Source organism: Pseudonaja textilis, chromosome Z, assembly GCF_049901715.1.
Source record: "Pseudonaja textilis isolate UNSWEBS1 chromosome Z, rPseTex1.2, whole genome shotgun sequence".
In the NCBI taxonomy this organism is placed as follows: domain Eukaryota; kingdom Metazoa; phylum Chordata; class Lepidosauria; order Squamata; family Elapidae; genus Pseudonaja; species Pseudonaja textilis.
Window position 1 is genome coordinate 135,925,180 of NC_142008.1, and position 72,089 is coordinate 135,997,268.

At 40.1% G+C, this 72,089-nt stretch overlaps 3 protein-coding genes across 3 annotated transcripts in view; all 3 read right to left on the reverse strand.

Annotated features, from left to right (window-relative positions):
* The window catches only part of LOC113443721 (prostasin-like), a 20,661-nt gene extending 16,524 nt beyond the window's left edge, over positions 1-4,137 (reverse strand). Inside the window, exon 1 of the mRNA XM_087917320.1 lies at positions 4,032-4,137. Coding sequence (XP_087773446.1) covers positions 4,032-4,107 — 76 coding nt within the window. The 5' untranslated portion in view covers positions 4,108-4,137. The remainder of the gene's footprint in view (positions 1-4,031) is intronic.
* A 28,428-nt stretch (positions 4,138-32,565) lies between these two features.
* Positions 32,566-44,602, reverse strand: LOC113443719 (serine protease 27-like). The gene is made up of 5 exons (XM_026712138.2): positions 44,596-44,602; positions 43,049-43,208; positions 36,369-36,643; positions 35,011-35,174; positions 32,566-33,091 (listed from the first exon to the last, which is right to left on the reverse strand). Exons 1-5 carry the CDS (start codon positions 44,600-44,602, stop codon positions 32,795-32,797), a joined length of 903 nt encoding a protein of 300 aa, XP_026567923.1. The 3' UTR covers positions 32,566-32,794.
* Positions 44,603-67,231: 22,629 nt separating this feature from the next.
* LOC113443718 (serine protease 27-like) overlaps positions 67,232-72,089 on the reverse strand; it is a 17,502-nt gene continuing 12,644 nt past the window's right edge. The window contains exons 6-7 of the mRNA XM_087915291.1: positions 70,321-70,490; positions 67,232-68,928 (exon numbers count right to left, since the gene is read on the reverse strand). Coding sequence (XP_087771417.1) covers positions 68,488-68,928; positions 70,321-70,490 — 611 coding nt within the window. The 3' untranslated portion in view covers positions 67,232-68,487. The remainder of the gene's footprint in view (positions 68,929-70,320; positions 70,491-72,089) is intronic.

Genomic DNA, 72,089 nt, shown 5'->3' on the forward strand with positions numbered 1-72,089 from the left:
TTCTAATGTCTCTATTTGAAGGTTCAATGTGGTTGGTGCTGGGTCATCTTCAATGTCAGGTAGAGGGCAACAGCTAAGTGTGTCAGCATGATTTATGTCCTTTCTAGGCTGGTATGTTAAATTGTAGTTGGAGGCAGCCAAGAATTCCGACCACCATGTCATTCAGGGTAGCAGTATGTAAGGTGTAGCTTTGTTTCCTACAATGATGCCCAGGAATAGTTTGTGATTTGTGACTAGTGTGAAAGTTCTCCCATAGATATATTTGTGGAAACGCTTTATTCCGGTGACAGCAGCCAATGCCTCTTTGTCTAGTTGGCTGTAGTTTGCTCCAGCTTTGACACGGTTTTGAATAGAATGCTATGGGTGCTTCTTTCCCATCTGGTAATACGTGGCTGAGGATAGCGCCAATGCCAAAAGGAGATGCGTTGCATTATTAGGAGTATTTCGCTGTATTGTATTAGTACGTGATCTGATGTGATAAGTTTTTTATTTCCTGGAGTGTCGTTTCTTCCTGTTGCCCCCAGGCCCAGGTTGCTTTCTTGTCAAGCAACCTGTGTAGTGGTTCCGCAATGGTTGCTTTCTGTGGTAGGAATTATAAAAGTTAATGAGTCCTAAGAAAGCTTGTAGATCAGTTTTATTCGCGGGTCTGGGGGCTTCCTTGATTGCTCTGACTTTATTTTCTGTGGGGTGGATTCCTTCGCTGTCTATAAGGTATCGCAGGAATTCAACTTTGCTGGCAGCTAATTGGCACTTCTCCTTTTTTACTTTTAGTCCTGCCTCCTTGAATTTACTTAGGACTTACCTTAGGCAGTCCTGCAATTGTTCTTTGTCCTTGGCTGATATGAGGACATCGTCAAAATATGGCACCACCCCTGTTATCCCCTGCAATAGGTGTTCCATTAAGCTCTGGAACACCCCTGGGGCGACACTGATACCAAACTGTAATCAGTTGCATTTGAATGCCCCCCTGTGCGTTATGATTTTCTGGGCTTCTGTTTTGGGGTCGATGGGTAATTGTTGGTAGGCTTGTGCAAGGTCTAGTTTTGCAAAGATTTCCCCCCAAGGGAATGTAACAGATGGTGTACCACTGGGACTGGGTATGCATTTTGTTGGAGCACATGGTTAAGGGTTGCTTTGTAGTCTCCGCAGAAGTGCACAGACCCATCTGATTTAATTGGCGTAACAATTGATGTTTCCCACTTTGCATGGTCAATTGGCTGTAGAACCCCTTGCGCGATGAATTTATCCAATTGCTCATCGATCTTTGGTTTGAGTGCGAAAGGAACCGCCTTGCCTTTAACCTTATGGGGGCTATGGTTAGGTTTAGATTAAAGGAAATTGGGGACCCCCGGTACTTGCCCAGCTCTCCATCGAACACACCTTGTTCTTCCATCAGGTCCTCTTCCCACTCTGTCTCAGTGATACTGTTTATTCCTGTGACTTTGATTCCCAATGGTGCAAACCATTCGAGTCCCAGTAGGCTTGGCCGATTCCGGTTGACTATGGTTAGTGGAAGGACTCTGGTGTATTTTTTGAATGTTACCTTGAATTTTCCAGTACCCACTACGGGTATTTTGTTTACCTGGTAGTCTTTCAGTGTCAGTGTTTGTCTTTCGAGTTCTTCCCAGTTTATGTTTGGTATCAGTCTTTTTATAGTGTTCCATGATACCATTGACAAATATGAGCCTGAATCCACTTCCATCCAACAGGGTTGGCCCTCTATGGTTATCTGGACATAGACTTTCCTGGCATTTGTCGTGTTGGAGTGTCCGATGGTCACCATCTGGTGTGTTTCATCTCTTCCATTGCTTGTCTCTTTTCCTCACCTGTTTCAATTGTCTTGGTTCCAACGGCTCCCTGTTTGCTTCTCCCTCTTTCTCGGGGGTGTTCCACCTTTGTCTAGAGCCGTAGTTTTTTCTTGCTCGGCATGTCCTAGCAATATATCCCCGCCATTCACAATGCTTGCAGGTTGCATCTAGGAAACGGCACTCAGAATGTGGATGGTTCCCCTCACAGCCGGCGCAATGAAATTCCTTCCTTTTTACATTCTGGTCCCTTCTGCCCTGTTTTGAACAGAGTTGATTTACCCCTTCACCTTCCTCATCATCTTCCGATGTGGACTCAATATCCTTGTGGTGGATTGTGGTGGTGTTTTTAGGGGATTCCGGTGGTGCTTTATTCATTTTCTGCATGGTGGCCACTGATTTCTGTGTTGCTTCTGCTACGGTAGCCTCTTCTATTGCTTCCTTGAGTGTTATTTTGGGTTTTGTTAATAGTCAACCTTGTAGTATAAGATCTCTCAGTCCCAGGACCACTTGGTCTCTCATGGCTTCATCCATGTTTAGGAATTCGCACGCTCCAACGATGTACCTCAGAGTTGCAATGAAATCGCCAATGCTGTCGCCTTCTTTTTGGTCATGCTGATAAAATTTGTGTTGTTTTATGAGGCAGGAAATGGTTGATGTGTAGTGAGCCCTCAGTATTCTTTCCAGGTCCAGCCAGGCCATCGTTTTCACGTCGGTGGGTGCTGCTAATGCTTTGGCCATCTTGAATATGATGGGACCGCAATGTGTGAGGAAGATGGCGCTCTTCCTGTGTTCAGATATATTATTGAGGTTGCTCCCTTTGAGGAACATGAGGAATCGGTTGATGTACGATTCCCAGTCTTCGGTTGCTGGATCAAACGGTGTGGGTGGCGTGTTGTTTCCAGCCATTTCATCTCAATGAGTTGCCAGTGTTTGTCGGTCATCCTGTGCTCTCTGGTTGTCTCAAATCCCCACCTTCGTTGCCAGTGTTAGATTGCGGGAATGAGACTCAAGACACCAGCATAGTAACCAGTTGTCTTTACTTCATTCTAGGACTGAGCACCGAAGAAACCGCGGCAGCTCTTTCACAGTCGGGCTGCTCGTGGCTGTGGTCAATGACGGCTCTTCAAATTTCCTGCTGCCACAGACTGACCAATTGCAGGTGAGTATGTTAATACATAACAATTACAATATTATAGAATTTTGTTGACTTTAGCATGGGTGGAAAGCACTTCATCACTATAGTGGGAAAAGCCCCTGAAATTCACTCCCTATCCATGGCTCATGTTTTTTTATAGCTTCCAAAACAAGCTACTGCCTCTCAAAAAGAAATTTTCTAAAATAAATTTCCTGGCCACTAAGAGATCTCTCCCTTTTCCAGTGATCCTCCTGGTCTGAAGATATTCAATATTGGATATGAGAATACCATATTAAACAGGTCTCCAGTTCATGATTTCAAACTCATAGGAAAAAGGCAGGATATGAACACAGTAAAAGCAAATCTTCAGAATCCACGTTTCTCCTTCTCTGTTCTCTAATCTACCACAGACATGATTCACTTCTGAATATCACTGAGGTTGGGGTTTCAGAACAAAACTTCTGCTTTTTATTTTCCATGTCAATGAACTAAAAGGACTAAAACAGGAACTAAACTCAATCTACATACACTACAGTTCTCAGCCACCATTTCTAAGCACCCAGATGGGATTTCAGTAAACAGTCTCTTTTTGAAAAACAAATATTTTACGTTGCCACAAATATGCAAGAAAATTTTTTCTGCTGCTCTGTAGGATAACTTGCTAGCCTAATGCTTTGAGGCTTTGTTGGATTTTAATTCCCAAATCACCCCAAGCCTCATGATCATCCTGGCTACGGAATAATGGGAGTTATAAACAAAATTATCAAGATTCCAATTTGGGGAAGACTGCTGTGCATAGCCCATCTCTTTTAACCTCTTGTTTCCAAAACATCTTTGAGATTGTAGAGCATCTACATTCCTACTCTGATGAAATTACATTGAACCAGCTCTCAAGGAATTTAGGATTAGGGAAAGAAACTGCTATTTTTTCCCCTTTGAAACATTAATCCCTGCTCTCTAGGACAGGTGAAAGAAGCTGCAGCTTTACTCTAATTAGACATTATAGATCTGTTTTAATTCTTGTTGTCAAGACCAGAAACCCCTACTTTTCCTTCTCGCATCCCATCCACCATGACCCCATCCTTCACCTTGTAGCATGAACATCAGCAGTAGCCAAACCACCAGAGAAGGAGGAATGTGTGCCATGGTCCTTTCCCTGCTCATATATTTCTTTCTTGAAATGACCTGTGAATTGTTCTCCTTCAGGGAAAGCTGTTTTATTTCATTTTCTGCTATCTGTGTCATAAAGTAATTGTAAAGGTGAAAGGGTATTGACAGAAGCATTTCCTTCTCCTCCTTTCTTTGTTCTTTGTTCCTACACAGTTTTTTTTATAAAGAGGAGGGAGGGAAAGGAAAAAAGAAGAAGAAAAATGCCCATAGAAACATAATTACCTAATGTAAATATATATTTAATATATAAAATAAATGTACTAGAAGGCATTGCAGACATCATGTATGTACACTCAGAGACATTTTGTTTATTTAAAAAATTCACATCTGAATTGATTTACTTAACATATTTAACATAGAATATCAGAGTTGGAAGGGGCTTTGGAGGTCTTCTAGTTTAACTCCCTACTCAAGCAGGAGACCTTATACCATTTCAGACAAATGGCTGTCTAATTTCTTTTTAAAATCCTTCAGTGATGGAGCATCCACAACTTTTGAGGGTAAACTGTTTCACATTGGACCACATTGATTCTCATTGCCAGGAAATGTCTCTTTATTTCTAGTTGGCTTCTCTCCTTGGTTAATTTCTATCCATTGCTTCTTATGTTGCTTTCTGCTGAAAGACAATGCCCAGCTCATTAGGTAGCATGTAGCTCCTTGGTTGATCTTTTAAAAGCTAAGCCAGGTCAAACCTGGGAGTATTTCTTAGGGAGACCACTTAGAAATTTATAGTCATGGACAAACACAAAAACAACAACAATAATAATAATAAACATTTCTCAATAAGACAAAAGCAAGCCATGTCTTTATCCCTGCCAGGGAAATAATATGGAATTAAAAATATTATATTAGCAATATGGAATTTTGTCTATGGAATTTACAGCAATAAAGCTCTACTCAAGACAAGTTTTTGTATACCTTACTTCACAATAGAATAAAAGGAACTTAAATATATGAATACATCAAAACTATATTCTACCAAACCTGAAAATGAGGCTTCCAATGGAGAAATTATTCAAATATAGAATGAAGGGTGATGGACATTGCATAATTTATGCAGAAATTGTGTCTTGCCAGCCTCACACTATCATTTTCAAAGGATAATGAAATGTGATGTATAGATGTCCAAATAGTATTCCATTGATAGAATCCTTATCTCTTGCCTCCCATAATCTTAAACATTTAATTATTCTAATTAATGTGTATAGATGGATACTGGAATTATTAGCTTACTCCTTTGTACAGAACATGCCAAATTCTATGTATTCCCTCATGCTTGGGTTGAAAACAAAACCAAAAAGTTCTTGTTCTTTGAATTCGTCAGCTCTCATGTTCCCATTGGAAATCTTCTGGGTCTCTTTTTCCCTGATTCATTTCTAATTTCATTCTTAGATCACTAAAGCAGCTTACAAAGAGCAAAAATTCAAAACGTTTAGTTTTTTCACACCAGTAATGAAAAGCATAGAAATCAGAGCTGTTTATATCAAATAATTTTAGGTGCTGAATGCACATTTCCCCTGCTTCTCATCCTTTCCCTCCTCCTATGTGGGCGGGTCTTCTTTCCTTTAACTCTACCATGTTTGCACAAATAGACATCTTGATCCCACCTCCTTTCCCTTATATTCTCTTTTAACATGTATGTACGTCCTTCTTTCTCATTTTTTTCTGCTGTCATTGCCCTGGTGTTAGAAAAATCAACCCAAAGGAGAACAGTTCGTTTGTCCTTTATTTCTAGATTTCATTCTAGAGCTGTAGAAACTTTGTGGCAAGGAAGAAGGGATGGTTCCTTCATAAGAACAAACTAGCTTTTTTTTTTTTTTGCAGTGCTGTAGTTTTATTCCAAGATACTGAATCTGCAGCTTAAAGATCATGTAGTGGGGATGGGGGGAAAGGGAAGAGATAGAAAGCTTTTGCAGTTGGGTAGGTATGTGGTTGGGTGTGTAATGCAAAGAGAACATGCTTCACAAAGCCTGAGTCAAAACCTCCTGGAGAGATAATGACGGTTGAATGAATTGATGAATTTCTAGTGGGGGAAAAAGGGGTGTGGAATGTCGCTCAGCTTAATGGACCATAGTTAAAAAGAGAGAAATAACAGCTGCTGACTAATGGAAAATATTGGAGGCTGATAGTCCAGGATGAAATGGACACGAAAGAGAAGAGTTGCTAGAGGAGAGAAAATAGTGTCAGCTGCTAAAGCCAATCAGTGAGGGTCTGAAAAGCAGCACTGCAGACCAACTACTCAGAAGGGCTTAAGATAGTTTAGTACAGTAGGTAGCAATCTTGGAGCTGAGTTAACACAAACCAGGAGGTAGGGGCATACAGTATGTATGAACAGTAGAGAATGATGGAGGATGATGCCATCATTCCTAAACTCCAGAAGTGTGGTGTGTGTTTCTGTGTGGTAGGCTTATTGATAGGTGAGCAGAAAACATGGATTTTCCTTATGTCTAATATTCCTAGTAAGGACAATACAAAAACAAGATTTCTATCTCCTTCCTCTGCTTAAGAATCAAAGTGACAACTCTTGAAAAAAGCCAGGGAAATCTGAGCTATAATCTAACATTGCGTAAAAATTCAGACAATTCATACCTAGTTCCCTTTTGACTTGGTCTGCCCATTTCTCAAATTCTTGCCTTTCTTTTGAAATGCTGAGTTTCATGCAAAATAAAAACAAAAAACCAACAACCTGTAGTTAAAGGAAACAATCCTTGACTGAGGCTGATGACAGATCATTACAATAACATATCAGGGTCAAAGTTCTGTTTCATGTGCCATCACCATGAGAGAAGGATTTAAGTTTATGAGAAACTAGAGAACCATAGACTGATTATCTGGGGTGGGGCAGAAAGTTCACAAAAGATCAAGAGGGCAGTTACAAATATGTAATCAAAGCCCATCCCTCTTTTTAAAGGATTGCGTATATGAAAAAGGCAAAGGTTCAGATTTACATAGTTGAAGTTTATTTCTAGCAATGCTGTGAGGTAGTGACAACAGGACAAATAAGGATTGGATAAGGAGTAAGGTATTTGAAAATGTTGGTCTTAGCAGTAATAGTGGTGATCTACTCTTCGTTCTCTTGTCCTGTCAAGAGACAAGACAAAATATGTGGACCAGATGTGCATATTATAGATCAAACATGATATATATAGCAACTATGGCAAAGGACAGGGAGCTTGTCAGACATGTGTCTTTGTGGGAATCATAACGATTAAAGACAGTCAACATACATTATCAAAAATCATCTGGATATTTTGTGGTTGCCAATTATTGCCATTTGTAACATCTACTGATCATTTATGTCAAAATATGAAAAGGATATAAACAGGCACAAAATAGAAATACTTTCCCCTCCAAGAAAAGAGATAAGAAAACATAAGCTCTCCCTAAAGACAAAGGAAATTAAAAAGTTTTATGAGTCAGTTTTTCTAACTGCTGTATATTACTTCCTTCTTACAGTTAAGAAGAGTCTGTATTTCAGGTTCTATTTACTTCATATCCCCATATTTCTGTGAAATTCCTTTTTGGTCTCAGCTTTGTACATGTTTTGTGTTTGATGATAAAGGTAATGTTTAATCTTTATAGCACATTTATAACAGGCTTGGTTAGGCTCATTGTCTACTATTTCCCTTCATTAAATATTACTCACTTCTCTGCAACTTTGCCTGACTTTCTGTTCTCTTTTCATTGCTAGCCATTAGGCTTCCTATCTGGCCTTTTCCAGATGCACATAAAGTTTCACCATCATGAAGAGAAGTTGGCCCCACTTTCTATTAAAAACACACACTCAGCTTTATTCCATTTGCCCTTGGATTTTAGCACTCAGAATCAACTTATTCATTTCCTAGTTTGAATGAAGGGACATAATCTTTTCCTGCTCCCCCACAAAGGAAAATGAAGCTCCATTGCAGACCATTTTCCTTTACTCCCTCCAAAGGCAAATGCAGTGATAAAATATTAGTCCCCAAATACCTTCTAAGGGCAATTGTATGTGCAGATAATCAAGTTACTACAATATACTGAACCGCCTCTTCCTTGTTTCAGTTCATAACATAAGTTTATCCTTACTGCTATGGAAAAATCCTCAAATTTCAGAGTGGGCCCACTATGGGTCCTTAAAAAGTTAAAATCAAATGATACATCAATTATGAGTACATTATTGAAAGGTAGGAATTTTCCTAGTATTATCTTTTACAAAGATGATGGCACGGATACACAAGAGATAACAGCATTATGGAATTGACATGGGTTTTAACTGGAATAGTGCTGAATCAAAGATCAAATGGAAATCAAAGAGGAAGCCATAATATGACCATCAAAGGCTATACAGGAGAACTTTTGTTGTCCTATCTATGTCATAAAAGGTTTTAAGTTCAAAATCATCACCTTGAATTGGATCTGAAAGCAAACTGGCAGCCAATGCAGCTTACGAAGCAGAGATGTAAAATGTGCTGTTGTAGGAGCATGCACAACTGTTTGTGCTATTACATTTTGCATCAGTGGAAGCTTCCAAACTCTTTTCAAAGGCAGACCCATATAGAGTGCATTAGAATGGTCCACTTAGAGGTAAACAGGGTATGAGTGACTATGACAGAATCTATTGATCCAGGAACAGTTGTTATATAGCAGAGAGGCTGGTAGAGAAGCAACAGTCCTAAGTGATCCCTAGAGCATAGCCTAATGAAAAGTGTCTCACATCCGGCAACCATAATCAGGAGGACCAGTGAGGAGAAACAAAGAAGACTTCTATGTAGTTGAAGGAATTGGAATAAGGTTCAAATCTTATGCTACTCATATACAATATACCTTATTACTGCAGTATGTAGGGTGTGTGTGTGTGTGTGTGTGTGAGAGAGAGAGAGAGAGAGAGAGAGAGAGGAGTGTGCTTCAAAATTTTTAGCAAAGGGTTCTCTGCCTGGTTGCTGGGTGGGCATGGCCATGGTGGGCGTGGCCTAGTTGGCCTCCTGCACCATGGCCTCCCTGGGCCTCCCTGGGCTCTGGAAGCTTTCTTCGAGCCTACGGGAGGGTGAAAACGGACTCCCCGGGCTCCAGAGGCTCTCTGGAAGGTGGAAATGAGCCCATTTCCGGCCTTCCCAAACTTTCAGGTGGCCCATTTTTCACCTTCCCCAGCCTCCACGTGTACCCTGCACTTACCTGCATCCAAAACGGGCCATGTGGAGAGGGGCGGGGTGGGGTGGGCGAGGCCAGCCAGGAGTAGGATTTGGGGGTTCTCTGAACTGCCCAGAATCTTAGCTAGGGGCTCTCCCAAATCCCTGTGAACCCCCAGCAGCCCACCCTTGGTGTGTGTGTATGTATATATGTAATCAAGAATTGCATTGATAAGCCATCTATTCTCTGTTCTAATGTGCACACCAACTTATTTGGTAGGTGTGTGATCTTTCTAAGTTGATGAGAAGCTCTAGTATGAAAAGAGCATTTTTGTATCAACGCACTATTACCCAGGGGTAGGATTCAAATTTTTTAACAATAGGTTCTGTGGGTGTGGCTTGGTGGTCATGTGACTGGGTGGATGTGGCTTGATGGTCATGTTATTGGCTAGGTGTGGCCAACTCAATATTACTCACATCGAGGCATGCATCTCCTCGCCTGGCCTCTCATGACTGTGGGGATGCTGCAACAGTGGTAAATGTGAAAAATGGTCATAAGTCACTTTTTTCAGTGCCACTGTAACTTTGAATGGTCACTCCACACAAGCAAAGTACCAGCAAAGGAGGAAAAAAAACTCCAGAGAAGTTCCTGAGACAGGAAGTCCAGTCCTGCCAAGAATGTAATAAGAGTTAAAGGAGAGGCAGTTTCTGTAAGCAATACCAGAATGTTTCCTTCCTGCCTTCCTTACAGGATTAGGCCAGTAATTTCTTCTAATAACTGGTTCTCCAAACTATTTAGAATGTTAACAACTGGTTCTAGAGAATAGGTGTGAACTGGTAGAATCTCACCCCTGCTATTACCCCACAGATGTTTTCCTATCTTCTATGGATCCAGAACAGAGCACAATGGATTGGTTTATAGCTCATTTTTATTTAGGCTGCAGGAGACATTATTCAGGAGCGAAACTTGGAATTCCTGAAGAGTTTTTGAGTAAATCCTTTCTGTAAAAGAAATTCTGTAAAACATTCATGGAATTACAAGTGCACCAAGGGATTCCAATTTTAGTGTTTCTCAATCTTAGCAATTTTTTCCTAAGATAAAGAGCCCAAAATATTGTAATTTTTCTTCCCCAAGTAACTATATTTTTTAGATCATTTGTGATGCCTTGCTGTCCAGGAAATCAGGAACCAACTCTCAATTTATTGTACTGTATAAGTTTGATAATTATTCAGAATCCTTATATCCTGCAGTTCAGGGGATAAGGAATAACTAAATGTTTCTTTCTGTGAGAAAACCATGCAATAGATTTAAGCAGAGCACATGGGGAATTATTGAATCTTTAGTCTTACATCTCAGATGGAAATGGACAGAAACCAACTGAAAAGATCTTATGTAACCCAGAAGCCTATAGTTCTCCGGTTGCATCTATTTAATTTTTGACATACTCTGGCTCCTCAGTTGGACAGGCTACCCCATAGCTTGATTACCCAAATTGTCTGAAAACACCTTAGTGTCTAAGATAAAGGATGATATTCCCCTCACCCCCTGCAGCATTCACTATGCAGAGGCAGATATATTGAAGATGTTTTATTGCATTCAAAGGCAAGAATAAGTTTAAGGGGCTTTAGAGAAGGCTGTATGAGTCATGTAGCTCAGATTTCTTGCTGGTATGTCATACTCTTGTTATCTCTCAAAATAGTACATTCACTTCACTTTCTAATAGATTCTGTACATCACTTTCTGTAATAACCACTGAGCAACTGGACAGCCCTTTAAAACAAGCACACTGTGTAGTCAAGCACAATGATGGATGAGTCTAACTCTCAGGAATTCAATTATATATGTCTAAGGATGCAACTGGTCATATACTTTCCCATAGTGGTCAATGGAACCTCATCGCTTATTGTTTCAAAGAGCCACCCCCTTTTGCCCCCAAAGTGGGCAGTCTTCCCTGCAAACTTGCTTTCTTCCCATGCTTCTCACTTTCCCTTTCATAGTTCTGTTTGACTTAATGTGTTTCACATAAAATCTCCAGCAATATTTGCAGCTCTTTCAGTGGGGGAAAGTTACATAATATATTTCCAGAAACATCTATCAAATACAGTTTATCACTGAAACAGTGAGCAGCTGACATGATGTATGCTGAGTTTATGAGAACCTTCACAATCATGACCATCATCTTTTGAAACATTGACTTGCCAGGTCTACTTTGCTTCATGGACATGGTGCCCTCCAACGTTCTTGAAAATACTCTTTGTTTCCTCCTGGCTGTGAAGAAAAAGAAGGAAAAAAGAGTCCTGGTCTGGTCCAACAAAACAGACCCAAACTATGATACTTCCACCACAATCTTTCAGAGATGGGATAAGGTTCTTATGCTGAAATACAATATTCCCCTTTCACCAAACTAGCACTTCTAATTCAAGCCAAAAGTTCAATTTTGTTCTAATCCACCCACAAAACATTTTTCCAATAGCCTTTTTCTGGTACATTTGGGATTTTGCAATTTACAGTATATGCAGATTGCAGTGTTCATTTTGGAGAGTAATGTCTTTCTCCTTGCAGTTCTGTCCTGCACACCATTGTTGTTCGGTATTCTTCTGATGGCGGTCTCATGAACACTGACTTTCCCCAGTGTAAGAGAAGCCCTCCCGCATCAAATTTTACATGTTTGATCTTGGTATGATCTTAGTTGTTCAACCATAACAACCAGGTTGAATTGCTTCCATTTGTACATGATCTCTGACTGAGCTTTTCCAGCCTGGTGAGCATCAATAATTGTTTTTGGAATTCTTATTTGTTCAAATCAATACACACTTCCACACTTCCACATTCCTTGTTGTGAAATTTTATTCTTAAAATAAGGCAGGATCTCCCACATTCATATCTGATTCTCATCACATTGATTGAAATGCCTGACTCAAATGTCTCCTTTAAGCATACTTATAGAGGTTCGTATACATTTGCCACTGAAAAATATGCAGCTTTGGATCATTATCTTCAATAAATAAATGCACAAATATAATGCTTGTAACTCATTTGTTTAATTAGGTTGTCATTATCTAGGTTTGGGAATTGTATAGAGGACAGATCCTGTTTTAGGTCATATTTATACTGAAATATTATAAATTTAAAAGGGCTCACAAGTATTTAAGCACTATAATATTGTTACTGTGAATTCTCATCAACCCAGTAGTGCACAGAAATATTAAGATGAATATACAGTAAACCAATTTCAGTTTTCAAATTCAGACTGGTCTGAGATAGGTCAGGTCACTAAAGGAGAACATATCAAATCCAGTCAAAAATGGAGTAAACCTGTATGTACAAATATTGCACTTAATTATTTGACTTTCAGGCATAACTTAAGAAAATTGAAAATATATTGCATAGATGCCAATCTATCTTCTTTCTTCTATCATCTATTTATCTATTTGTCTCACCCGCCACCTCCCCACCTACCTGCCGTCTATCTCCACCTATCTCCACCTCCCCACCTATCTATCTCCATCTCCAGGCTATCTATCATCTGTCTGTCTGCCTGCTTGCCTATCCATCCATCCATCCATTAGACTTTCAAACATATCTTAAGAAAACAGAGATAGGTTGGATTTGATCATCTTCTATCTGGGGACTCAATGCAGATGTTTGGGGGTATTAATATGAGATTAGGCTGTCTGCTACTGTGCAAATAGGAGGATTACATGATGTACAACAAACCATTATTGTATTTTTGTAATGGATCTGGGAGAGAAACGAGACATTCTCATATATACAATATGAAGACAAGCAAAGCAGACATTTCTTTATTCTGGTAAAATATGTTGAGCTGTATATTTTAGTTGTCTTTCATCTTCAGGTCAAAAGGTTGGGGAAAGATGAGGTAAAGCATAACTTTTTTTGTTACTGATTATTTCAATAATACATGTTCTTTCTAAATGATAAACTTTGTTCTTTCTCTATGTGAGCATATGTTTTTCTTCATTTCTCTGGGATTTATACTGCCAATTACTTCATTCCTTAATTATAATAATACTAGTACTTTTCTTTTTGTTTACTTCATGCTGAACTTCAGTGCCAAAGGATACGATCAACAGCAAAAAGTATGAAGGATATTATTATCATACCAGTTTATGGTACGTTTCAAGCTGAAAGAAAGGGTGAAAACAGACACGAACCCTCCTGGGTGATATCTGAAAGATTCTTCTCTAAAGAGCTGGTTGCCAGGAGTTTTTATTACTAGACATTTAATATTTACTGTCACCAAAAATGTCTTTAACACTATTTTCTTTCCAAATATAAGACTCATCAAATGAAATGTAAATTTCAGAGTCTTTGTGTGCCATATCATAGATACCATCAATCGGGAGATCTCACAGTAGGTGGAATAAGAACCTTAGCCAGTTTTCTGCCTGGTGCCCTAAGTTTTGATGAAGTTCTAACTCCACCATTATGTGAAGAGATCATGTAAGGATTTTGCTTTAGTTTTGTTATGGGAATAATTACTCATAGAATTGAATTCAATTACGCAGTTTTGAATTGTTGTGGATATGCATGATTTCCTTTCTTAATTTTCTTGCCAACCAGCATTTCTTTTTGAAAGCTTCTCAAACAAATATTGCCTTTTTATTGATTTGATCTCTCCTCTTTCTATACGTAACTTAATATATTGGGTAGAATATTTAGTGAAAATGCAACATTAAAATTCTTCATTTAACCATTTATTCAGAATTCTGATTAGCTTAATAAATAGTCTAAAGAACTTCCCTTTTTAAATTGCAGAGATTATACCTTCCAATTTCCCACTCTTTTGGCTAATATGGTGTGGAGATAATTTGGAGATGCTATTCTCCAATGATGAGAGGCATTTGTTTATATTATTTAATGAACCAAATTCACTTTTTATTGAGATGTTTTGTAAAATTACTCATCATCACAAAGTTGTTTGCAGAAATAAAAGAATACAAATGAACAAAACATAATATTGTAACTTTGTAAATTTTATAGAGTCCTACAATTGTCCTTAATCAATTAAAAATGACCCATAATATCTATAATAATAAAAATATATGATTTCAAGGTTTTTTTGAAATTTAAATTTCAATATCATAAAAATTGATTCTGTTCCAGTTTATTGCCTAAGAATTACCAACATATCCTGGCCTTGGTATTTGCAGTGAAGGAGATCAATGAAAATCCTCATATCTTACCCAATGTCACCCTGGGTTTCCAAATTTATGACAGTCACTTCAATACACAGAGGACCTATCAATGTTACTGCTTTACAACTTGAAGAATATTTTTCCTACCTATGTTTGTGGCATTCTGAACCATCTGACAGCAGTGATTGGGGGACAAGATTCCAAAACCTCAATTGCCATTGCAAATATCTTGGATAGCTACAAAGTTCCACAGGTAGATTACATCAGCTTGAAATTATATTGATCTCTAGAAGCAATTTTTGTTTTGTTTATATAAAGATTATTCTGTAAATCAAATATAGAAATTGGGAGTTTTCCAAATAGTTGTGTGTGTGTGTGTGTGTGTGTGTGTGTGTGTGTGTGTTTTAAATTTTAAAAAAAGTTTAAAAAAAAGATTTTTTAAAGTTGAACATCATTTTATAAGGACACTTGATTTAATTTTTTAGTCCAATGAAATGTATCTGGGTAAGTGTGTGTATAAAGAGATAAATAAAGAAAAACCTATGAATTCTGATTTGTTGAAATGTAAATGTTGCTAGATGGACAGCATGATCAGTAAACAGGTAGCACCATAAATTTAATCAATACAGTATCACATATATCTCATAGACTATTGTTTTATATATATGATTAGCTTGATACCCATGCTTTGCTACAAAACTATGTGGTCAGGCTCAGCTTTGGGGGAGGAGAATAAAGGGGGAAAATCTGCCTCTGCCTTCCAGCATCCATCAGTATTCGTCTGGCTAGTATCCTGTCAGTGTGAGAGAGAGTTGAGGGCTGTTTGGAAATTGAAACAGAATGTGCTGTGTGAGCAAGGGGACAGCAAGAAGCTTGGGCATGACTTAGATCAACTGTTTTGTACTAAAGCTACTTGGTGCTGTGAAACTAAAACTGAAACTCCTCTCCTCGTGTTTTGCATTTGGAACAGATTTATTTTCAGGTGTGGAGGGAGTAAAACTCCTTAGTAACAGAGCTTGTTAATAACATACAAAATACTAATGCTCTGATGGTCATTTCAAAAAATCCTTTCTTAGTGAGCACCTAGAAGCCAAGAGGAACATATGTGCCAAATTTCAAGTTTGTAGACTTTACGGTTCTGGAGATTTTGTGATGATGCGATAGAGGTATTTTGTTTTTATATATATAGAAGATATATGATATATAGAAAAAGAGACAACTATAAAAATGCAAGAAATACGTGCATAGATTGAATGGAAGAAAGAAAGGAATAGAGTTACACAGAAAAAACTCTGATCAAGGAAACTAAATGCCCAGAGTGACATAATTTTGTTTTATTAGAATTATGATGTGACATTATTATGATGGATATCTTAAGTACTCCAGTTTAAGATATTTGACCTCAGAGGGCAAACACAACTGTATCCTGAATCAGAACAGTATCATTTTCATCCATTTAAGAAATTTAATTTTAAGATCTGAAACCTCATGGAAATGTGTGCTAATAACTGCAGAACATCATGACTCCATTATCTTCTGGAGGTACTTTTGCTTTTCAGAAAGCTGACTTGAAAGAATGCCTATGTTATCTTTTAGGCAGCAAGTCCTCATGTTCAAATCACAAAAGAAACCCACCATGTTTTGGGTAGATTTGAAAGGATCCAGATGCATTCATGTTGTGACTTGGAGGTTTGAGCCTGCTCTGTTAGAAGACACAGGCTCGAGTAATGAGGAAGAGGAGGATTTGGCCTTGAGGTTTGAGCCTGCTTTTCTGGAAGAGTCGGAATCATCTTCCTCCCCAGGACCTTCCTCCCTAGTTGTGCCTCAGGTGTCGGCAGATAATCAGGAGAGAGTGCCAGGGTCCTTGGCTGAGGATCAAGCCGAGGAATGCTGGTTTGATGCAAGGCAAAGACACAGGCAGAAGCGTGAAATTCAACGTAAAAGGAAATGTCAAATCAGGGACTGACTTGAGAGACTGACACGCCCCTCAGGAAATAAAAGAGGGCGTGTTAGCTCTGAATCCTCGTTCGGGACAACTTATTTATTTGGAATAGAAGCTTGGACAAATTCTCTGTGTGGCGCTTGCCTTTGATTTATGGTCTTGTCTTATTATCGGTCTTGGCAGGCAGCTTCTAGAAGACTGCCAAGGACTTCTCCAGTCAAAGGAATTTAACTCTGTCGTTCCTGGTCCTGTCTGTTTATTCATATTCCTTTGGAAACTTGGACTCTCACCTCGTGGTCACAGGTGAGACAGAACACGTTCATATATTTAGTAGCATGAGCAGAATAGTTGAAATTAATTAAAGATCTGCAATTGATAGGAAGCCATCCTGTTGTTTCTGAATCTACTGTATATCATAGACTGGAACTTGTAGCAGCTAAAATAAAGAAAGAAAACCTGAGAACACGAGTTTCAAAGAAGATAGAAGAGATTTTGGGGTTCTGCTACTGTCTGGACTCGCTTTAGTTTCTCTGGCACATCACAGATTGATTTCCCCTCATTTGTATGGTATAGACTTTCAGCTCTTCAACAGTTAGAGGAATGATTTGCAAAAATTTTATTTATTTATTTATTTTTATCAATTGCTTACAAGATAATAGGTATAAATAAAAACATAGTTATGAATACATGGATACATATAAGAAAAATAAAAAAATAAAAGAAACAATAAGACAGGGATGGAAGGCACATTGGTGTGCTTATGCTCGCCCCCTACAGCTATTACAAGTAGGCGACAGGACTATCAGTCAACTGCTAAAGCAGGGGTATCAAACTCTGGCAGCTTACCCCCCTTCCCAAAAATTGGGTAAAAAACAAACCAGCAAAAATCAAACCATATCCTAGCTAAGCTGTATTTATTATTATTTATTTGGTTTGTCAATTGCTTACAATTGGCATAATAGGCATAATAGGCATAAGTAAAAACATAGTTATGAATACATGGATACATATAAGAAAAATAAAAGAAACAATAGGACAGGGACAATAGGCATGATTGGTGGGCTTATGCACACCCCCTACAGACCTCTTAGGAAAGAAGTCAGGTCAATAGTAGACAGTCTAAGATTAAAATTTTGGGGGTTTGGGAAAGAAACTACAGAATCAGGTAGTGTATTCCAGACATTGACCACTCTGTTGCTGAAGTCGTATTTCCTGCAATCAAGTTTGGTGCAATTAACCTTGAGTTTGTATCCATTGTTTGCTCTTGTATTATTATATTAGCTGAAGTATTCATTGACAGGTAAGAGATTGCAATGTATGATTTTATATACTATACTTAGATCGGACCGAAGGCGGCGTAGTTCTAGGTTTTCTAGGTCTAGAATTTCAAGTCTGATGGCATAAAGTATGCTGCAACGAGTAGAGGAGTGGAGAACTCTTCTTGTGAAATATTTCTGGACTTTCTCAACTTTGTTAATATCAGATACGTAATGTGGGTTTCTGTCTTTGCTTCTCTACTTCAGGTGGACATGGGTTGGACTTGGTGTGATGGAAAGTGAAAATGGAGAAAGATTTTTTAGATGCAGTTATGCCATTATTTTTCAGGCATGGTATTTGCTTTGAATTCATAGAGAAAATTGCCATAATAACATATTTTAATGAAATTGGCAGCTTGTTTAACCAATGGATAGCAGGGCAAATATAATGATATTTTATGCTGAATCTTATTCCATGGTGCTACTGAGATGGTTACCATATCTATCAAAAAAAGAAAAGATGGACAATATCAACAAAGGCAAAGTCTGGAAATTGACAGCTCAGGTTGAACTCACTACACATGTTCATCAACATGACTTGGATGCCCAAATGATCCATGGTGCTCTGTCCTTCACAATTCATGCTAATAACCCACCAGGATCCAGTCCTTTTGTTTTAAACAGAAATCCATATACAGCACAGAATATGGATTTATCAAAGACTTTTGGCAGCAAGCTTTCATCTGTGTATTTAAAACTTCAGATATGGATGGAGTTCTGGTCTGTAGCACTTTGGGGCAGGCAGGAATCCACGACTGTGCATGGTTTCTGCCTGTGCTCTCTGCCTGAGTGCCCTGAGCCCCTGTAGAAGGTGGCAAAGATAGGAGGGACCTGCCAGGGTCGAGAGATATCGCACCTCTCTTCCCTAGCCGGCTAAACCCCCTTTCCCGAAGGCAGCTGAGCGGCGGTCAGAAATGGCCGCCACATAGAAGCGCTCAGCCGGAAAAAGAAAGTGCAGGAGGAGTCGACAAGAAGTGAAAGTTCTTTTGCTGACCGGGACAAAGCAACAACGAAAGTACCCTGGAACTTGAAAATTGCGAAAGACACATTGTTTCCAGAGATTTGCAAGCGGCGAATGGAAGTTAAAGGGAAAGTTTTTCTTTTTTTTCACTCTCCTTCCTAATGTGACAGCGAATGGAAATGCAAGAGAAATCGGAAAAACCCGCATTGGCACTAATATGTAATTAAATGCTAAAAGGATAAGGATTTCTGAATATTTAAAAAAAATCTTTTTTGGCTGTAAGTGGGAAGGGAGAGGAAAAGAATTGGAGCAGGATTTGGAAGTAAGGAGGAGATTGCCTAGAACCTCAAAGAATTATTAAATATTAACAAGACTTCAAAAAGATACATTTTAACCTGAACTTTGTAACTAAACAGTAACCCCAGAGAGAGAAAGTGAAGAAAGAAGAAAGTGCTAAAAGAAACAGCCTATTTGGATTGTTTGGTGACTGTGGGACTTTTGGGAATTATTTTTGACTAAGAACACTTGGGTGGTTGTTTTGGAAACCCTTTTTCTTTTTACAATGGCATCACTTGTGGATGAATTGAAAATTAAATACAAAAAATACAAAGAAGAAGAACAAGAAGGGAAAGACTCTCTTGGCACTCTCTTTCAATTTTTAGAAATGGCGATTTGCACCTATGAGAAACTGACTGCGCAACAAGATGATTGGGACAAAGAAGAAGCCATCTTTGATGAACAAGTAACTTTATTTGGGGAAGAAAGGAAGAAAGTGGAAAAGGAAAAGGGGACTACCTGAAAAAACATCCCAAAAAGAGAAAAATAAGGTGAAAAGTGGATATAATGTTGGAAAACAACAGAAAGGGGGAAAGCAGAAGAAGAAAAGGGAGGTGGAGAGACAAGGGGGTAAAAAGGGCAGGGAGAAGAACAAGCAAGGGAGGAAAGAAGGGATGCGAAGCTTTAATGGTGGGGAGCAAGATGTAAAGAAACAAGATTCATTTAGAGATAACGGGTAAATTTAATTGAAAAAGAGATTCTGCAAAGGTACATAAGATTTATTCTTATATTGGTACTTAGAAATATTGTTAGAATATTTAGTGTTAACTTAGTGAAATTTTTGTGAATAAAAAGGCAATGAAATAAATGAGAGAATTGAAGTAGGAGGAAATGGGAACATTTTAATGATATAATGATTTAAATACAGTGATTTAAAATATGTGATGTGGGTGGGAAATAACTATGGAAGGTATAAGTGCTTTCATAAAAGTATGATATTCAATTGAAAAGTGATGTGTAAAATGTTTAAGATATAAATAAATATTAATATTAATGATTAGATTTGTATTGGCATTGATAGTTGTTTTAATTATATTACATACTTATACATTTTTTCTTTTTATAAAATATAATGTGTAATTTTAGAATGTACTAAACAATCCCAATGGAAGTTATGTATTATATTAAGTATTATAAATTTAGGGGAAAGAGTCAAAGGTGTCACACTCCAATCAGTGTACAGGAGAAGTTTTGTTAAAAGAGAAAAGAGAAATAGATAGCTGGAAACAGAACAGACAAAGAATAATAAATATTGTGATCTGAATTGAGATAAATAAAATAAAACTAAGAGAGTTAAAAGAGCTGAGAAGCTATATAGAAAATGGAAAATGGTAATAAGATATGGAACGGTATATAAAATGAACATGAATTTGAATTTGTGTCTATACGAAGAGATGTAACCCGGGATCAAGCAGCTTTCAGGAAAGATGTTTTATGGTTTTATGTTTTATGTTTTGTTTGTTTGTGTATTGTCTTTCAAAATCAATAAAATCTGTTTTAAAAGAAAACTTCAGATATGGATGAGGTGAATGGAGATATCTACAGTGGGAAAGAAAAACTAGAAGATCTTTCTGGAACATTTTTTGAAATGATTGGTCATAGCTATAGCATCTATAATTCTGTCTACGCCATAGCGCATGCTTTACAGGCTATGTCTTCATCCAGATTTAGACAAAGATCAATAGCAGAGGCAGGAAGACTGAACCTTAAGTATCTAAATTCATGGCAGGTAATTGACTCAACATCTTTTGGAAGATCATTATTTTTGAAAATAAAAGACTCATCCCATATCTCCATAGTTAATTCTCTTTACATTTTCTTCCCAGGCTTCTATTTCTTTTGACTTGTTTTTATCAGCCCAGGATGTCCATTGAACCTAGTCATATGCTTTTCTTAAAAGTGCATCTAATTTCTCTTTTTTAAATCTCTCTTTCTCTGTGTCTCCCCACCCATATAAAAAGTATTTCATTTCTTAAAAAGTATTTCATTTAACAACAGTGCTGGGGACAAAGTGTCACTTGACCAAAATGGAGAATTACTAATGCGATATGATATATTGAACTGGATTGTTTCTTCTAGCTAATCCTTCATTAGGAAAAGAGTTGGCAGCTTAAATCTTGAAGATCCATTGGACCAGATATTCGCTATAGTGAATATACTATATAGTGAAGATGCCACTATCTGGCACAGCTGGTTTAACCAGGTAAGGTCTGATTTCTAGGAATCTATGAAAAATCTAGCTTCCAGATCATCATGCTTTGGCTAGATGTGTGACATAAATTTTACTAGTGATAAGTAGGAGTAAATCAGTTTTGAGAGATGATTTGTAGAAAAACATGTTAATTGATTCAGAAAATGGAGCTAAGAGGTTTTTGCTCCAATTCTACTTATGAATACATTATGTGTAACATAAGGTTGAAGTTCTCATATAAAACATTATGCCTTATTCTTCATGAATATCAAATGCATTACTTATGGAAACTTAAAGAATTTGTAATGAAAAGAATATAACTCCTTGAAGAAAAACAAATCAACCCCATTAAATTTTGTTATTAACATTTTTTATTGTTTCATATAATTGTGGATTTCTTTTATCAAGATTTTCTTGAATCCTAATAGATGACATAATTCCTGAGCACTGGTAAATATGCCCCATTGTTAACTATATACATTGTTTGGAAGGGTTCTTTCTTCAAGAGTTACCTGAAAGATTAGAGAAATGGGTAAATCATAGCACTAACCATGCCATCAATTATGTCCATTTACAATCCAGAGTTTAGCATTATTTATGAAGGAATGGCCAGTTGTCATTAATTCATTATTCACTGAGATGACTTCCTGTTTTTTTTCTTCTGAAGAATTGTTCATTTTTCAGATGAACAATTGTAGCTCAAATGAGAGTTGTGATATTGATGTCTATTGGTGTATGTCATAATAAGATAGTGGGCTAGTATTATTAATAAGGAGATGACAACCTTCTTTATTCCAATGTACCATGTTTATTATGAGGAAAGATGCCACTATTGTACAGTTAATGAGATGTTTCATATGAATCTCATTCATATTAAAATACTTTGCTGCATCTCCAAGACCATTACATCAATACTGGCATTCTCCTTTTGTTTGTTTCTTATTAATACTTCAGTCCCAGCCTCTTTCAGCATGTTCTGAAAGTTGCCTCACTGGTTCAAACAAGAAAGTGAAGGAAGGGGAACCCTTTTGCTCCTATGACTGCATCCTGTGTCCAGATTGGAAGATTTCTGAGAAGGAAGGTAAGAAACAAGCCATTTGGATTACCAATCAAACTCAAGGTAACCTAGAAAAACAATGAAATACTGCCACACCAATGGTTCCTTGTCCCAGGATTTTTAATAAGACTGAAAGTATGCATAGATAAAATCGAAGACAAGCTTCTGAAGAGTAAAAAAAATAATCTGGTATATATGGGTGTTGTGATTGGCAGGATTGGCCCTGTTAAGAAACTTTGAATCTGATGACTGTTAGATCGTGGATTGACGTCAGAACCAGGAAACGTTAATCTGAAGGGCAAGCCAGTTAATTAGCACGTTGCCTTAATGGGTATAAAAGGACACAGCTGAGCTAGTGCCTTTTGCCAGAAACAAAATGTCTATTTTGAATGAGGACGTTACTGCAAAGAGATCTCTGTTTGTTTGAATTTTGAAGGGGAATTCTAACCGTTTCTGCCAGCCGTTATCTTGTTATTTTCCTTCAGTTTGATTTGATTGTGAAACGGCTGCTTTGTGTTTGTTCGTTTGAATCTCCAAGAGGAGACATAACATTATTGTTTCTGGCCTAAACAAACCATCTTTCAAGCAAGATGGATTTAAATCAATTGCAGCGTTTGGTCGAGCAGCAGCAACAGCAAATAAATCAGCTACTGCAAAGCAATGTGATGCTTCAGAATCAGGTAACACAATTGCTGAATTATGTTTCCAGCTTACCAAGCCCTGCTGCTGTTCCCCCTGCCCCTCCTGTGAGGAAAAGCCCAGTATCCATGCCGGAGAAATTTTCTGGGCAAACGGACATGTTTCCGGCATTTCTGGGGCAGTGTCAATTATTTATGTCCTTGAGGCCTGAAAACTTTCCAAATAATCGGGCCAAGACAGGATTCATTCTTAGCCTCTTATCTGGGCAGGCTGCTAATTGGGCTACTCCTTTGTTAGTTCAAGATAGCCCGTTGTTGAATGATTTCCAGGGTTTTCTTCAGCAAATGAAAGTGATGTTTGAGAACCCAATTAAGATACAAACTGTGGACAGACGTTTGTGGGATATAAATCAGGGAAACGCTCCCTCCAAGATTACGTTGCAGAATTTCGCTTGCTGTGTTTGGACTCCAATTGAATGAACCGCTCATATGGCTGCATTCCAGGAAGGTTTGTCTGATGCCATCAAAGATGAGCTGTGGTCCATGCAGAGAGGGCTTTAACTTTGGATGCATTGATAGTTCAGTGCTTACGAATTGAAGCTCGTTTACAGCAACGTGAGGGCAAAATGGCTCGGTATGGAATCATCTTCGCTTTCTCGTGCACATCCCACGCCACCGAGAGTTTTCCAACCCACGGTTAATGTTGAGGAGCCGATGGAGTTAGGCGCACTCCGCCCTCACTTAATGGCACGAGAACGATCGAGAAGGTTCCAGGAAGGCTTGTGCCTTTATTGCGGGGTCTGGGACATTTTGTTAATTCCTGCAAACGGAGAGGGACCGGCAGATCCGTACCTGAAACCACTCTTGTCTCGTCAGGAAAACAGGGTAGACCTGATCTCAAGGAAACCCTAGGTCGGACACATTTCACATCCCCACCTCAAATTGCTGAAGTAAATCCTGGCCCTCCTCGGCATTTACTTTTGGACACTCGAATTTTTCTACAGTCACAGAAGGAGGGAATTCCCGTTGTTGCGTTGGTGGACTCAGGGGCTACAACCAGCTTTATGGACTGAGCTTTTGCTACACACTATGGGATCCCATTGGTTGCTGTACATCCACCCATTAAGGTGGAAACCGTGGATGGGCGTGAGCTCAAGTCTGGGCCCATTCGTTTTGCCACCCAGCCAGTGCGTATGATCATTGGGGATCATGAGGAGGCGATAAGTTTTTATATCACCTCGAACCTTCATATCCCTTTGGTGCTCGGAATGTCCTGGTTGCATTTGCACAATCCGTTGGTGGCTTGGTCGCAGAACGGTATTTCTTTTCCAAGTCTCCAATGTGTAGACCACCTGAGACAATTGGAACGAGCGACACCTCCATTGGCTGTGGGAGACAGAGTGGGGTTGTCAACGAAACATCGTCAAGTTAATCATCAGACTCGGGGGAAGGGCCCTGCGGTAGGGGATAGTGTTGTGATTGGCAGGATCGGCCCTGTTAAGAAACTTTGAATCTGATGACTGTTAGATCGTGGATTGACGTCAGAACCAGGAAACGTTAATCTGAAGGGCAAGCCAGTTAATTAGCACGTTGCCTTAATGGGTATAAAAGGACACAGCTGAGCTAGTGCCTTTTGCCAGAAACAAAATGTCTATTTTGAATGAGGACGTTACTGCAAAGAGATCTCTGTTTGTTTGAATTTTGAAGGGGAATTCTAACCGTTTCTGCCAGTCGTTATCTTGTTATTTTCCTTCAGTTTGATTTGATTGTGAAACGGCTGCTTTGTGTTTGTTCGTTTGAATCTCCAAGAGGAGACATAACATATGGGTATTCTGACACTACACATATTTATGGGGACTGCATGAACTGGCTCACCATTAATAATATGAAAACTGCACTTTGCCAGATCTCACAATGCAACAGGAAATCTTGGTGTGCAATTAGATTATAGTTTGCATGGAAAAAAAATTATAGAATATTGTTTAAATTTATTTATTTATTTAATATATTATAACCCCTCCACCTTACACGAAATATGGGATGGTCCCAATCAGCTGCTAAACAACATCAATAATATTAAATATAAACGATATTAAAGCCCTAAGCTTTAAAAAGCCTGATATCAATGTTAAGCTTCCACATATAGTCCCTCATTAAAGTCCCTTCTTGTCAATCTCACCCTATTCCAGTACATGGAGGAAAGCTGAAGTCTTACATGCTTTTTGGAAGGCTGGAGGGGTAGAAGCGTGTCAATTTTTAATAAGGGTGTTCCATAGGATGAGAGCTGCCACAGAAAAAACATGTTTCCTAGATCCCATAAGATGGCAATGTTTAAGAAAGGAAACTAGAAATGTGCTCAGTATACCTCTCAGGGAAAGGTAGCTCTGTAAAGTAACTATATAGGGATTTAAAGGTAATAACCAGAATTTTGAATTGAACCTGGAAGGAAACTTGAATAGAAATATTCAATATTAACAGAATGTTACTGTTGTGGTTTGCCAGTAGTAGGTGTGGACAGCTGAGGTCTCGGAGAGCGAGGACTCAGATGAGGGGCCTGTGTGTGATGTAGGGATGGGGCCAGGACCATCAGGGAATGGAGTGCTGCCTTCGGAGATTGTGGAGGCTGGCAGCAGTGATGCAGAGGCCCCCGAGGAGCCCCAAGGAGCCAGTGTGCATGCACGCAGGACTGCTCATAGGAAAGAGCAGCTGCAGCAGCAGGGGTGACTCAGGAGTAAGGCTGCAAGGAAATGCCCTCCCCCTTAAGAGATAAAAGCCAGCCTGAGAGACTGGTATTCTTTGCAGGAAGCAAAGAAGTTCGTGCACTTCAAGCCTTGTGGAAGTTTGGACTATCTTGGTTTGTGTTTGAAGACTTTTTGTTTGGAATATTTCTTGGCAACTTAATCTAGTGCTTTTGGCAGCCTTGCACAACCTTGGCAAGGCTCATTCTCATCAGAGACAATTAGTTTTAATAGCCTTTTAACCGCAAATTAATGGAATTCGCAGATAAGCATTAAGAAGTTTGATTTTATCTCTGTTTGGTGTTTGTTTACTTGGAACAAGGTTTGGCTCAGAACAGTTACTGAAATGTGCATTCTATTTTTGAATTCTATTCATCTTCTTTCTCCTCCTCTTCCTCCTCCTCCTCTTCTTCCTTCTCGCCTCCTCTTCTTCTTCCTCCTCTTTCTCTTTTATCACTTTGCGTATCAAGGAAGATATAAAATTCTCTTTTGGCAGTTTAAACAATTGTTAACTGATGTTGCTGTAGTCTTTGATGTCTCTCTATTTTCTGGGTCTGTCTTGTGTCCTTTGATCTTTTTTATATGCCTTGTCTAAAAACATTAATACATTCAATTTTTCGATAGCACTATTTTCAGATAGTAACGAATGTTATGCATGTCCAAACAAGGACCATGATCTCTGTATACCTAAAACAGTGGCATTTTTATCTTATGAAGCACTTTCGTTTTATTTTCTCTTTTCTTTTCTTTGGTCTCAATGATGGTGCTTAGAATATTTTTGAAGAACCATAACACTCCCATTGTCATAACTAACAGCCAAAATCTCACCTACATTCTCCTCATCTCCCTCCTGTTCTGCTTCCTTTCTGCTTTCCTATTCATTGGTCATCCTGAAAAGATGGTATGTCTCCTGCAACAAACAACTTTTGGGGTTGTCTTTACAGTGGCTGTTTCTTCAGTGTTGGCAAAAACTGTCATGGTGGTTCTAGCTTTCCAGGCCACTAAGCCAGGATCCAAGATGAGAATGTTTGTGGGAAAGAGACTGTCCAACTCCATTGTCATTTCTTGTTCTCTTATTCAAATAGGTATTTGCATGATATGGATAACAACTTATCCTCCTTTCCCAGAAAAAGATATGGATTCAGTAGTTGAAGAAATTATTCTGCAGTGCAATCAAGGCTCTGTGACTATGTTCTACAGTGTCCTAAGCTATTTGGGCCTCTTGGCTGTTGTTAGTTTCATAGTTGCCTTCATGGCCAGGAAATTACCTGATACATTCAATGAAGCCAAATTCATCACTTTCAGCTGTTGGTCTTCTGCAGTGTTTGGATAGCTTTGGTTCCAACCTATTTGAGCACCAAGGGGAAGTACATGGTGGCGGTGGAGATATTTTCCATCTTGGTCTCTAGTGCTGGTTTGCTGGGCTGCATCTTTCTTCTCAAATGTTATATAATTGTTGTAAGGCCTGACTTGAACAACAGAGAAAATTTAATGAAGAGAAAACAATTCTGATTTTGATTCATAATGTCTTTTGTTGTAGTTTATAAAAACAGTATCATCTTTCTCTAGCTATATAATGCTGCATTGTGAACTGCTGCACTCCTGGTTTCCATATGCAGGTATTGTTGCTTCAGTTCACTATGAGAGATCAGAGCAAAATGGTTGTGTACATCCATAAGGAAAGAACAGAGGCAGCCCTCACAGAAACATACAAGGCTAAAGATAAACTTAATAGCAATAGCAGTTACACTTATATACTGCTTCATAGTGCTTTACGGATCTCTCTAAGTGGTTTACCAAGTTAACTTATTGCCACCAACAATCTGGGCCCTAATGTTATCTTTCTTGGAAGGATGGAAAGCTGAGTTAACCTTGACCTGGTGAGAATTGAACAGTTGGCAATTAGCAGTAAGCCGAGTTAGCCTGCAATAGTACATTCTAACTTTTATATTTGGCGTGCTTAGAAGAAGAGGCGGAGGCAGTATAAAGCTCTAACAGGCTTTATTGTTAACTTGTAACTCAGCTGCAATTAGCCGTGGCTTGCAATAGCAGCTGAGAGAGAGAGACAGCTGATTCCGTTTGACAGCTCCTTTTATACCGGAGCTGTCAACCGGTCCAGCCAATCAGGGACTTTCCCGGCTCCCACTTAAACAGCGGACCAGAGTGAGGACTTGCTGGATGTAACACTCCTCCCCCCGGCTCTGCGCAAGCATAATCGCTCAGATGGGCGGGGCGACGCCTCACTTGCTCTGAGTGCCTTAGTTCTGCCATAGGCTGTGATGTGGAAGGACCTGCTGCTGGGCTGGCGTTCTCCCCTCGGGGTGGTGTCGACTCTCTTCTCCGGCCATTCTCGGCTGGCCATAGAAGGTCTTCTGGTGTTGCTGGAACCTCTCTGAATGCCGGCAAGCGGTCTCTGGCTGGTGTCGCGGCTTCTCCAGGTACATCTTCCATGAGAGATCGCTGCTATGGGCTGCGGTTTTGCCCCATTCGTAGTCCATTGCCTCAGTTTCCCTCTGGGCTGGACCTGTTGGGGCACTCCAACAGCTTCTTAGTTGGTCCACATGTAGGCACCATAACCGTCTATTCAACAATCTCACCCTGTGGGATTTGGGGCCTGTTTTCTGCTCAACCCACCCAGGCAACCATAAGGGATTCCCTGCATAATTTCGGGAGTAGACCGGGTCCCAGGCCTAAATTCCCTTGTCTTGCTAGACAAGTCGAGGGGCACCCTGGGGGCATAATTAGGGTGCAGCTTGTCTAGGGTTGTCCAGCGTCTCCTTCCCATTAATAGTTTGACAGGCGAGAGGTTGGTGGCTGCACTTGGGGTGGTGTGTTGGGTAAGTAGGTACCAGGCTACCCTGGTAGACCAGTCCCCTTCCGTCATCCTTCCCAGGGAGTCTTTTGCTGATCTTACAGCTCGTTCTGAAAGGCCATTGGAGTCGGGATGAAACAGGGAAACTAGGGCACGTCTGATTCCTCTTTGGACCAGGGATAATTCAAAAGGGGATGAGGTGAATTGGGGCCCGTTATCAGAGACCAGGGTGTCAGGGTACCCAGGGGAAGTGAAAATCTTGTCTAAAGCTCTGCTTACAGCATCTGAAGTGGTTGATTGGAGGAGAATCAGCTCTACCCACTTTGAAAACGCATCTACCACAATTAGGAAGTTTTTCCCTTGTATGGGACCTGCCAGGTGTACTCTACTCCCCAGAAGAGGCAGTTGGTGAGCAGGCCTGGACATCTGGCAGATGGAACAATTCTGAACTTTATTGGTGACTGCCTCATCCAGACCCGGCCACTACACATAGCTCCTGGCCAGAGCCTTGATCCCTGGGTGACCCTCATGCAGAACTTCAATAATGCGTGGTCTTAGTAGTTTGGGAATACTTACTCAGGGATCCCACAATAAACACCCTTTTAGCATGGTCAGTTCGGTTTGGCGTGTTTTGAAAGGGTGGAATTCTACTGTAGTGGTTTCCCTGGGCCACCCCCTTCACACCCAGTCCATGACTTTAGACAGTTGTACATCTCTGCTGGTGGTGTAGGCGATGTCATCAGTTGTCAGAGGCAAGCACAGATCTTCCAGCAGGAACACAGAGGCTGAAGGGGCAGGATCAACAGCCAGAAGGGGCAAAGGGCACTTGCTAAGGGCATCAGCATGAGCTACATCCTTGCCAGGCCTGTAAGTCAACTTATAGCTGTAAGCAGCTAGAAAGATTATCCATCGGGTCATTCTAGGGGAGAGGATTTGTGGGCTGGGCTTGTCCCCTGCCAGGATGCCTAACAAAGGCTGGTGGTCCGTGATGAGCTCAAATTGGTGTCCATATAGGTATTCATGGAACCTTTTGACTGAGGCCACAGCAGCCAATGCCTCTTTATCTATTTGGCTGTAGTTGCACTCAGCCTTTGAGAGAGTCCTAGAAAAATAAGCTATGGGGGCTTCCTGGCCATTAGGTAACTTATGACCTAGGACTGTCCCAATTCCACAAGGGGAAGCATTGCAAACTAGGATAAGGGGGAGAGTATTGCTAAACTGAATGAGGATCTTGGTTGAGGTGAAGAGGGATTTCACTGCAGAGAAAGATGCCTGTTCCTTGGATCCCCAATGCCACTGCGTCTTAGAGTCTAATAGCTTGTGCAATGGTTCTGCTTAAGTGGCCTTTTGGGGCAGGAAGGAGCTGTAGAACTTTAGAAGTCCTAAAAAGGCTTGCAACTCAATCTTGTTCTGAGGAACTGAGGCCACCTGGCTGGCCCATACTTTGGATTCTATAGGATGAATTCCCTTGTGGTCAATATGATAACCAAGGAAATCTATCTGTGAAACTGTGAAGATGCATTTTTTTCCTGTTCAGCCTGTTTAAAACACTGGAAAACTTTTTGTAATCTGTGCAAATGGTCCTGTGAGTTGTCAGCAGCAATGAGGATGTCATTGAAATATGGAATGACATCCTGGATATTGTATAACATATGTTCCATAATGGATTGGAATATGCCAGGGGCGACGCTGACACCGAATTACATATGAAAGCGCCCCCATGCATAATGATTGTTTGGGCCTCAGCAATCTCATTGTCCACTGGGAATTGCTGGTATGCTTGAATCATATCCAGCTTGGTAAAAATGGAGCTTTTTCCCAGGGATGGAGCAGGTGCTGAATGAAAGGGACAGGATAAGCGTTTGGTTGGAGACCCTTGTTTATTGTGGACTTGTAGTCCAAACAAATTATTATGGAGCCATCTTTTTAAAAAGGTATTACAATGGGAGTTTCCCATGTAGAAAAGTCAGGTGGTTCCAAAACCCCTTGCGAAATCAATTTGTCAAACTGGGCATCCACCGTAGCATGTAATGCCAATGGCACTCTGCAAGGTTTGAGGTATAGGCGCAACATTGGGATCCAAGTTAAGGAAAATAGGAGTGCCATTGTAGCATCCCAGTTTGTCACAGAAAAGTTCTGAATAGTCCGCAAGAAGTTACTGCATGTTGTGGGGGGTAACAGCATGTACTCCAGTTACTTGGAGGCCCGGGGAATGGAACCAATCCAATCCCAGTAAGCTAGGTAAGTCCCAGTTATGATAACTGGTGGAAGGTGACCCTGAAAATTGTTGTATTGAATATGGAACTTGCCTGTTCCGAGGACAGGAATGGATTGTCCTTGGTAGTCTTTCAGTGTCAGATTGCAGGGGCTCAGCTGATCCTTGTGGAAGTCTGGTAGCAGGTTCTGTAGTGTCTTCCATGAGATGAGAGATAGAGGTGATCCAGTGTCTACCTCCATCTGACAGGGGTTGCCTTCTAAGAGAAGATCAACATTAATTTTATTAACATTAAAACAATAAGTTGGTGACTCAGCTCTTGGGAATGCTTTGTTGATGGCATAGCATTCCTCTTTGGATTTGAGGTTTCTAGGTTGTCTGAGATGTTGAGTTGGCAGGATTGTGGTTTTAGATGCCTGGCAGATTCTAGCTATGTGGCCTTTCCTCTGGCACTTTAGGCAGACAGCGTTTTGGAAACAGCAAGTGGCTCTCAGATGGCTTCCTCCACAGCTGAGGCAAATCAGCTGTGGTATAAGTTGCTTCTTGTCGGCAGGAAAACCTTTTCTCTGCGTCGGCTGGGGTCCTTGGAGGAGATTGATTGCTTCTTCCTCTTCGAAGTCATCCTCTTCACCATAGGTGTCTTCGTAGTGGACCGCAGTGCTAGGTTTTACCCCGGGGAGACTGCTTGGTTTTTGTATTTTGGCTGCGGATAAGTTGGATAGTTCAGTGGCTTGGGCTTCTTCGATGGCTTGCTTCAAGGTGAGGCCACCTTTAGCCAGCAGCCGTCATTGATGTTGAAGGTCTCTCACCCCACAGACGAGCTGGTCCAGCAGTATATTGTCTAGATGATCTCGGAAACCACAATGCAGGGCAGTTGAACGAAGAGCCACCATGTATTCACTTACAGACTCTCCTTCTGCTTGGCTTCTTTTCCTGAATGCATGGCGGTGGGTGATATGCGATGGTTTGGGGCATAGTGGTTACCAAGAACCTCTTGTAGTTCTTCCCAGGGGACAGCCTTGACCATCTGAGGAGACAGCAGCGCAGTGGCAGTGTCAAAAATGGTGGCCCCGCAGAAACTTAGGAAATATGCTTTCTTCCTGTTAGGAGGGATGTCAGAAAGGTTCGTGGCGTCCATGACACATTCAAACCTATTGATGCATGATGTCCACGTCTTGGAGGTTGGCCGAAAAGGTGGAAAATTTGGCGCCGCCGTCATCTCTTCGTTCAATAGTGACTGCTCTAGTGACAGCTCTTTTTGAAGTGACTTCAGCCATGTGGTGCTCTCTCTTTTGCCTCAGGAATTGTCTCAGTTCATCAGCATCCCATCTTCGTTGCCAATTTTATATTTGGTGTGCTCAGAAGAAGAGACAGAGGCAGTATAAAGCTCTAACAGGCTTTACTGTTAACTTGTAACTCAGCTGTGGCTAGCCGCGGCTCGCAGCAGCAGAGAGAGAGAGAGAGAGAGAGAGAGAGAGCTGATTCTGTTTGACAGCTCCTTTTATACCGGAGCTGTCAAATGGTCCAGCCAATCAGGGACTTTCCCAGCTCCCGCTTAAACAGCGGACTGGAGTGAGGACTTGCTGGTCGTAACACTAACCACTGCGCCACCATGGCTGTTAATAATTGGAATAATAGAAAAAGAAGTTTGTCCATAGTCCAAAATATGTTACCCAAAGGATTTGCATAGACATACTGTAGTTATTTACATGCACTGGGATATAATTTTTAAAATATTTCTTTGTTAAATTAAAGAGACATATTTTTGCTTTCTTACAATACAATTAAGAATGTGGTATAATATAAAATTTGAATTGAACTGAATATTTTATTTGGACAAGTGTGATTAGACACACAAGGAATTTGTATAAAGAAAAACATAGAGAAAAATAAAACATAGAGAAACGTTGGTATGAAAATTCTTAAAACTTTAAATTATAAAATAAAGAATTTTGAAAAAAATGTGTATAAAGCAACTTTATTAGAGCAGAAAAGTATTTTTTACTTTGTAGTGATTTTAAACTCAATAATTGGTTTTTCTTCCATGAATCAATTTTGCTTTTCACTGGCAAGCATAGTAAGAAGGGAAGTGCTTTGCACATGTTTGTTTCTCTAGATCCATGATATAAATATTTTTAATATATACATATACATAAAAGTTTCTAAGGTTGGGAAATTCTGTTAATTGATAAGCTGAATGCAAAGCGATATCAAATAACAGCCAGTCCAATGGACAATAAAAGCACAACTAGTAAGGGTACTAGTAAGTTGGACCTATTTTGAGAGGACACTCCTGATGTGGATATGTTTTGAGTGAGTATATTTCCGGAGTTGGATTTGTTGCTTGTGTTCTCCTCCATTACATATTTGATCCAGTCAGAATAGTAAGGCACTGAAGTGTAGACGCCAGGGAATGTTGTACTGGCACATCCAACGCCCCAGCTCACAATCCCAGCCTGAGTCCACCTTCCTTGAAGTTGGCAAGTCAAGGGGCCTCCAGAGTCACCCTACGGAAGAAAGATATAAACCAAGAAGGAGGGACATTGGTATGTATGTGAATGAGCTGAAACGAGATCCGAGTTCATTTACATTCTCAGTCACTTATTCCCGGCTTATCACATTCTCATTAATTTTAGCCATTACAATTAATCCTCATTTAGTAATTGCCTCATTTAGCAACCATTTGCAGTTACATAGATGAGGAAAAAGTAACATGGGACTAATGCCCCACCTTGGCAGCAATTCTGTCTCAGTCACACATTTGCCATTAAAATTAGTTAGATTGCTTTTGTCCTGTGCAAAATTGAAAGGACAATCAAGATCACATGAGTGACTGCTTCAGTTAACAATGGAATTGTTGGTACCAATTGAAATTGCTAAGCAAGCACTACCTGTATCTGCAATATTGGGGAAAACCCTTTAAGTTTGTTTTATTTAAAGTTATTGTAATTTCGATTGTTGAGGGCTCTTGTCAATTTCTAGTAACAGTACATGGACATAGACAGCCAGTTTGTTCTAGTGGGTTAAAGAACCAGGCCAGAAATCAGGAATGTGTAAGTTCTAGTTTCACCTTAGTCATGAAAAACAAGCTGGGTGATCCTTGGCCTATCACTGTATCTCAGCCCAACCCATCTCATATAGTTGTTATTGTGGGGAAAATAGGAGGAAGGAGGAAGATTGGATATATTTGCATCCTTGAGTTATTTACAAAAAGAAAAAAAAAGAATAAAGGCAAAATATAATTAAACAAGTAAATGGACTATCAAAATAATTCATAAATTGTATTATAATCTGTAAAGTTGCACTGTTCTATCATTGGTTTTATTGTTACTTTCTCTTTCGTTCCTCACAAAAAAAATAAAATAAAATAAAAACAATTGAATGAGCAAATTCTTTGTAACAATCTTAGACTGGAATACAAGTAAACATACATAGTTAAAGTACTGATAAAATGATAGCAGTATCAGAAATAAAATAATAAGAAACCAATTTATGGAGACTCTAAAAAACTTAAATAACACATTACATCAATCCAGTTGGATATACAAGAATGCAGTCCATCCTTGTAGCTGTGAAAGAAAATATCTGTAACCTGAGTCAGTTTTTGGATGGGCAAAACCTTTGAGAGAAGGAATGCTGAATTTAATTTTGGAAAATCTGTATCAATAATTGAGATTAGTCAGTGAGAATAGCTAAACTGCCAGAAATAATTTGTGAAAGTCTCTGAAAAGCTCTTTAGCTCCAGTCTGCTGCTTGATGATTGCTTTTGCCTACTCAGCTCTTAATTATTATTGATAGCTACTCAGATGAGAAGCCATTAGAGAACAATTAGTTTATAGTGTCCTTATCTTGCTTTGATCCATTATTGTCATGTTATATGAATGACAATAGCCCAGTTGGAGCTATGTCACCCTTTATCCAAGAAGTAAAGAGGCAACTAAAATCAACTATTGAACACTGAGCTGAACACCTATACAGATCAAAGCAAACTATTAGGAAAGGCTGTTAATGCAGCCAATAGATGAAAATCTGATTTGAATAAAGGTGCTTTATGAAGGATGCTTTTAGGTTTTTTTGAAAAGTGGGCAAAGATGTCAGGAGTTTCACTTCAACAACACAGACAACACTTGGGTGCTAACAGAGAATGCTCAGCCCCAATTCACTAAAAAGAGAAACCCACAATAATGGTCAGTGATCCATCTCAAATATCTCAATGAGAAAGGGGCAGGCATCATACAGAAAAAATGATCTCTCAGTAGTGTCTATCATTCATAGTGTTACTAAGCTCAAATCATCATAAAAAGTATAACTATAATGCCATGATAATATGTTTTCCATACATCCTCATGTTACAGAAGAAAAGAGGTAATTGAATTTAACCCCCTGGATGTAAGAAATTTAAAAAAAAACATATGGAACCTCTTACCTGGCAGGAATCTTTTCCACTGTTTGGATAACCTGCACAAATCATATCATCCTTGATAGCATCCTTGCCAAAAACTGGAAAGCTGTTGTAGATCCCACTGCAGATGTTTTGGTTTATGAGAGGCACTTTCACTTCCTGGAGGGTTAGTGGCAATGGCAAGGGGACTGTGGGAGAGAGGAAGGCATTACAGTAATGAACAAAAAAGCAGTCTGGAATCATTCCAATTAGATATGTATCATTTTAGCAATGGATATACCATGTAAATAAATACAGGGCTACATTTGCTCAGCAGCTTATGGTAAAGAAATATGCATTGCATTTTTGAGAGCCCAAGCATGTAATGATTGGGTTCTGACTGTTTTACTCCATCAAGATCTTTATTAAGTTCTGGTTTAATGCTGTGGGCAAACCTACTCAATAATTGAGTAGTGACTTACTATTGTGAATTGTGATTTACTATTTTGGTTACTGTACAGTGGTGGGATTCAAATTTTTTTTACTACCGGTTCTGTGGGCGTGGCCTGGTGGGTGTGATAGGGGAAGGATATTGTAAAATCTCCAATCAGAGTTGGTATTTGCCGGTTCTCTGAACTCCTCAAAATTTCCACTACCGGTTCTCCAGAACTTGTCAGAACCTGCTGAATACCATCTCTGTATTGTACCTTTCCCAGGATTGTACCTCATAACATGAAGAGATAATACCCATAAATTACTGATGTAACAAATTAGGATGTAAATATGTAATGGTGACACGTGAATTATGATGCCACCATACAGAAGCTACAGCTTTGATCTGGATGTCAGTGGTTGTACCACAAATATGTGGCCACAAAGTGCCATTTTTCACAAAACAACAAAAGTGCATAAAGTATCCAATTTGTTTAACATTCTTGTTCTAGTAACTTAGTCAAATTCCAGCTTATACAGGTAAAATATATTGTCTGAGTTTCTTCTTAGGACATCTATGAACTACCAATTCACACCTGGGAGATTAACTAACAACAATGATAGCCTAAAGAAATTAATCCATGATCAAAATGAAAAAGAATTAGAAGGAAAGGAAGAATATACTTCTGTTCAGTGGTGGGATTCAAATTTTTTACTACCAGTTCTGTGGGCGTGGTTTGGTGGGCATGGCAGGGTAAGGATACTGTAAAATCTCCAGTCAGAGTTAGTATTTGCCGGTTCTCTGAACTTCTCAAAATTTCCGCTACCAGTTCCCCAGAACTGGTAAGAACCTGCTGAATAGCACCTCTGCTTCAGTTCCATATTATGTTTTTTTTCTTTTCACATTTTAATGACTTATTCTAAGCAAATATTTTGCTAATCAGACTGTAGATTCCTTTTATATGTCTCACCTTCATATTTAATTGTTCCCCATCCAGTGACCCAACAATCTGTTTCTGTAGAGAAATTTTCAGAGGATGTCGGCAAACAGATGGGCATAATGGAGTTAGTGAAATCCACTGGTTTTTCCAGTTGAATTAAAGCAATATCTCCAAGAGAGGGGGGTTTCCCATTAAAGTCTGGGTGGAGGATAATTTTTTTCATCATCACAAATACTACATCAGTTGAGAGCTTGTGGAGCTGATGGGCGCCCAGCAGTGCCACATATGCATCATCAGGTGAACTGCTATAAACACAAAAGCAAACAAATAGTTATATTTCTGGAATTGCTTGGCTAAAATTGGCTAAATTTAAGTTGGCTTGGTTTATATAACATGATTCAACATAAATCATGGGTTGAAAATTACTTGCTCTTTCTTTCTTTCTTTTTTCACCCTTCCTCTTCCTCTTTTCTTCCTATTCTCTTTCTTTCTTTCTTTCTTTCTTTCTTTCTTTCTTTCTTTCTTTCTTTCTTTCTTTCTTTCTTTCTTTCTTTCTTTCTTTCTTTCTTTCTTTTCCTTCCTTCCTTCCTTCCTTCCTTCCTTCCTTCCTTCCTTCCTTCCTTCCTTCCTTCCTTCCTTCCTTCCTTCCTTCCTTCCTTCCTTCCCCCTCTCTTTCTCTCCCTCCTTTGTTTCTTGCCCTTCCTCCCTTCCTCCCTCCCTTCCTCCCTCCCTCCCCCCCCTCTCACACACACACCTGGTTTGACTGGGATGGTGTGAGAAGGCAGAAATTGAGTGGCTAGGTGGCGGGGGCGGCAGCACTGCTATGGGAGGCAGCCCTGGGAGTCTCCACCCTCCTTTCTGGAGCACTTCTTACCGTGGCATCGGACAAACATTCCTCCTGCATGGAGTCAGCTTCTGCACAGCCCTGTCTCCCCAGAAGAGCAGTAAGAAGCCTGCTTGGGTGGGGAGGAAGGAAAGCCCCGGCCCACCTGTTCTAGCTGGCAGCTCTGCTCCCCTTGCTCTTCCAGGTTCTGGCATACTGGCTAGCTTGGACATGGGGCAATTGATGCCTCGCCAGCAAACGCTGCCCCACCAGCTGCTCCTGCCACTACTGGGAGGGAAAAGGCAACAGCAGTTCTCACCTGTCTCTTGCTGCTGCTCTTTTAGAGAGGCAGGGCTGCATGTGTGAATTACTGCTGCCCTCTCATCTGCAATGGTGGCAGGAGCAGCGGGCAGGGCAAGGTCAGTGTTTGCTGGCAGGCTGGCCGGCACACCAGAACCTGGAAGAGAGCAAGGGGAACAGAGGTGCTGGCACGCAGGTCCACTCCATTGAGCCTGCTGCACCAGAGGGATTTGCCCACGTGCCTTCTCCTCTGTGCACATGTGAGGTTCTGGGACTTTCTGATAGGAGACGGCGTGTCTTGGTTCTGGCTAGCAAAGAGGCATCAGCTGGGAGACTTCTTGCACCAAAAAAGAGAGGCAGTGGCTGCAGGCATCTCACGACAAGTGGGGGGCGGGATGTGGGCTGGTGCGGAGCCCAGTAGCTCTCAGCCCTGGCTTGCCTTCCCTAGCAGCCAGCCGCTGGAGGAAGGTAAGGTTGCAGCCACAAACGATAAAAGAGGAGGTTGTAGGGGAGGAAGCGAGAAGATTAAGGGTGACTGGGTTGGGGGCGTAGCCAGCCAGAAGTCGCCAAATTCTTACTACTGGTTCACCTGATCCGGTGCAAACCAGCTGAATACCACCTCTGGATCTGTCCCCCTTTCTGTCGTACTCTCCTCCTGGATTCCATTCCCACCCTGCCAGCCCTGTGTTAGCAAGGTTGGTGTCAGCCACGGCTGGGTTAGGCCAGTGCCTTGGAGAGCTGGTTGTGTGACCTGGTCAACAGGGAGCTGCAGAAGAGGGGTCAAAGAGCTGCACACAGCTCCAGAGCCTTGGGTTGCCAACACCCACCCTATGCCATTTCAGATAAATGGTTGCCCAATTTCTTCTTAAAAACATCACAACTTATGGAGGCAAGTCATTTCACTGGTTAATTGTTCTCACTGCCAGGAAATTTATCCTTAGTTCTGGGTTGGTTATCTCCTTAATTAGTTTCCATCCATTACTTCTTGTCCTCCCCTCAGGACAATTTGGTCCAATGCCTGGGGCGAGAGCCAGGTCTTCAATTTGACTTATTTCTTGCTCCTCACATAGACACCATGGGGATGATCCTTCAAATAAAGGATCAAATGAATTTGAAACTGCAAAAACAATGTTTCTTGGGACTGGAGTCTCCCTCCTAATTCTCATTCTTTTATTTTTTGAGAACTTGTACCCAGGTGTTACTTCTTTATTAGTGTTCTGTCCTACAGCAATTGTAATTAGTTCTCAAGTCCTTTCCTGAAAGGGCTTATTGAATCTGTGAAAAACACCCAATTTTGTATCAGAAAGAAAGCCAAACAAAACAAATGTATAAAATGTTAGGGCTACTGTCCTCTACAGCCACATTTGGATGACCATCAGATAGCAGCAAGGAGGTAGTTTGGGGTATTGGATGTTTGCAGCCTAGATTTGGTAGCCCTAAAAGAGTTTTCTTTGCAGAAAATCATGTGATTTAGCAAGACCGGGGGTGGGGGGGGATAGTGATAGTGGGGAAGCTCCTTGGCTGGAGTGGGGATGCTCTTGCCTCATTCCCTTTTGAAGACATCTGTTACTTATGTATACAAAAACTTGCCCTCCAAATTGAGTAATAGTTCACAAAAGTCACACTGTACTCAAATGGAGAGGCAAGTCAAGGATCATCTCCTTACTTTTGCCAATGGTCAATCACACTCATTTTATCTAAATCACATAGACCAGGAGTCTGTAACCCCCTAACACTCAAAGAGCCACTTGGACCTGTTTCCCACAGAAAAGAAAACACCAGGAGCCAATAATTTAACAACTGGTATGACTGGCTGGGCATGTCCAACTTGACGTCAGTCACTCCCACCCAGTCACATAACCCCCCAGACATGCCTATCTAGCCAGTCATTAGTGCAGAGGTTATTAAATTATTTTCTCCGCTGGCCCCACCTCACCCCCTCCCCTCCCAGCCACCTCTTGCCACACCTGGCCTCGGGTGTATTATTCACCTCTCTCTCTCTCTCTCTCTCTCTCTCTCTCTCTCCCTCCCTCTCTCTCTCTTTCGTGCATGTGCATGCATACACTCTCTCTGTCCCTCCTCCCCCCTCTCTCCATACATCTCTCTCCCTCTCGCTCTCTATTTCTCTCTCTCTTTTTCTCTCTGTGTGTCTCTCTATGTATATCTCTGTCTGTCTGTCTGTCTCTATCTCTCTGTATGTATGCCTGCAACAACTCCAAGTCCGAAGCAGCTTACAGCTCTGAGCCTGAAGCGGCAGGAGGCGAGGGTTGCGTTGAGAGCAAATATACTGCGACGAAGATGGAATGCTGTTGCTGCGCAAAGGCATGTACAGGGGTGCTTTGCTCCCACTCTGGTATATGGAGAGAGTCTCTATCCCCCGCTGTCACCCTTACCTTCTCAGACCAGGTGAGGAGTTACTGGGAGGGGAAGGATGGGGCCAGCCAGTGGTGGGATCAGCTGACAAGAGCTGCAACAGAGGGCTGAAAGAGCCAGAGGTTGCAGACCCCTGGCATTGACAAACCCAGGGCTGCACCTAAAAACTTAGTTGTAGCCTCTACAAACCATAAAAAAGTAACCAAAGTGTAAATTTAAATGTGAGATAGGTTAGCTTAATACTATCAAATTTAACTGAACTTAACTGAAGAAGCCTTTTGGGTGAGAAGTGAAACGTATTCAAGGAAAAAGCAAAATAAAGTCCAGTTTCTCTTGAAAAAGGAACTTTGCTGAGAATCTCCAGACACTTATCAAATTTAAGCTCAGTTTTATTTATTTTTCCTACTTGACATATTTCTTTTGAATTTAGTCTGATATTTGCATGCCATAGCAAATAATGACATTTGGCTGACCTTATTTGAGCTTAGTGATTAAGTAGGCCAAAGCCTGGTTAATAGTTGAAACATCAGAAAAGATTATTATTTATTTATAAAAAATTGGCTGTCCATTTTACCACTGGGTAACTCTGGGTGGCTTGCAATCATAAAACATAACAATTGTATATACTAAAAACATAACTAAATTAATACAAAACCAAATACTATGGTACTTAAACATTAGCTAAGCAGTCAAAAAATATCATGCCTCAAGGCTATGTATTGCTTAAATGGCTTATTGGTTATGTAATGTTTTACCCCTAGTATTTTTTAAAGGGCTCTTTACCACTTCTGGGAGTAAAAGACAAGACCTCACAATCCTCACTTTTTCTAAAGCCTTAGGCATAAAAGCCAACTGAGTGACTCTCTCTTAGTCCAACTCACCTTGATATGTTCGCTGCCTTGACTTATGTACAGTATAAATATAATAAAGGTGATGCATTTGACTTTAGAACTGTACAATGTTTATCAGCAACAAAATCATATTAGGTCATGAAAGCATTTTTTCCAGTTTTACAAAAGTTACTATATACTGATGGTTTTCAATGTCTGTGGAGATTCTCAATCATCCAGGTCATGGTGCTTTTTTCAAAAGGCAATTGGATTTTATTTTTCCTTAAAGATGTTACACTTCTCATCCAAGAAGCTTCTGAAGAAAGAACCATCTTCAAGCAAAAACAAAGTCCAGTTGCCTTTTGAAAAAGCACCTTTGGGATAGTCTTCAGTTTGCAACCATTCCTTTTAAGCACTATAAAAATAACTTATAGCTAGTTTTCACACTTGCAACCATTGAGCCTCCCAACACAATTACCTATTTGCAATTTAGGTGCTTGTGAGCTTCCCATCTGGCTTCTGATAAAGTGTATGAGGGAAGCCAAATTCACTTAACAATCATGTGATTCCCTTAACTGCAGTGGTTTGCTTCTCAACCATGTCAAAATGGGTCATAAAATAGAAGTGACGACTCACTTAATGCTTGCCTTGCTTCAATAGTGGGATTCAAATAATTTAACAATTGGTTTTCTGACCTAATGACCAGCTTGGTAGGCGTGGCTGGGTAGTCACATGACTGGGTGGGTGTGGCCAACTCAATGCCACTCCCATCAAGGGGTACTTCGCCTTGCCTGGCCTCTCCTGACCGTGGGGATGCTGCAATGATTGTAAGTGTGAAAAATGGTCATAAGTCACTTTTTTTTATTTTAACTTTGAATGGTCACTAAATGAACTGTTGTAAGTCAAGAGTTACCTGTATAAAAATACCAAAAGCGTTTTTGCTTGCAAAAAGTTGCCCTATATACCAAACATTCGATTAGAAATGGGGGAATACATCCTGAAGATCAATGATAGCCACAGCTGTCATGGAAAACTAAACCATTCTGTCTGAATACCTTCCTTTTCATCAGCAATATCTGTAAGCTGGAGTTACAAATCAGGCAGGATGCCAGAGCACCTGAAGGAATTAAAATAGTTAAAATGTAATGACAATTATCAACAGCCAACTCTTGCTCATAAAGTGAAACCCTTTAGCAGAGAGGTCATTTAAGCTCTCCAGAAAGTGGGTGGGCACACTTGGGCTACAAATGCTGAGATAAAGAAACAAATTACCAAAGTATATAAGGGGACCCAAGTTTTTCAGGATCACAGTAAAAATTAGTACATGCCACAGATATCTAAATAAACTTCAAGCCCGGTGCCATGTTACTAAGTCTTATAGAGAAAACTAAAATGAATTGGAGGATCCACACCCCTATCTCCTTTAAAAAACAACAACATTACTATTGGTGAGCAATCATGTGCCTTGGCCACTCCGAAGCAATGCAAGAGACTCCTGTCCTAAAGGTGCTTTTTCAAGAGGCAACTGGACTTTCTGGAAACCAAGGAAGTTTAGTTGCCTCTTGAAAAATAACATCTTTGTGACAACTATGACCTGGATGACTGAAGAATCCCCATAGACAAGACTCTTGTGCTCAGTGAACTGACAGAGCACGCTTTCCCACCCAAGAGAAGCAATTCTTAGATCCATTTGCACCACTTAGATACCACCTGGTCTCACTCACCTCACAAGATATCCTAAGGAAATCATCCAGATTTAAGGAAATGTCACATGCCCCCAGAAAGGCAGTAAAAAAAATCAGACAGAGTGCCAAGCTTGCATCCTGCCTCTTGGAAGTACACCCCAAAAGGACAGTGCCCGGAACCACTAAAGTGGTGTAAAAAGCGTAAAACAACTCTTCCCCTTTAAAAAAGTCAAGTCCCTTCAGAGAAGCAGCTCCAGCTAGTCTGGGTGTACTGCCAAGGACCAACTGCTATTACAGTGTAACAAGGCTTAACCAGAGAAGCGGTTTCTGAAAACACTTAAAGATAAACAGTATTAAGCTAGAAACAGAATGTTTCCTTCCTGTAAGAATTAGCCTTTTAAAGTGGGAAAAACAAAAGGCTTTTGGAAGCAGATTTCTTCCAACAACTGGTTCACTGAACTGCTCAGAAAGTTAACAAATAGTACAAACCAGCTGAATTCCACCTTGCTTAGCAACAAAAATTCTGATCCTAATTGTAGTCATACTTTCTATCCCACTGAACAAATGACAAGTTACTTTTGCCTGCCTGCTTCCTGACTCACTAATTAGTTTGTCTCTTTTCTCCCATCTCTAACATGGCACTGCTGAAACTGTAGCTGACCAGTGGGCAGCTTTACACACACAATATCTGATACTTACTTATAGAAGCAATGAGCTGCTGATAGTATCCATTGTTCATTTATAATTGAGGCTCCACAATAATGTCGCCCATTCCGAACAATGCTGACTTGCCAGGGCCATTTTCCTGGAGTGGCATCCTGACCTCCAACAATTCGCGAGTTTCTAGGCTGTCCACATTCTATACGGAGAAGAGAAGAAACGTCAGGCTTCTTAGTGACCTTTTGCTATGTTCAGCAAAATGGATCTCATAGGCTTGAATCACATACCTCATGAAACATCCATCATCTGAACCAGACAGATGGAATATAAAAGTTCTGTTCAGATAATATGCCATGTCAAAGTAATTAGACAAATATGTCATTGTTTTGGTTAAGTCAAGTAAGACCACAAATGATTTCCCACACAAAACAGATTGATAAGCATTTGATCCCAATTTTGCAGTGTATCAGAAATCAACATTTAATTTTTTTGTTAATATACTGTATGTGCATAAAGTCTGACACTTTAAATAGTCATTTATCCTGCATTTAGGATGGGATGGAGAACCTCAATCCATGAGTTTCCTTCACTCTGCTAGAACTGATCTTTTGAGACTCAGGACACTAGTGAGCTTGTTCTTCTGAACTTTCTTTCCATCTTTTCAGTCTTTCTATCTGGCAAGTTTCTCAGTTAGCATATCTGCCAACATTATTTTTTCAGCTTCCTGAGCTTACTCCCAAAAGAAAAATTATACATAGTAATCAGGATCTCTAGAACTTTTCTACAGGTATTTCAGTTAAATATTTACTATGATGTTTTTACTCAACTGATTCATGCTTTCCCCAAAGGAGAAAAATACGGCGATTGAGATAATTTAGAAAATTTTGACAATTTGACAATTCCAGAGCACAACTGGAATGCCTACAAGGGGGTCAATCAAATCTTTATTAAGTGAAATACAAACAATTAATAATTTTAGGAGCTAAAAATGTAAAATACACAAGGTTAAATACATAAAAACAAAAACAAAAGTTAGTGTGTGGCTAACTAATCTGTCACTTTAACTACTTGTTAAGGCAGGCTTAAGACAAGTCTACTGGAAGCTTCCTTGAGAATATTATTTATTAGATAAGTTCAGAGACATCATATCAAATAAACATTGGATAGTGCTTTTGGAATGATTGGATTGATCACTTGTCACACTTAGATTGACATGCATTAGATTGACATGCAAATAGGTCTTAGGTCTATATAAGTTTATATTTGATCTTGATCCCCAATAGCTATCAAGAATGGATAACTTTTTGACTTTTGGTCAACTTTGACCTTCTCTTGTGAGATCCTAGAAAATTTTTGCATTCTCATGTGGAATCTTAAGAGTTTTTCTACAAAATCCCTGATTCTCTGTACTGTGAAATTCCATGCATGGTCACTGAAAATCTCAAGATATGTTGCAGTCTCACCAAATTTTGGTAATTTTGATATATTAAATTTATGGGCGACTATGCATACTATATTTAGTGAATTTCTGCTTTTTGGACTGGTATGCTGAGATCTGTAATGGGAACAGATGGGGCAATACTCACTTTCCATTCTCCACTTGTTCCATTCAGATTTTGGTTAGTGTGAAACCTCAAATAACTAAAGTATTTTGGATTTGTTTTTTTCTGAATCATAGTTGCCTTGAATCAGTTTTGGTAGTATCTCCATAACATAAGAGTTTATTCCAGGACTCAAAACTTCCCAGAATCACTCAGAATGGATGGACAGCTATATAAATTCCCTAAATAATAAATAAATAAAAAACAAGAAATGCTCCCATTTTATATATACCTGCTATATATGTATATATGCATTTAGGACATTATTGTCATCCCATGGTGATTAAATGGTGTTGTTAGTTCAATTTCAAATAAGTACATATAGGATTAAAGTGAGAGTACATTTTAATTTCACTCTCAAACAGAAGATGTCCTTTTTTTCACTGGGCAATAACTCAGATTGTCATAGAAGTAAAAAGGAAAATCTTATTTCTTTTAGTTCTTATTTAAACATTCCCATGTCCAGAACTCCCCCCACCCATCTTAAAAATAAAACTTTCAAACACAATTAGAACTTTAAGATGCATAGACAAGTCCCAGAATGGACTAGTCAGCCAAGCAATCAAGGATACTTGGTTGAAGGTTAGATGGATCTGTGTTGTGGTGCTAAGGGGAGGGTTAAGAATTCTCGTTTAAATTTGTCCTGAAATTATTTGCTTCCTTGCACCAGTGCTCAAAATTTGCATTGCCAATCTGTTCCCACCCACTTCCATTTTTAACCCCCAAACTGTAGAAAGATAGCTTTTCTAATGCTGATCTTGATTTCTGCTCATTCCATAGATATTCCATATAATTCAGTACAAATTAAAATGGAAAATATTCAGAACCCTCTGTTGCCTGGAAACTTGAAAGAAACAGGTATCCTCACCAAGTAGATGACTTGTCCCACTTGTATTTTCACTCTGCCCATTATGAACTTTAAGCCTTCAGAGAAAACAGTGGCTATCCAAAAACACATACCTTGAGCTATTGAAACATTTTAGCATGCAGAATGTTTTGCAATATAAAATAAGGACTTCAATCAAACCTCATATTGGAAATACTGATTATTTCCTCTTCTGTTCTGATATTTGCAAACCTGCCTTAAATCAGGCTTAGTAACATTAGAGTTAATAGATGTGGACTGCAAAAATTTGGACAAACTACAAGATGGCAGCAAAAAGACACAGTAAACTCTTTGCTGCCATCTACTGTTTTTTTTAGATCTGGTAGCCCTAACCAATATGCTGTACATTTTCCTTCTCAGTGGCTTAGCTATTTCTCTCAAGCTTTCAATACACTGAAAGCCTTTTAGTTGTATTTGGCCAACCAGCACCTGTGAGGAAAAAAAAAAGGATATTTCAGGTTAGAAGGAACATGGAAGAGGAACACAGCAATATAGAATTGTCAACAGGAGCAGAGACAAGGATTCTAGCTAATTCAGACTTGATTCAGAGGATCATATTTTAGTTTTAGTTGGGACTAGGCAACTCATTATTTCAGTGGTATTTCTTTCCCAGATTCCTAAATGCCTTCAACAATAGCAGAGCTACTAATATACTTAAAAAGTTCTTGAAAATTCAGGGAAATACTCAGAGATTATCTGACTTGTATGTACTCCATGTATAATTTAGTCAAACAGCAGGTAACAGGAAAATGTTTGATTACATTTTTTATTATGTCATAACAATATTTAATAATAATTTTTATATCATTTAAATGTTTTACAGAATTTGCCAAATTTCAGTTACGGGTTCCAGCTTTTGGACATATTCTGTAAGTTAGCTCATTGAAGTAGTTCAACCTGGGTTCAAAAACCGTTGCCCTAACATGCACTGTTTTGCCCAGGTAAAGGTTGCACACAGACAGACAGGAAAGATTTAGCATTATTACATGAATTTCAGGAAGTTCTGTCTACCATCAATTGTCAAGAACCAAGAAGATTGGATACAAAGTTATAACATTCCTTGTTCTTTGGTGGGATTCAAATTTTTTTACTACTGATTCTGTGTGTGTGGCTTGGTGGGCATGGTGTGGCTTGGTGGGCATGACAGGGGAAAGATACTGTAAAATCTCCATTCCCTCCCCATTCCTGGGGGAAGGTTATGCCAGTTCTCCAAACTATTCTAAATTTCCATTACCGGTTCTTCAGAACTGGTCAGAACCTGCTGAATATCACCTCTGTCCTTGTTTCTCCCTAAGTGATACCTTTTACATAAAGGCTCGGTTCTTAATCCCCTTCTCTTTTCCTTCTTTCTCCTTGTCCTTCCTCTGCCTGATTGTACAAATTATGATTGTACAAATGCGGGATTTTCAGTCCCCCTTTTTGTTCTCCCTCCTTTTATTGAACTCCTAACTCCCCAAACAAAAGTGGATGTGCCAGTATCCTCACATGGCTTATCCAAAACATACACTATCTTAGGCTATTGACCAGGCAATTGGTAGGACAAGTTTAATATAGCTTATAATATATAGCATAATAATATAGCATAATAGAACATATATTATAATTAATGTAATTAATATATTAATAGAGCATAATAGAACATATATTAATTTTGTTCTTATCCCTAAAGACCACATTGTGCATGAATGTCCAGGAATGTCCAGAATATTCCCTTAATACTATTTGCCACTAAATACCAATTCTACAGTGATTGCTTTTTCCTTTAGTGCCATTTCTTTCATTGAGACCTTTGCATTTATTTTCCTTTTTGTTGCTTTTCTCTCAATGCAGATTATTACTTTAAAAACACATTCTTCTCTGAATACTTTCCCCTCTGTTTTGTCAATGCCCAAAGTTAGAGATCATGGTTTCTCAGTTTCTAGCATGGTTCCTTAACTACTACTGGCTTCTTACATTATATAATCTATTAATAAAATACAACCATTTTTTTGACATGTGAGTGGTCACCATTTTTGAGATTTATATTTGCAGTGAGAAATAGAATTTCTAATGACACTTTTGGGAAAAGATCTTGCTTGCAGAATCCCTTCTGGATGGCCCCCGTCTAACAATCTTTATCTACAGCATTCTCAAAATATACTAAGGAAGTTTTCCATTTTTAACAAAATAGGTATGTTAGTATAACAAGACTTATTTTTGAAAAGCTCCTGTTGATATCCAATAATCACTGGATTGTGTTCATGGTGCTTGGAAAAAATATTTTTATGATCTGGTTCGGGTATTGATGTTCATTTGATGTATGGTGCTTCATGGACTCTTATTTTTCCCAGAATTTTGAACATAGGAACAATATTTACATTTCCCTTGTTCTCTAGGACTTCTAAAAAACAATACAGAAAGTAATCTTCTTTATCAGCATGGGAGCTCAAAAAGGTTAGCCACCACTGATATAGGGTTTCCTGCCTGAACAAGGTATTGGATTATAAGACTTCAAAGGTCCCTTCAAACCCTCTTATTCTGTTATAGATTGCATGCCCATGTTTCTACACATTTCAACCTCACATCTTCATGCTATTGACCTGATGGAAAGCACATTCTCTTCTCACAGAGGTGGAAGTAAACAGTGGAGAACGTGCAATCCAAAAAGACGAGAGTCCCTCCATAACAACCTTAAAACTTGCAAGATGAAGAGAATATTTATTTAACAATCTTGAAAGCTGCAGACAAAGAGCTGTCCTAAAGTTCAAAATTAAAAAAATAAGAGATTTCTTTGCTCACCTTAATTTATAACACCATTGTAAAGATCTCAAAGTAAGCCCATCCAGCTTGCAGAACTGATTTCCAGCTATCATGGGGAGAAGAATTTGGATGAAGAGATATTAAACATTGAATACCCAAACCTCCCCCTCATTCACCTTGTGCTGTAGACAGATACAATAGACAGAGTCCCAGCAAGATGGATCGAAAGCCCATGGTTGCCATTTCTTTGCCTTTTTTCTTCTAATGTGTTGCCTGAGTAGTTGGGCTCTAGGCAGTTTCAAACAAAACAGCTTGAGTCCACTCTTGGCATTTGTGCCACAAACTTTAATACCAACAGTGAAAGGGTGGAGCATAGGGCATTTCCTCCTTGCTGAATTGGAGAATGCAACTAAAAGTTCTCATTTCCAGAAGTCTCTCGGCTTTAGAAATTCCCAAATCAACATCCTTGCCCACTCTCTTTTGTGATCTCCCCTATCTCCTCCCAGCTGCCCTAATCTTAGTACAACCATCAGTCATTCAGGTAGAGTTCCCTATTTTCACAATAGCAGAAAATATTTCATAGATCTAATATGAAGGATAGGAAATTTCTTTAATTGTGGCAGCTCTGCTTTGTTATACAGCACAAGCCACACAAAGGGACACTGTCAGTTAAAGAGATTTTGCCAGCAGATGATCTCAGCTGAATCATTAAAACTGAATGTTTTTGCAATGGATGCAAAAGAGTTTCAAAAGTCACAGTCACTTGATGCTAATTGGAAATGCTTTTCTAGTGTGGACCTTGGCAACCTCTAGTGACTCTAATACTTAGGGATATCTTTCCCTCTATTCTTGCCATTAGCTATGTTGTGTCTAAGTGACACTTTATTATCTGATCTTATTCTCAAACCAGAGCTGAAATCATACAGAGCAGTTGGTGGAACAATTCCACTGTCTTTTGTTGCCCTTACTGCAGGATTTCTTACCAAACATAAAAATAATTTCCTTCTTTTTGAATTTGTGGATACATCCTACATGTTCTGCATCCCTGAATCCTATTACTGAATCCTCAGTAACATCCCAAATCCAGATTTTTTCTCCTGTCTAATTACAAAGTCAAACTTCAAGTAAGGTTTGGGTGATTTTAAAAAAAGTTAAAAATATTAAAAGATGTCAAAGTAATGAAACATCAATATTCATGGATGATTTCTAAAGAACAAAAAGAAAATAAACCAAGCACTTCTGCTTAGAGGAATGCACTACCTAAAAATCAGCACAGGTAGGACATGAAAGTGGTCTGGGAACAGAAATGGAAATAACTTTGAAAGAGGTTGTGACATGTTTCTTAGTTACTGAAGAAGTAGGAGCTTCTAAAGCACTGTTAGGGTTTTTATTTCCTTTAGAAGAAATAAAATATATAATTTTATTATATATAATTTATATATATATAATTTATTTACATATACCTGTCCGATAGGATCATGTCAAAAATCTTAACTTGACCAATATATTCTTCATAGGAAACTGGAACTTCACAATCTATTATCCTCAAAGTCCTACCACCACCCTAAACATTAGAAGCCATTTTTAGAAGGATTTTATCATATTATTCCAAAGCTTCTTTGAAAGCTTTTTTCAGAATGTACAATTAGTTGTTCTCATAAAGTCAACCAACATGACTAAAATAACTTAGAGTCCACTGGAGTTAGGTAGCCAACAAATTTAAACAAATGAACAAACAAACAGACAAACAATAACAAACTGACTACTGCAACAAACTCTTTTCTTCTTCATCGTTTTTTAAAGGTATTGTTACTTTCTTCTGTTTTTCTAGATTTTTGGTACCTTAGTAATTTTCTGCTAGAGTTCTTGAAGACGCTAAATGAGAACCCCATGACTTAAGATTAATTCAGTATTGCTTCTTAGAAGCTGGCCAGTTACCAGTAAAATACCACACCTGAGGAAAAATCAATTTGATGGCTTTGCTCAGATGTTTTACCATGTAAAAATAGTACTTCTATAAAAGATGAATAAACATTATTCACCCACTATTAATATTTTATTGTGAGCAACCAACAGTTTATGACATATGTTTCCTCCTTTTTGATTATGTGACGTGTTAGTCTACATTTCGTCCTTTTCGTTGTGTGACATGTTATATTTCCTCCTTTTATATGACTGAAAACTTTGGTGGTGATGGTGGAGTGTGCACTTCACTTGAAACTTTGCCTCTCCTTGCTCACCAGGTTCAGTGAATGATGGTGGTGCTAACTCAAGGTTTTAGTTCTCAGTTCTGTTGTCTCCACTCTGTCTTTTCCTTTCTATTTGGTGCCACTGATGAGGATGTGCCATTAAGTCAGTGACCACAAAGACAGATTCTCTTTATTAGTTGGAGAGTCTCAAGAAAAAATGACAGAAGAGAAATTAAGACAAAAAGCATGGTTAAGACTCTTCAAAAATTGTAATCATGAAACTGTCCAACAATTCATTTCCTGTACTGTATCTTTTCCTGCAGAGAATAATTCATATCATGCATCAGCTTCCTATTCAGGATTTCCTAGCATTAAAGATACCTGACTAGAATCTGTGCAGTTTTTGCTTACTTGATCTTGCCAAATGCAGAGGACTTGGCATGCACAGTATCCATTCTGTTGGAATTTCAATTATTAAACTATTGCAAACCTGTGAAAGAATATTGATCTGACTAACAAATGGCCCAGGAAGAGTTCATGGCTCTGAGAATGTGATTTTATGCAGATACTGTTTTGTGAATTGAGACTTTTCCCAATCTTTATTTAGAAAAGTCACCCTTAGATTGAACCTATTATATTTAATTTAACCATAATTGATAAGAGATGGCATTAATAAACAAATGAACCAGGATGAACTATTTATAATTTTTGGAATGACTTCAGACAGATATGATGCTGTGGTAAACTTTCTACAAGTAGATTACAGTAATAGTTAACAGAATTTTGAAACTTTAATTTTGGTGATGATGATTGTTTGCTTTGTCATGAATACATAGAAGACAGGTCAATAATTTGCAAATAGATTTAGTAGTTTAAAATTTTTGGGAGGGATTTTTTGTATGAGTTAGGAACTAATGTACACTGCTCAAAAAAATAAAGGGAACATAAAAATAAGACATCTGAGATCTGAATGAATGAAATATTCTTATGAAATACTTTGTTCATTACATAGTTGAATGTGCTGACAACAAAATCACACAAAAATTATCAATGGAAATCAAATTTAGCAACCCATGGAGGTCTGGATTTGGAGTTACACTCAAAATTAAAGTGGAAAAAAACACTATAGGCTGATCCAACTTTGATGTAATGTCCTTAAAACAAGTCAAAATGAGGCTCAGTAGTGTGTGTGGCCTCCACGTGCCTGTATGACCTCCCTATAATGCCTGGGCATGCTCCTGATGAGGTGGCGGATGGTCTCCTGAGGGATCTCTTCCCACACCCGGACTAAAGCATCCCCCAACTCCTGGACAGTCTGTGGTGCAACGTGACGTTGGTGGATGGAGCGAGACATGATGTCCCAGATGTGCTCAATTGGATTCAGGTCTGAGGAATGGGCAGGCCAGTCCAGAGCATCAATGCCTTCATCTTGCAGGAACTGCTGACACACTCCAGCCACATGAGGTCTAGCATTGTCATGCATTAGGAGGAACCCAGGGCCAACCGCACCAGCATATGGTCTCACAAGGGGTCTGAGGATCTCATCTCGGTACCTAATGGCAGTCAGGTTACCTCTGGCAAGCACAGGGAGGACTGTGCGGCCCCCTAGAGAAATGCCAGCCCACACCATTACTGAACCACTGCCAAAACGGTCATGCTGGAGGATGTTGCAGGCTGCAGAATGTTCTCACGGCATCTCCAGACCCTGTCACGTCTGTCACATGTGCTCAGTGTGAACCTGTTTTCATCTGTGAAGAGCACAGGGCATCAGTGGTGAATTTGCCAATCTTGGTGTTTTCTGGCAAATGCCAAATGTCCTGCACGCTGCTGGGCTCTAAGCACAACCTCCACCTCTGGATGTCAGGCCCTCATCACCCTCATGGAGTCTGTTTCTGACCATGTTTCTGCACGTATGTGGCTTGCTGGAGGTCATTTTGCAGGGTTCTGGCAGTGCTCCTCCTGTCCCTCCTTGCACAAAAGCGGAGGTAGCGGACCTGATACTGGGTTGTTGCCCTCCTACAGCCTCCTCCACATCTCCTGATGTACTGGCCTGTCTCCTGGTAGCACCTCCATGCTCTGGACACTACGCTGACAGACACAGCAAACCTTCTTGCCACAGCTTGCATTGATGTACCATCCTGGATGAGCTGCACCATCTGAGCCACTTGTGTGGGTTGTAGACTCCATCTCATGCTACCACTAGAGTGAAAGCACCGCCAGCATTCAAAAGTGACCAAACCATCAGCCAGAAAGCATAGGAACTGAGAAGTGGTCTGTGGTCACCACCTGCAGAACCGATCCTTTATTGGGGATGTCTTGCTAACTGCCTATGCTTTCCACCTGTTGTCTATTCCATTTGCACAACAGCATGTGAAATTGATTGTCAGTCAGTGTTGCTACCTAAGTGGACAGTTTGATTTCACAGAAGTGTGATTGACTTGGAGTTACACTAAGAGGCAAGGGGGCCTGCAGAGGCACTAAGAGGCATCAGGGGGGGTGTTTGAGGTGCCGGCCCTACAGGTTCACTCATTGACTGTAGCACCTCTCTGGAGTCGGCGCCTCCAATGCGGAAGTGATGGCACATTACATGCCACCGCGGCTGCGTTCAATGCACCCCTCTCTGCCTCTTAGTCCCACTCTGCCAGCCCCCTTGGGGATGCTAAGAGGTGGCAGGGGGGCGTTTGAGGTGCTGGCTGGCCCTGCAGGTTCACCCATTGACTAGCACCGCTCCGGAGCTGGAGCCTCCAATGTGGAAGTGGTGGCACATTATGTGCCACTGCGGCCACATTTGACAAGACATGCCCCTGCCAACTCTTAGCGTCCCCAAGGGGGCTGGCAGAGGGGTGCTAAGAGGAGGCAGGGGGGTGTTTGAGGTGCCAGCTGGCCCTGCAGGTTTAACCATTGAGGCGCTGGCTCTGGAGCAGTGCTACAGCCAATGGGCAAAACTGCAGGGCTGGTGCCTCGAACGCCTCCTGCTGCCTCTTAGTGTCCCCAACAGGGCCAGTGGAGGGGCACTAAGAGGCAGCAGGGGGGCAGAGCATCGAAGGCGGCCAGGGAGGCACATAACGTGCCGCCACTTCCACATTGGAGGCACTGGCTCCGGAGCGGTGCTAGTCAATGGGTGAAACTGCAGGACTGGCTGGCACCTCGAATGCCCCCCTGCCACCTCTTAGTACCCCTCTGCCAGCTCCCTTGGGGATGCTAAGAGGTGGCAGGGTGGCGTTAGAGGCGCCGATCCTACAGGCTCACCACATTGACTGTTGTACTGTACCAGAACCGATGCCTTGAATGCGGCAGCACGTTGGGAAAAGCTGCCACCACTGCTTTCCCAAAGTGCCTCCACTGGCACATTGTCTGTCTGTCCGTCCATCCATCCATCCATCCATCCATCCATCCAAAAGGTCTGTCTGTTTGCCTGCCTAGCTTCCTGCCTGTCTACCTACCTGTCTGTCTTTCTGTCTACCTACCTATCTACCAATATAGATCTACCTACGTACCTATCCATCCATCCATCCAAAAGGTATGTCTGTCTTCCTGCCTTCTTGCCTGCCTTCTTGCCTGCCAGCCTACCTACCTACCTACCTTCCTATCCATACATTCATCCAAAAGGCCTGCCTGCCTGCCTGCCTGCCTGCCTGCCTGCCTGCCTGCCTGCCTGCCTACCTACCTACCTACCTACCTACCTACCTATCTATCTATCTATCTATCTATCTATCTATCTATCTATCTATCTATCTATCTATCTATCTGTTTGTCTTTCTGCCTGCCTGCCTATCTACCAATATAGATCTGTCTGTCTGTCTGTCTATCTATCTATCTATCTATCTATCTATCTATCTATCTATCTATCATCTACCTACCTACATACCTATCTACCTATTTAACTATCCATCCATCCATACAAAATATCTGTCTTCCTGCCTGCCTGTCTGCCTACCACCTACCTACCTACCTACCTACCTACCTACCTACCAATATATCTATCTGTCTGCCTGCTTACCTGCCTGCTTCCCTCCCTCCCTCCCTTCCTCCCTCTCTCTCTCCCTCCCTCCCTCCATCCATGTTCGAAGCGCCGGCCACACAGGCACGTCAGGAAAGTAGAGCAAAGCCAGTCTGGGAGGGAGGGAGGGAGGGAGGGAGAGTATTGTAGAGCAGCAGTGGAGATTGAGACAGACACAGGCTCAACGTTTAACAGGCTTTATTCTAGCGAATAAAGGGTCACTGCGGCTGCCGAGGCTAACTGGCAGTCAGCTGGCGGCGACAGCTGATGCTGTTTGACAACTCCTTTTATAGCCGGCTGTCAAACGGTATCAGCCAATGGGAGCAGTCGCCGCTCCTGCGCAGGCAACGGACTAGAGAGAGGACTGCTGTCAGTCTGTGAACACAGCACTCCTTTCCCCTGGCCAGGAGCATGCGTAGTCCTGCAGCCGGGCAGGCTGCCTTCGCTCGCGGCCAGATCACCGTAATCCAAGGGGCTGGCTGGCAGGCAAGAGGCCCCTTGCTCTCAGGGAGTCGCTTGGGGATCGTCGTCGGCCTTCAGGAGTCCTTGTCCAAGTGTCCGGCTGCTGACCAGGTAGGTCCCTCTGATCGGCTCGCTGCGGGGATGGCTCGGGGTTCAGCGGGTAGACCAGGCCATCAGGCAGGGAACCATTCGCAACTGCGGGGTAGACCGGTTCGCTCGGCTGGTCGGCTTCAGCAGGCGGTTGGTAGACCGGGGTGTCTGGCGGATAGGCTTCAGCAGGCAGCTGGTAGACCAGTGCGTCTGCGGTCCCTGGAGTCGACGGCAGCTCTTTCCCAATGCCTCCTTAGCTGGTCAATGTGCCGGCGCCATACTCAACCATCCTCCTATAAGACTTGGGTCCTGTAATGGAAACTATTTGCCCTGGCATCCATAGAGGGTACCCTGCATAGTTCCTGGCATAAACCAGGTCTTGCAGGGTAAATTACCTAGCATGGCTGTCAGAGCCTAGTGGTGTGCCAGGGGCATAGTGGGGGTGCAACCTGTCCAGGGTGGTCCTGATGCATCTGCCCATCAATAGTTCTGCAGGGGACTTGTTCATGGTGGTGCATGGAGTGGAATGCTGGGTGAGCAAGTAGGTGGACAGTTTGGAGTGCCAGTCTGCTTGGCCAAACCTTGCCAAGGCTTCTTTTACAGATCTAACAGCCCTCTCAGCTATCAGGTCAGGTCGATAGCATTTAGGAAGCACTCGAACCGGTTCATGTACGACTCCCATATCTCGCCCGTCAGTGGGAAGGGAGGGAATGTCGGGTTTGTGTCCATCTTGAAAGCGGCAGTGTTGGTCTCCTCAGCTGAGAGAGCTTAAATTCTCGCTTTTAGAAAAGCGCTTGTGGCTGCGCCTGTCAGGCGGCATCAGACTCCTCAGCTGGGAGTTTGAACTTCGCGCTCATGGAGAGCATCAGCGGCGGTGACGTAGTTCAGCTCTTAGCGGCTTCGGCTCTTTTTGGCAGTGACTGTGCTCTGCTGTCTTTGCCTGGTTGTCTCTTATCGTATCCCGCCTTGGTCGCCAGTGTTGTAGAGCGGCGGTAGAGATTGAGACAGACACAGGCTCAACATTTAACAGACTTTATTCTAGCGAATAAAGGGCCGCCGCGGCTGCCGAGGCTAACTGGCAGTCAGCTGGCGGCAACAGCTGATGCCGTTTGACACAGAGAGAGAGAGATTGAATGAGAGGTGGCAGGGTGGCAAATGAATGAATCAGATTGAATGAGGCCTAGTTTAGAATGAGGCCCTTTTCCACATTGAAACATCTTTGCCAGCACATTAAAACCTCTTTGGCTTCTATTAAAGGTTTTGTGGATGAAATTTGATCAAGACTATCAGGAAGCTCTCACATTTTGTTGAGGCTTTAAACAGGATCCATTGGACCAGATTTCCAACCTCAAAATTACTTTTCCCCAATGTATTACAGTGCCAATTCTGAAGAAGGCAAAACCAAAATGTACTGGTAAATTACAAGGAGAAAACACACACACACACCCCTTACCCTTCTAACCCAGCTGGAGTAGGTGATTGGACTAGAATAGATATCTCATTTTCTTTCTCCTCTCTTCCTCCCTCCTTTATTTCTTTTTCTTTCTGTCCCTTCCATCCCCTTTTCTTTGTCCCTTTTTCTTTCTTTCCCTTTTCTCTTTCTTTTCTTCCTCTCTTCCTCTCTCTCTTTCCCTCTCTCAGGCTCACCCCTTTAGATCAGGGGGTCACCAAATTTTTGGGCCTCAGGGACCACCAAACTCATAATTTTAAATCTCGGAGACCACTAATATCAATTTTGACTGATGGTGGTTTTCTGGCATTGGTGGGGGGAGAGAGAGAGAGAGAGAGAGAGAGAGAAAGAGAGAATAAAGGTTGCCAATGTCTCTCCTTGCTTTTAATAGTCTATATTAACTTATTAATTTAGTTGGTTCTTTCATCTGTCATATTCCCTTTCCATTACACATGCTTTTTATAAATTCTAAATTAATAGAAGTTTTAACACTAAAGAAAAAAAACAAGTATAGGTTTCCCCCCTTTTACTGCTTGAGTGTGTCACTGCTCCTCCTCCCCCTCTTTTCCCCATATCTTTTCTCATTCCAGTTTATATCCCTCTCTTTCTTAATATCTTCCTTTCCCCTTTTCTGCTGGATCTTTCCTTCCCGACTTCACAGGTATTCCCCCTTTTGCTTGCCTTTGTAAGTCTCAACTTTTTAACCTTCCTTCTTTCCCCACTTCTTTGTGTTAATTGTCTATTTAAGATGTCTTCTTCTTGAGTCGACTCCTCCTCCTCTGAAACTCTTTCTTCTTGTTCTTCAATCGCCATTTCCATTTTTTATTAGTTTTTAAAAACAAACAAACAAAACATAAAAACATCCAGCTTTCTTTCATAAATATATATTTATGAAAGAAAGCCATTTCCATTTTTTCTAACACAGAACAAAGTGATTCGCCTCTTTCCTGTAGTAATTCTCTCATATTTTTAAGATCCATTTTTAATTCCTGAAGAGATATCATCATTACACACTCTTGTATTTTATGATTGTTAAAGTCCACAAAAAAACCCCCATTTACTTTTCTTCTTTCAATTTTCTAAAGTTCTCAATTATTCCAGCCCAGGGTCTTTTTCTAAAACATCAATCAATCCCACAGTCAGTCTTTCCTTGCTTTTTTCTTTATTCTGGTTCTGCTTTCACTTTATAAGATTCTTACTTTGTTTCAATATTTCTTTAATGTTATATCCACACAAGTTCATTCAGAAACAGGATGCTTTTTTGTTTTAGCTCAAGTTTTTGTCAAAAGGTGGCACTCTCCATTATACAAAGTCTTCACCTTTTTCCCCTATTTTTTTATTTAGGGTTTTTTAAACCTCAATATTCCAGCACAGTCCAGTCTCCAATTTGTAAACTTTATTATTATTATTTTTTGACAATCTTAAGTCCAACTTTATTTTATGCCCATTTATTGCCAAAATATTTTAGTCCAATTTAGTTAAATCTTTAGTTCCAGCTTCTCCCTTTCCTGGTTCGAAGCTCCGCTTAGCTGTCAATAATATTTTCTTATTTTTTTCCCTGTCCCTTTGTAATTTCGCCGCACACTTTTCTTTTCTTAAAAATTCCATGTTACCTTAATCCCGGGGTACTTTTGTTTAGTTGTATCGCCCAATTGTCCTGGTTCAGATGTTATCCACCTCTTTCTTCCCTCCTGCACAAAGCATAATCCAGCTGAGTCCTCCTCTTCAGGGTGGCCATTTTAAACCACTGCTGCAGTCGTCTTCAGGGGGAAAAAGACCAAGCCCCGGAGGGGAGATGCAGCTCCCTTCAACCTGGCTTGCAGCTTTCCCTTACTCTGCCCCCCCTCCAAGGCAGCTTCAACCCCTAATAGTAATGTTCGGGGCTCTCCAACAAAAGAGCACAGACCATAGCCGCAAAGAGTCACAATCTACGGTCCGTCAGCAAGGAGGCTCCGCCTTCTTCCAGGCAGGGGTGGGATTTAGACCCCTGATCTAAAGCTGTCAAAAGTCCCAAAACAGGTCAAGTAGCTCTGGGAAGGCCAGTCATAAATTGAACACTTGCAAAACAACTGGCCATTAAGTGAGGACCACTTGTATTTAGTTTGCCAGTCACCTGGCCATGCCCACCCAGTCACATGACCAGCAAGCCACGCCCACCCAGTCACATGACCAGCAAGCCACACCTTCAAATTAGGCCATGCCCACAGAAATTTGAATCCCACCCCTGGGATTCAAACTCACCGAGGATGAGTTTGTAGCACCAAGGGGGTGGTGGACTTAAAAAGTTTGGGAACCACTGCCTTAGAGTACCGAGAACAAAGGGAGAGTTATTGCAGGCACACTGTTTTCTTAAAACTGGGATCCTTTTCTTTATGATACAGGTCTGTTAGTCCTCCCCCAATACATAATGCCAGCAACTTTATAATAGAGGGAAAATGTCCCCTCTAACAGTGTTTCTGACCTCATGACTTGACCCAATTTTAAGAACTGACCTGATTTTAACAGTTGGGGATTTCAATTAAGGGGAATAGAAATCAGGTATCACTTCCCTAAGTTCAGTTGCAAGTAACCTGTTACTTTCTGACTGAAAACATCAAATTAGAGGTAGACAGTTTTTTAGCACTCCTTATCCTTGCTTGCATTATTTTACAGGGCTATATGAGAAAAACAATGAAAGATGAAGTCAAAATAAATTCAAATATCCAAGAGACAATAATAAGAGTCTGAGTGAACAATGAACACTGCTCTGGTTAGTGGAGAAATATTCCATGGGTCAATGAGTTCAAAGGTGAACTTTTGGAATGAAGTTGCTAAAATATTTCTGATGAAAGCAAAATTACACTGTGCTATATTCTAAGAACTTGCAAGAGAAAGGATAACGAGAAACAAGTTTGGAATAACCAGTTCAAGTCCAGAGCTCAACTCCAAAGAAATGCAATAGGACTCGAATCAGCCAATTCATGCTAGAAAATCCTTAAATGTTTATGAGCTGTCATGGAGGAATGGCCAAAGTTCCTAAAGGGATGAGAGAGACTGGTCATCAGTGTCACAGAGTGTTTGACTGTGGATAATTTAACTGCTTGGAGGTAATTTTCATACTGATATGAAAAAAGTTTAGAGGAGCTGTTTATTGGAGGTGATTGACTATTTAAAATTTAATCCCACCTCTCCCTGGGTCCCTCCTTTCCTATCTGGTGTAAATGATTTTATTTTTTAATGATTTTATCCTTTGTATTCTATGATTTCTGATTTTAATGTTTTTAAATGCTTTAATGTTTTTGTGCTGTAAGCTACCTAGAGTTATTGGATATGAGATGGACAGCAAATAAATTGCATAAATAAAAATAAAATAAATATATCACATGTTGGATGAAAGAAGTACTAAACCTGGATGGTAGACCTAGTCCTCATTTAACAACCACATGGTGATTATGCAAAATGGTTGCTAAGTGAAGAGACACATAACTGTGACTATGCTTAGGATTTTACTTCAGCTTTCCTTTGATTTGCAAAGTCAGAAGTATAGGACCCCCAATTTTTTTTTTATTTGGTTTGTCAATTGCTTACAAGATAATAGATATAAGTAAAAACATAGTTATGAATTCATGGATACATATAAGAAAAATAAAAGAAACAATAGGACAGGGACGGTAGGCACACTGGTGCGCTTATGCATGCCCCCTACAGACCTCTTAGGAAAGGGGTGAGGTCAATAGTAGAAAGTCTTAAGTGAGCACAAACAGTAGAAAAGGTTTCTGGAATGCGATTCACATAGAAGTCATATAAAAAGACAAATCTTGTAACTTTTTTTTACCCTCACTCCCTTTGGAATGCTCACTCCAATTCTGGGATAATTAGTAAGAAGAGAATTGATTTAAAAAAAATTATATTCATTGGAGAGGAAAGAGATTATAAGAGTGTAAGCAGGCATACAAGTACAAATACATAGAATACATAGAAAGGAATGAGCTAGCACCAGCTGTTTGCTTAGCACATCTGTTGCTACAAGCTGTTTAGAAAGCAAGCAAAAATTGATTGAGTCTTGTCAATTTCTGCAGCAGTGATCAGCTCGCGAATTAAGATTACATTATTGAGCTTATTAACATGCAGTCAGCACTTTTAGGGAGCTGTTATGCTGTGGAGAAAGCAGCTTAGTAAGAAATGTCTTATTTTAGACAATCTTTCTTCTGTGAGGGATAGAAAAAGAAAAAAGTAGATTTAACACAGGACAACATGTAGTAACTGGCTGTATTATTGAACATGTCACAGAGAGAGAAATGCCGAGAAGATCATAAATATAGACATTGGTCACAAAGTTACTTTTTATCAGTGTTGCAACTGCAATCACTAAACAAGGCAGTCATTAAATAAGGACTAGCTGTAGTTGTATGCTCATATTTCTTTTATGTATTGCTGGTACAAATATAAGGCTGTTTTTCAGTGGCAAAATCAGAAAAAACTAAAAATTAACATTTCTCTCCAGAACTGAGGAGCATTATGGGACAGAAACTCATTGTTACATGACCTTCCTTAGCTACCATAGGTTTTTATTTTCATACGGTGGTTTATATAATTATGGAATATGAGTCATTGAATTATGAGAAAAAAGCTGCAAAGGTGAAACTTGTAATTTCTGGTTACCAGCCCAGCAAATTGAAGAGGAAAGGCACTTGGACCTCTGATTTACGCTTGCTGCTTTCATCATAGAATTTTATTGATAGGCAAGATAGAAAGAACAGCATGAGTAAAGATTTAATTGATGCAAATAAGCCTAACACCCAATTCTGTGTCCTTTTTATGGCATCCAGGCATAGGTTAAGGTTTTCCTCACAAACTTTGGCTTGGCTTGGGGTGGAAATATATAATCAATATATATACTGATGATATCTCCAGAGCTGTAGATATCTGTCCCAATGTTTTCATAATAAATATTAAATAGGAGAGGTGATCAAATCTTGTGGAACACTGCAGTGGAGCAACCCAAGACTTCATTTCTCTCATGATTGGTTTAGCTTCAGCTTTTGGCTGTTGTTGCTAAGCAAGAGCACATTATATCAACCTCCATCAGCAGGTTACTTGCTCATATTAAACCAGGTTTCTTAGAAATTCCTGCTACTTCATTATATAACCTGCCACATTTGTGCATTCAATAAGAAGTGCAAGCAATATATACACCGAAGAACATTAACTTTCATTTCCTAATAGCTGACTGGAACAAAGACAGAGAATCATAGAACTGGAAAGGGGGCTTTGGAAGTTTCCTGGTCCAATTCCCTGCCTTGTCTGAGGCAGGAGATCTTATCTGAGATGGTATAAGACCTCCAGCCTTGAGGTGGAGGTTGGATTAGAAAACCTCCAAGTTCCCATCCAGCCTTATGATTCAATTTCTATGTTTATGAATAAAAGCTTTTTAAAATTTTATTTAAAAAAAAACTTAAAATACAAAACATCAAAAGTTTTTAAAAGAAACAAAAACACAAAGCAAACAAGACATTGAAAACAGTGCATTAATAAAACCCAGCACATATGCCCATATTATCCCCCTTAGTTGAATACTGATTAATACATTACTATATTAGTTTCCCACCCCCTGCAAAACAGGCCCCAACATTTTTTTAACTAATAAATCTATCTGGAAATTAATAACAAAATAATTTGAATTGAATTGGCATCCTTCAGTCTCAAGAGACTATGGTATCATGCTATGAAACCAGTATCTGCCACTTCCTGTGTTGTTTCAATCAGAGGTGGTATTCATCAGGTTCTGACCAGTTCTGGAGAACCGGTAGCAGAAATTTTGAGTAGTTCAGAGAACCAGCAAATACCACCTCTGACTGGAGATTTTATAGTATCCTTCCCCTGCCACACCCACCAAGCCATGCCCACAGAACCACTAGTAAAAAGAATTTGAATCCCACCATTGGTTTCAATGCTATTTGCAAAGCTGGAGTGTCCTCTCCAGAGCACGACGCCTGGGTAATTTAATATGGCGGATTACTCAAGGAGCAGATACCCCTTCTCCACATCATTGAAATAGTCTAATGGAATGGCAGAGCCTATATGATTAGTTCCAGCTGCATCGCAGGACTTATCAGAACATGATTGTACACAGTCACGAACTGCTTCTGGGGTTGTGCCTCAAGCTTGACTCCTGAACCCTTTTCCAATAATAGATATAGCCACAAGGCATTGGAGGTTGAAATCAGAGTTTCCCTTCTAGAAGATGGTTCTACTGTTTATCTACCATTGGAGCATAAAGCCCTCTTCCGCCTTCAAAACTGTTGACCATCTTCTCCTGTAACCCTGGAAAGGGGCCCTTATGAGGTGCTATCAGCTGGGCCAGCTGGACCAAGGTTTTTAAAGGAGGTATTACTCCTCTGGCACTCCTCCTCATTCCAGGACACCTAGCTCGGCTCCATTTTCAGTGTCCATTATCTTCCAACTGTCACTTTCCGACCTTGAACTCCAGTCCCAAAAGAGCAGGGAGACCACCTCCCACAGAGTCTTGCATCACAGGAATTGTAGTATCTATTTTTATTGATGGGAGGAGAGCAATTAAACCAACATGAAGAAGGCCCACAGCAACACAGACCAGCTTTGGAAACTTTTTGTAATGCTGACCACCATGATGCATTTCTATGATGAAGTACCTGGGTCCCAAATGACATCCCAAGCTGCTGAGCTATGATGCACCTTAGTTCAGCTTTACCTCTGACTCGTTTCTTTTAAATGTGCACCAGATGAAACCAGTGATGAGTTTACAGCTTCTTTGAAGGCAAAGGGTGTGGTGGGAGGTAATGCACAGATACACTCATAATAAAAGTCAGTGTGGGCCAGCCACATTAACTGAGCAAGACAAACTATTTGCAGCATAGAATACTGATTTCTTTGGTCCTGGTGCCTTTCTGGAGTCAAAAGCATATTTAGATAACACCAGAGGGGAGAGAGGAATGTGTAGGTGTATGCAGACAGACCTGGACACTTGGGGAAAGAGAGAAGAGAACTAGCAGCAGAATTTGTTTCCCCTGTGAAGCTGCCCACTGAGGATAGAATGCATAGAATGCCATTGCTTTCTTAGATAATTTGGAAGAAACAGCAGAGTAACTAAAGGCACTTGAAAAATGAAAGCAAAAACCCCACCTCCCATAATTCTTCTTTATCTGTCACAGAGCACCTGATGGTTTCAAGAACTGGGTTTTTAAGAGAATAATGGGAATGTAATTAGAACACATTCTTCTTCACAAGAAAAGAGTTAAATAAAATAAATAAATCCTCGGTTTTGAGGGCTTTGGCTTCTCATAAAACAGACATATCCTCTTCTTAATCTGATGGAGGAACTGAAAGATGCAAATAATTTACAGAAACAACAACAACAACAACAACGATAACAACAATAATAATAATAATAATAAAAAACCAGTGCAGGTGGTTCCAGTAGTACTCGGCATACTGGGTGCTATGCCTAAAGACCTAGGCAAGCATTTAAAATCAATTGGTGCTGACAAAATCACTATTGGTCAGCTGCAGAAGGCCACCTTTCTGGGATCTGCTTGCATAATTCGCTGATACATCACACAGTCCTAAATGCTTGGGAAGTGTTTGACTAGTGATTTGTGATACAAAACCCAGCATAGTTATCTCATTTGCTGTGTACACTGTCATTTTTTGTGAATAATAACAACAACAACAATAATAATAAAGCAAGGGTTACGTTTCAAAACCTTCTGTTAACAAACTTGTAATCAATTGTTTAAACATAATCAATGCAATATCCACAATTGGTCTATCTTCCGAACAAAGTCCAGATGAAAATATTTTTTGATTAAAACCATTTGTGATAAATCCATTTTGCAATTTTATTCAATATTCCTAGGAAAACCAGTTTATCACTTCACTACTTAATTAAGCTTCTGCTGTTATAAAAGAATGCAGACTTGAACTTCAGGGAGGCATATGCAATCAACTCAATTAGTTCTAAGCGCCTGCAACTTTCAAATCACATTCCTTTTGTGAATCCCAATTCATAGCTACATGCATCTGAATATTTTCCACAGTCATTATCATTAAATCAAACTTTTTTAAAAAAGCTTTCAACTAAAAATTGCAAGTTACCAAACAATCCGTTTCCAGATTCAGCCACTATTGCTTGTCTGTAATGTGATGCATTGTTGCTATGTGTAAGTTGTCCAGGAAACAAAGAATGATGAAGCAAGTGAATAAATATATAAAAACATACTATGTGGATATTTTGACCCAAAATTAAAATAAAAAATAAGTAAGTAAAGCAATAATGTAACTGAAAGATAATATACTGTAGAAATTTACTCTTCATCTGTATTACTTTGCAGGTAGCTTCAAAGAATTTGGGCTTATTTTAGTCTCTTAGATCAGAATTTTGAAGACTTGCTTATTGATATGAAGATTATTTCATTGATTTCATTAAGGAGAGAGAGGAAGTCTTTCAGACTGCTAACCCAAAAACATCCTAAATGTTTAGTAAAACATACTTCAAGTCCCGTGCCTGAAACATTGTCAATTGATGGAACCCACAAGATATGGCTTTCTATTATGGTCTCTGTCTCTGTAACCATGCCACACAACTACCCAACAAATTCTGTTCCCAGTCTGATTGGCTGCAATTTAAGGAAACAAATAAGATAAAAATAATCCTTGGGAAATAGTTTCCTTTATTTGGAGGGTTTTTTATAAAAAGACTATGAAACATTTCCAATACAATATGAATATCTACTCATTTGTGCATATTTTCTATCTCCTGCTTACCCTAATGAGCGCTAGGGCTTATTTTCAGGGGGGACTTATTTTTTCATGTATGGGAGGCCCACTTCTGCTTGCTTGCACTTGCAATGGAGGAGGCCAAGTGACGTGCCAGTGGTGCGGCCTTGAGGTGAGGCAGGGAGAGCTGCCCCATGTGCCCTGCACCAGCTTACTTCAGAGCCCCTGGAGCCAGGCCATCCATACTCCAAACCTGCCTTGCCTTGTGGCCATTGCACCAGCACACCACTCAGCCTCCTGCTCCATTATGGCCATGAGCAAGCAGAAGTGGGCCAGTGGCTATGGCTGCCGGTGCTGCCACCACAAGGCAGGTGTCAGGGCCTGGATGGCCTGGATGCGGGGCCCTGAAGTAAACTGGTGCAGGGCACATGGGGCAGCTCCACCACCACCCCACCACGCCACTGCAAGCAACCAGACAGAATGGGTGGCTGGCTGGGTGCAGAGGCTTTTAAGTAGGGCTTATTTGGGGAGTAGGGATTATATTAGGAGCACATGCAGGAAAGCTAGGTCTTATTTTTGGGATAGGTCTTATTTTTGGGGAAATGGTACCTAGTTGGCCACCATGGGAAACCACAATATAAAATAGATATTGAGACTCTGGAAAAAGTGCAGAGAAGAACAACAACAATGATTAGGGTGCTGGAGACTAAAACATATGAAGAACAATTGCAGGATTTGGATCTGTTTAGACCCAAGACTAGGAATGAGATGATAGTAATGTTCCAAAATTTGCCACAAAAAGAGGGTGTCAATCTATTTTCCAAAGCATCAGAAGGCAAGACAAGAAACAATGGATGGGAAACTAATCAAAGAAAAAAAAAACCTAGAACTGCCTAACAATGAGAACAATTAATCACTGGAATGGCTTGCTTTCCAGAGTTTTGGGTGCTCCATTACTGCAGGCTTTGAAGAAGAGACTGGACAGCCATTTCTCTGAAATGGTACAAGGTCTCCTGCTCAAGGAAGAATTGGACTAGAAGACCTCCAAGGTCCCTTCCAACTCTTATTATTTTATGTTATTATATTAAATACCTTATCTAAGAGAAGCTTTTGCTTAATTCAGCAACCATTATGATAAAATAAATATCACAAGACTTCAGCCAAAGCTAATAACCGATTTCCTTTTCCTGGGTGATCTGCTTCTTTGTAATTCACCAATAAATAAGAAAAGCAAGAATTTACACTCTGCTTCTAAATATCAAGGAACAATGAATAATTTCCTTAAATAAGGTATTCATGCAAATGATACTAAAAAATCAATAACAATAAAATTCCAACTACACTTCCAATAAAAATAGGTGCATGTTCAAACCTAAAAAATTCTGAGTATGTTTGGGTGTCTTGTGAGTTTAATAATTTCTAATAAATTTTAACAATTTTAGATATTTAGTCAATACCATGTGTGATTGCACAGTCATAGAAAAATGTGAACATTAGACCATGAAATTATAAATAGCAATGAAATTATAGTGCTCTGTTTTTGCAAAAACCAAACAAATAGCAATGGATGTAACCAGGAACAGAATAATTATTGTAGTTTCCACCTCCAAAATATTGATGGGAATTTTAAAAAGCTGCTCATTATAATGTATCTTACATACTGAATGTATTAATTGGTCTGGCCCAGAGGTGGTATTCAGCAGGTTCTGACAAGTTCTGGAGAATTGGTAGCAGAAATTTTGAGTAGTTTGGACAACTGGCAAATACCACCTCTGACTGGCCCCACCCCCATCTATTCTCTGCCTCCCAAGTTTCAGCTGATTGGCTGGATCTTCTTTTGTTGCCCTGCACAGGAGAACGGAGCTGGAAAGCAGGTTAGTGGGGTGGGGAGGGAATCGAGATTTTTCAATATCTTTCCCCTGGAGTGGGGAGGGAATGGGATTTTACAATAACCTTTCCCTGCCATGCTCACCAAGCCACGTCCACAGAACCGGTAGTAATTTTTTAAAAATCCCACCATTGGTCTGGCCCTAGACCTTTTAATCATTTGAATTAAATCTCTCAAGGGGTTTACAAATAGTAAACATTGCTTTTATTAGGATTCATCAGGGTAAAATTTTACAATGATAGATATACTTTGTTCCAGGAGCAACATAAAATAATATATAAAGAAAAATATCTAGTAATAATACAGCAACAAACAAAATCACCTATTAAAATAAGTTAAAGGAGAGAAAGAAAGGGATGGGGATTAAGTACAATAATTAAAGAAAATAATGTATTACAAATTTTACAGTAAGATGATTCCATTTAAATCCAGTGGCTTCTGATAGCAGTAACTCTAGCACAGTCACTCCTTTCTTGAAAACTTCACTTAGTAATAGAAGATTTTTACTTCTAAAACTAAGACTTTAGTTGTAGTTCAAGGAACAATTCTGAACTTTGGTCTATTCAACAGCTAGGAAGCATCTTTCTGGAGACTTCATAAATCTTCCAATGAATGCCAAGTTGGGTGATCCAGTTAGTGAAAGGTTCTCACTCTTGCAGCCAATCAGACCTCGAGATGATGTCCAAAATCAGGACAGGAACTAGAAACATTCTCTGCTTTTATGAATTTATATTGATAAGAGGGCCACCTGTTAGCCAGTGTTGCCATACAAGGTTTATATTGGAACCCAGCACATAGTTGAGTGCCAAAGAAAACAAAACATGGAGAAAACAGTCCACCCTTCAGGTGGACATTGCAGCCTCTTCACTGTTTTAAAGATACATGTCTTTTCATAGTGATCTCAGAGATGATTTGTAAACAGTATGTTCCTTGAATCAAGCTTGTCTGGCAATCCAGAATTTTTGTTCTCTTTGTTGGCAGGTTAAGTGATGTTGGAAATACATTTTGGTGGGGAGAGTGGAAACTCTTGTGGGGAAAGAAGAGCAACAACATGCTACATGATATTAGGAGGAGGAAAAGTAGTATAATAGTCAGTAATCACAGCTGGAAAGGAAAGAGCCAGTTTAGCACTGACAGGAGGCCTTTAAAGATTTTGGAAAGCTCCTCTGAAGCTACCTGTGGATTTGATAATGTGCAATTCTTATCGTGATTCCCAACCAAAGCCTGAAGCATGGTCAGCATTACCTTAATTCTGGTGGTGAGCCACATGACTTAAATCATTTTGTTATTGATTTAAAACTAATTAAAACTTCAATGCTGAACTTCCTCCAGTTTGGAGAATGTATAGATTTCTATGTAGAGCTGCACCAGCAGCAATTTGTGTAAAAAAGATTTCATCTGGGGAACATAGATAAGCTGAAGGAGGAATGTCTAAGTATCTCAGAAGAAGATCAATTTCACAGATATCAGAAAAAGCACAGTATTGTGCCCTACATTAAAAGCAGGGGTACTGTGCCCTACATTAAAAGCAGAGGTACTGTGCCCTTCATTAAAAGCAGGGGTACTGTGCCCTTCATTAAAAGCAGGGGTATTGTGCCCTTCATTAAAAGCAGGGGTACTGTGCCCTTCATTAAAAGCAGGGGTATTGTGCCCTTCATTAAAAGCAGGGGTACTGTGCCTGACACTATTACTTTCATGTGTGCACTCTGAAAATTTTATGTGGGGTATGTGAAGCTGGATCCAATCAGCATAGTATGCTACTGAAGTGTAGACACCAGGCACACCAGCCATGCCGCAACCTGCCCCCCAGCTCACAATCCCAGCCAAGAGCCAATTGTCACTTTCATCACATTTGCAAACCATAGGTCCTCCAGAATCACCCTGGAAAGAAAAAGATGTATGTTATCACATGTTTATAGGAAGGCTCCTTCATTCCAATTTTGAGAAATTGAAATGCAGATTTCCTCACAGCAAAGTATTCTTTTAACTAAATACCTCAACTTTAGCCTGAGAATCTTTAGTAATTGCCTGTTCACCAAACATATTTATCACAGTTTGGGGGCTGATTGATAATTCAGTAAAGTGGGTCTGGATTTGCACTGTATACTAAGTCTAACAACCTCCTTCCCCTCAGAAGCAAACCATATTTAACACTGTTAATAAACAGCAGGATGTTAACTGTCCTGCAAAACATAAGCACATCCATGCAAGATAATAATACTTCCTTTGCTATGTTATGAGACCAATCAATGGTATCATAATGCCATTTGGGAAATGGGGGAAACTACTATTGATACCCATCACTTTACTACTGTCTACTTGTAATTGTCATTTTTGATCACATCCTCTTCCACAGAAATTGATTAAATATAATCTGAAGAACCAATATTTTAATTAAAAATGTGAAGGATGCATTTTACTGCTTCTAAATGGTAAATATGTGCAGCAATTTGAAATCAGTCTCCCAACTTTGGGACATTCTGGAGTATGAATCTGATTAGGGATTTATATTCATAGGAATATGAATTCATAGGAATTCATGTCCAAAATGTTTAGGCAACAACAAGTTGAGCCAGTAATGAATTTTAAAGGTTTGATCCCTTAGCATATGGCTGAGCAAATTTGGTCTTATGCAGGGCTATTGGATATGTTATTTTGGCCCATGTTCTTTATAAGTACTGGAGATGGCAGATCAGAAAACGTCTGGCCTAATTTTTAAATAGTTTTCAAGTTTTGTGTAGTGGTTTCATTAAGTTTGTCAGAGGCTTACTTCCTCTGTTTTTTGTTTTAGTCAGCATAATTCAGCAGCAATCACTTCACTGATTGAAAATCCCCATGAAGCTTTCCATCAAATTTCAGAGCCGAATCTGGAGGAGCTTTTCTGGACACTCTATAAGGCCTCTTGCTGATGATTGCCCACACCTATCTTGGGAGTTTGAAGAGCACTGAATGCATACTTCCCTGAGTGAAGGAGGCTCTGGGAGAACTTTGCATCCTTTATGAGCAGGTTTCATAAATTTTCCATGTCAACAATGACAGGGTTGGTACAATAAACTTAATTTGATTAATTAATTAATTAATATTCATTGCTCAATACATGGAACCATAAACTAATATTAAGGGTTAATGTCATATACCTCATCAGGACCTTAGCAACCCCACTATCCAATCATGATTAAAACTAGTCCAGTTTAATACATTACACAAATACAATCACTACAATTTTAACTGTCTTGTAACATAGAAACTTAGTTAAGTTTTTGAGCACCATACCTGACAGGAATCTTTGCCCCCATTAAAGCTACCTGCACAGATCATACTGGGCATGACAGGGGAATGGGGCAATATTGAAATATTGAGCAGGTTGTAGGCTGAGTTGCATATATCTGTATTGATGATAAACAATTCCACTTCTTGAAGGGTTTGGAGAGGGTTCAGGCTTACTGCAAAGAAGGGAAAGGGTTAAATTATAAAGTGCAGAGAAAAAGTAACTGAGTTTATGTTCACTGTAACTTTCGTGCCAAATCTTTAACATTCCTCAACTTCAATTTAGTTTTTCTTGTTGCGATTTGCCAGAAGACAGACTCGCTAGCCAGATTGATGTTTTTAGGGAAGTAAAATTAGTGTTGTGGCAGACTGCCCCAGTTCAATCCCTTAGGAAAGACAGATCCTCAACTCCATTTGGTTGAAATGAAAGGTTCTTTTATTAAAAGATGCTGGCTGCAGAAAAGTCAGGCTAGGGCTAAATTTCCTGTATTCAAAAGATACAGAAAGTTTCCCCACATCCCAGTTCTCTCCCCATGACCTGTCTATCTTCATCCAATAAGAGTCTACCTAGGTGTTTTGAGAACACTGAGATGTTTAGGGTAATTCACATTCTTTCTCAGGGTGAACCGGCTTGAGCATTGGCAAAAATTGGTTCTGAGCTCTCCTGCTCTTTGACAAGCTGTCATTCCCCCCTCTCAATTTCCCATCACATATACATGCAGATTGAATGCCCATTTGTTCCCCCTCCCGTGACCTGCTCCTCCCTCCTATCCTTTGATGGCAGGATGCCAGCAAGGTGCCAACTGAAGGTGGCAGATCTAATGGTTGTTTCCTATAGATTTTTACCTCTCTTGTCTCCCAAAACATAACAGGACAGGACAGGAAAGAAACATACCTATGTCACATAGGCACATTAGTTGTCTGTTGAAAGTAAATTATGATGAGACAAGGAAGACTAAACCTGTCCAACCACTATGTTTTACACATAGTTACATATAGAACAATGTGAGATCACAACTGTCAGTTCTTAGTTGATGTGCTAGGATTTTGACTAAGGGATGAGTAAGATGCAGTCTTGTGATGATATCTGCTCTCAAGCTTTCTGGTTGAATGAAACCAACATAACTATTTTGAGCTGGAGAACATATGAAATATAAAGGGTAGTCCCTAAAATAATCTATACCTGACACTCCTCCTTCAAACCAGCCTAACCACTGTATGGTTTAAGCTGCTTTGTGGCTGTCCATCCCACCCCTTCTGACATATTATGCATAGTTCTTTAGGATGAAAAGAATGCCAATTCAGAACCCAAAGGCATTACATTTTTACTTGCTCCATGTTGTTTTGTAGCTACTGGTGAATGTATAAAATCAGAGAAAATTCAGTTCTAGTCAATGATTCAATTCTAGTTTGGGACCGGATTCAGATTTGCAGTTTGCTTCGATTCTGATTTGATTTGAAATCCAAACCTCTTTAAGGTAATCAGGCCTCTGTGAAGAAGCCTGAATTAATTAAAACTGAAGATTTGAAATTTGGTGTGATCTAGTTCAAATTTAGAAATTAAAGTTTGGGAGCAAACTGATTCAGTTTAGACTTCTGGAAGGATTTAAAAAAACAACTGCAAATCACTTAATATGATTTGTTGCTTCCAATCATATCCCAGATTTCTTTTGCAATTTTGCTTTGTGATTCAATTTATCTTGTTGGGATCAAAACAACCTTTCAAATATTTTAGTGCCATTTTCTGCCATTGGAAATAAGGGCTCCATTTGATG

What these genes read in the sequence shown, in the direction of transcription:
- LOC113443719 (XM_026712138.2), bottom strand. An exon ending in GGGAACAATTAAATATGAAG is followed by an intron (nt 35,175 to 36,368) that starts GTGAGACATATA and finishes TCTCTCCCACAG; the next exon opens with TCCCCTTGCCATTGCCACTA. An exon ending in GTGGAAAAGATTCCTGCCAG is followed by an intron (nt 33,092 to 35,010) that starts GTAAGAGGTTCC and finishes TTTCTTCCGTAG; the next exon opens with GGTGACTCTGGAGGCCCCTT.